The sequence below is a fragment of the Anguilla rostrata genome, chromosome 8, assembly GCF_018555375.3.
Source record: "Anguilla rostrata isolate EN2019 chromosome 8, ASM1855537v3, whole genome shotgun sequence".
In the NCBI taxonomy this organism is placed as follows: domain Eukaryota; kingdom Metazoa; phylum Chordata; class Actinopteri; order Anguilliformes; family Anguillidae; genus Anguilla; species Anguilla rostrata.
This window is the reverse complement of record NC_057940.1, coordinates 2,490,355-2,559,449: the sequence shown is the minus strand read 5'-3', so window position 1 is coordinate 2,559,449 and position 69,095 is coordinate 2,490,355. Positions and strand designations below refer to the sequence as shown.

General features: G+C 48.2%; 3 protein-coding genes across 3 annotated transcripts in view; all 3 read left to right on the top strand.

The window, feature by feature from the left end:
- The first annotated feature begins 8,826 nt into the window (after window positions 1-8,826).
- LOC135260521 (annexin A13-like) lies at window positions 8,827-18,210 on the top strand. Its single transcript, XM_064345803.1, has 11 exons — window positions 8,827-8,985; window positions 10,213-10,288; window positions 11,085-11,179; window positions 11,949-12,119; window positions 13,030-13,063; window positions 13,498-13,577; window positions 14,003-14,069; window positions 14,682-14,785; window positions 15,117-15,192; window positions 15,877-15,989; window positions 16,418-18,210. Exons 1-11 carry the CDS (start codon window positions 8,971-8,973, stop codon window positions 16,535-16,537), a joined length of 951 nt encoding a protein of 316 aa, XP_064201873.1. The 5' UTR covers window positions 8,827-8,970; the 3' UTR covers window positions 16,538-18,210.
- A 2,727-nt stretch (window positions 18,211-20,937) lies between these two features.
- On the top strand, window positions 20,938-52,409 carry LOC135260520 (kinesin-1 heavy chain-like). Its single transcript, XM_064345801.1, has 26 exons — window positions 20,938-21,383; window positions 33,760-33,847; window positions 34,314-34,387; window positions 34,662-34,766; window positions 34,911-34,959; window positions 35,215-35,271; window positions 36,870-36,953; window positions 37,889-38,013; window positions 40,010-40,114; window positions 40,837-40,982; window positions 41,496-41,644; window positions 42,200-42,390; window positions 42,782-42,850; window positions 43,345-43,551; window positions 43,768-43,911; window positions 44,291-44,479; window positions 45,123-45,240; window positions 45,544-45,599; window positions 46,159-46,268; window positions 46,986-47,087; window positions 47,433-47,493; window positions 47,596-47,667; window positions 48,099-48,203; window positions 48,440-48,656; window positions 49,267-49,396; window positions 50,980-52,409. Exons 1-26 carry the CDS (start codon window positions 21,258-21,260, stop codon window positions 50,984-50,986), a joined length of 2,886 nt encoding a protein of 961 aa, XP_064201871.1. The 5' UTR covers window positions 20,938-21,257; the 3' UTR covers window positions 50,987-52,409.
- A 2,359-nt stretch (window positions 52,410-54,768) lies between these two features.
- LOC135260291 (rho GTPase-activating protein 12-like) overlaps window positions 54,769-69,095 on the top strand; it is a 45,058-nt gene continuing 30,731 nt past the window's right edge. Inside the window, exons 1-2 of the mRNA XM_064345532.1 lie at window positions 54,769-55,078; window positions 60,928-61,575. Of these exons, the coding sequence (XP_064201602.1) occupies window positions 61,003-61,575 (573 nt within the window). The 5' untranslated portion in view covers window positions 54,769-55,078; window positions 60,928-61,002. The remainder of the gene's footprint in view (window positions 55,079-60,927; window positions 61,576-69,095) is intronic.

Sequence of the window (69,095 nt, the reverse complement as noted above, 5' to 3'; positions counted from 1 at the left end):
CACCATTAAATGCGAAGCTGTTTCGCCCGAACTATCTGGTATCAAATTTACATCGGCTTGGGGAGAAGGTGTGCGGATTCTGAGAGACGCTAATTTAGATTAACATTATTGTTTTTGTTTTTTTCGGTTGCTTTTTTTTTTTTAGTGCCACTGAATTTTAAGGTCGTTGAATGCACCCCCGGGGCTTCCTCTGCATTTGCCGTTTGGAATCTTTCCCTTGGCAGTGTTCCGTCTGTGTGTTTACACCCGTTTGTTTTTGGGCTGATTTCATTAACCATGTGGCCCAAATGAGGAACAACGTTCATGCTGTAACTCGGTAGTAATATTGCTCTGGTGGCTTCTTTGCATGACATTAATGAATAGGTCTGATTGTCTCACTGCCCCCCCCCCCCCCCCAGAAAACCTTGATCTTGGACTGTTAACAGTGTGTGTGGTGAGTGAAGCTGTTCCTTGCCCAGTGTGTAACGTGCTTGTTATAACGATGTTCTATGACAAGCCACTGCATCCGCGTGGAGGTATTTGGTAGATTTATATATATTTGTGTTATATTTGTGATAGCATGTAAATAAAAACACCACCTCTGCAATAAACATTTGTATGAAACTCAACACTTCTGTGAAACTCAATCATTTTCACTGTGGTTTTACATACACACACACACACACACACACAGATTTATGTATATTCATATTCTCATATTCGCCTGAGGAAGAGTTGCTCTTCTGTTTTTCCTTGCATATCACACTAATGCACGAGCATCACGGTCATCGAATGTGTGCTTTCAACCACAGTTTCCGACCTTAATTACTGATGTCTTTCCCATAGATCTAAATGCAGATGTCACTTTGCTCACTGCTTTCCGTGAGAAGGAGAGCGCTTGGAAAGAAACAGGTCAGGGTAGGTTATATAAATGTCATTAGGAAAGCCCTGGTCAAGCTTCTTTCTGTCATCACTGCTGCCTGTGACAGACAGTGCAGAGTCAGTTCAGACTCGCAAATCAGGGGTGTCCCAAATCTACTGCCCCTTAATTGGAAAGGGAAATCCCAAAACAAAAACTGCTTTGGGTATTTCATGGCACGCTAAGCTAGGTGGTGGCGCAGGTGGACCCGAAATTCCTCGTGTTTTCACAACCCGATTAATAACAACGTATTGTGTCCAACTCCAGGTATTACAACAGCAGAAATAATCAGTCTTTGTGCCATCCTAATTATATATGTCTGACAGGAATGTCCACCTGCGCGCAGTGCAATCAAATTGGGCTCCTCCTGTTTTTTAAACTGGTCTTTGTGCCTTGGACTTATCTATCGAAATCAAGAGTATGATCAAAACCGTAGGCTTAGGCTACATTAGGGCAGCACCGCCAGTCATTTTGCTGGGATACATTTGTGGTTACCCTGCACCTGAATGCGAAGGTGAGTAAAACATTCATTTTAATTGGTCGATTTTCCTCCCGGCACAAAGACGTTTGTTTGGTCAGCTGTGCATACGCAAAGACCGTAACGGCCGCACAGCACCAAACCCCAGGCAAACACTTCAATTCTGCGCGATCTCCATTCACTCGTTAACCAGTCACTGCGCGTGCGATTACATCGCACGGTTTGGCTGATCAGCCGGTTGGCCGGATCATACGCGTAAGCGGGAGGTCGGATCCTGTGCGGGTTTTCCGACTCTCCCGTGCGCCGATGGGCAAACGCTGACTAAGCCAGTTGAGTGGGAATACCCCATGTTCATTGAAGTTATGCAACACATTTCATTCTAAAAAAAGAGGCATCTAGTTCTAACCCAACACAGCCTCTCATCCTAGCTCTGAGGATCATTAATGCCTCGGAGCGGCTGTACTGGCTACTGTGTAACGCACCGCACTGGCTACCGTTTTGTTTTATTGTTTGTCTCGTCATGAATGAGAGGTGTAAGACACCTGCTAACAGGAAACGCCGTTGTATACACACGCACTAAATGTAAAGGTTTTTTTGCAAAAACAAAAAAATAAAAATAAAAAACAATGACAAAAAACAATCTTTCATTTAAAAATAATAATAATTATGGCTGGAAATATAACGCTCCACTGTTATGATTATTTAATTAATGGGCAAATGTCCATCGCTTGATCATTTGTAGCTCTATGCTAATACATTAGCTCTCTCTTTGTATTAGCGCTGTGCATGTACCGACTCAAACAAAGCGCTCGAGCTAATTTGCATACCAATAGCGCCTCAATCCTGACTCATCCCGACGAAAGGGGACATTAGCATTTCAATTGGTGCCAGTTCTGCTGCAGTGACCAGTGCTGTAGCCCTGCATTAATTCCTTAATATTTATCTATTCATATCTATCCGCGGCATTTATCCAGCGCGCACAGATGCATTTCTAATGCAGGCAATGGCAGACCTGCGGACGGTACATGTGTTATCATCGGAAAGCAGTAGCTGTCGAGCCAAAAACAATCTCTGAAATAATCAAAGGACTGCTGCATGTCAATATCGTTTACTACTGAGAGTTATGGTCCTCAGAAACTATTATTATTATTATTATTATTATTATCATTGTCATTATCATTATTATTATTTAGAATTGGGAAAAACCTTACCCACTTGAATATTCATTCAGTCATTGTGATTTGTAAATTAAATGGTGACACCTGCTTGGCATATGGATGTGGGCAGTAGTTAGCCATGGGGCAGTGACCCAGACAGCAGGTGACTCGGGGCCACTTTGCGTGCTGTCTGGGGAGATTGATGCAAATACTGGGCAGCAGTGAGGAATGCAGTTCTTTCCTCCGACCTGATACTTTTCCACAAAAAGTCAAAGAAGATGAATTATTATCCCAGTTATTTTCTCTCTCTCTCTCTCTCTCTCTCTCTCTCTCTTTATCTCTCCTTTTTTCATTAAACAATAAGAAAGCCATTTCTCAGTGTGTGAAAATGTAGGCCAACGTGTCTTTTGTCCCTTTAACAAAGTGTTCCCACAAATCCATTCACCAAACAAGACTGTTAGAGCAAGAACACTACTTTCCAGTATCAACAGTAGACTGACTAAAGCCAATTGCTGTTCTTTTAAAAAGTTGTTTCAAGGACAATTCATTCTCTCGAAGAACACAAAGTCACCAGTTTATGCATAAGATATGTATTTTTTGACTATTACTGTGGTTCTAGTTTAGTTTGTGTTTCTGTTAAGGACGGCATGCAATATGAGCATTTTTTTTGTGTGAAACACTGCCCTCATGTGGACAAATGTAATAAACCACAGCATCGCCTAGTCACATAAAATCTATTAAGGCTCTAGATTCTCACTTAAGGCTCTAGATTCTCTATTAAGGCTCTAGATTCTCACTTAAGGCTCTAGATTCTCTATTAAGGCTCTAGATTCTCACTTAAGGCTCTAGATTCCCACTTGAGGCTCTAGATTCCCACTTGAGGCTCTAGATTCCCACTTGAGGCTCTAGATTCCCACTTGAGGCTCTAGATTCCTACTTAAGGCTCTAGATTCCCACTTGAGGCTCTAGATTCTCTATTAAGGCTCTAGATTCCCACTTGAGGCTCTAGATTCCCACTTAAGGCTCTAGATTCTCTATTAAGGCTCTAGATTCTCACTTAAGGCTCTAGATTCCCACTTGAGGCTCTAGATTCTCTATTAAGGCTCTAGATTCTCTATTAAGGCTCTAGATTCTCACTTAAGGCTCTAGATTCCCACTTGAGGCTCTAGATTCTCACTTAAGGCTCTAGATTCCCACTTGAGGCTCTAGATTCTCCCTTAAGGCTCTAGATTCCCACTTGAGGCTCTAGATTCTCACTTAAGGCTCTAGATTCCCACTAAAGGCTCTAAATGCCCACTTTACTTTGATTCAAAAGCACATAAGTCTAACAATGAAATAGAGACTATCGCACGCACGCCAGCCCCACACACACCAGTCCTATGCTTATAAAAGAGAGAAGGTGCTCTCAGTATGGGACAGTGCGTACAGACCAAAAAAATACACCATGGCTCTTCCAAGAGAGGCTACCCAAAGTAGACACTGGAGCACTCATACAAAATAAAGCACCTTTATTTCAGTAAGACTGACGCTTTGACATGGCGTCTACCTTCCCCTTCGTCCAGTTTGCCGGTTGAATCTGACGTAGACGCAAAGTCAAAAGGTCAGTCTTATTTAAATAAACGTTGCTGCTTTGGGTAGCCTCTCAGAAGTGGCAGGTATGTGTTTTGTCTATATACACATGAGTGTCAGTTTCGACTGCGTTAACACATTCAGGAGAACTTCCCCAGAGCCTGACAGCTCTTAAAAGGAGGAAGAGACACAGGACCGCTCGGTGTCTGTGTGATGTGATTCAGATCTTTCGCCCCTGAAATATCTGAGCATGACTCAGAGGCAGGCCCTGGCAAAAATACATTTTTGGTGACTGTCATACGGAAACATAACTATTTCCAGAATCTTCCAGGTGACTGTATCCCAGATTCTTTAGAAGTGCACCTGCACAAAATAAACACTCAAAGGTGTTTCTGATTTGGTATGGACGGCGTGTAGCACAGTGGGTAAGGAACTGGGCTTGTAACCAAAAGGTCACAGGTTCGATTCCCGGGTAGGACACTGCCGTTGTACCCTTGAGCAAGGTACTTAACCGAAATTGCTTCAGTATATATCCAGCTGTATAAATGGATACAATGTAAAATGCTATGTAAAAGTTGTGTAAGTCGCTCTGGATAAGAGCGTCTGCTAAATGCCTGTAATGTAATGTAATGGTATGACAGACTGCCCTCTTGGAACAACTATAAAATGTTTACTTTTAAATCCCAAGGGCACTGGAAGTGGTTAGTCACTTGGAGTGGTCTGCCAACCCACCAAAGACGATTCAAAAAGTTACTGCATTAAGTAGGTCCCGCGTGCCATTACAGTAGCCAGCAGAGTAAAGGGAAATCTAACTTACTGAACTTGCTTTGCTGCAGTGAGCTCACGTTTAATTGCTCATACCCTGGCTGTATCACCCACTACAGTCCACAGCTCCCAGCTCCCATAATCCTCATCAAACATCGACGTTCATTAAGGGCTTCTTCCTCCCAAAGGATTCTCCGTTTCCAATACATACCAACGGAGGTGTGGTATCCTATTTTAAAGAAGCAACATGAAGCAGTGATTTTTCTCTGTCTGGCAGATTCAAATATTTACATTACCTTACAGGCACTTATCTAGACGCTCCTATCCAGAGCGACTTACACAACATTTTACACAGTATTTACATTGCATCCATTTACACAGCTGGATGTATATACTGAAGCAATGCAGGTTAAGTACCTTGCTCAAGGGTACAACAGCAGAGTCCAGGAATCAAACCTCCTTACCCATTATAGTACACTGCCTCCCCTGTAAAATCAAGGGAAAAATTTCTGATTAAACTATTTACTATGGATACTATGAGCCATACGAACAGACATACAAGTTTCAGTCCAAAGACGATTATGCCTGTGGTAAAACATCTTGGATTAAGGCACGGAAGCAAAGCTGTTGCACAACAATGTGTGGTTTCTGAAATGACTGAAATGTGTTGTGTAACTAAAAGGAGAAAAAACGACACCGTAAAAAAAACACCCCATAAAAAAACAATGGAAAGACTGGCCGCAATGTTGGCAGTGAATAACCACTTAAAGGAGGGGAAAACATTGCAAACATTTAACTATAAAAATACAGCTTTTTTTAATTTACAGTGTATATTATTTCTTTCTTTATAAGTACCATTTTTCCTTTCAGAAATAACTAGGTTTGGCGAAAGTGCGTCACACTGTCCAGACAACTGGGAGATGACATAATGAGATGGGCTGCATGGGCGGTTCACCATCATCACAGATTCCAGTGTTCCTGTGTGTCATGTCATAAACGTTCCCTCCCTCTCCACCTTCGCTAATGTGTGGTGAGCGTTCTGGCGCAAAATGGCTGCCGTGCATCACCCAGGTGGGTGCTACACATTGGTGGTGGGTGAGGTGAGTTCCCCTTCACTGTAAAGCACTTTGAGCATTTGGAAAAGTGCTATATAAATTTAATTATTAATAATAATAATAATAATAATAATAATAATAATAATAATAATAATAATAATAAAAGTTTGTGCCCTCTGAACATACATCCTTTGTAGACCGGCTCACCTGTTGCCTCTGCGTTCTCTATCTCAGATCAGTATTATTTACAAAAGACTGCCACAGGACTCCAATTCCCATCGCAAATTTTCAGCTACCGTGTTCTGATAGACAAGGGGCGTTATATGCGATGTGAAACAGAAATTAAAAGTAAAGCAGTAGATTTACTTCCTTAGTGCTGTAGGCCAAACAAACAGCGACTGGACTGGACAGGACAGAAATGTCATGATATCATGAACGTTCCGTGAGTTTTGTGTTCAGCATTCAATATGGATAGCTGACTGCTTGTTTGAGAAGTCACGGGTGGGGCCTGTTTCTGAAATGCTATGCAATCCCTGAGCCACAATTTCATAGAATCCCATTTAGTTATTTACTCATTTATTTGCATAACAAACTACACAAAGCAGGCATATACCTCAGCATGCAGCACCTTAGCATGTCTAAGTGATGAGTTCAAGTGCAAGCTAAGAGTGGTTAAGGCAAGGACAGGAAAGTGAGGTCTAATAAAACAGAAAAGTGGGTGGAGCTACCCTGTGCTTCTTTCTGATTGGTTCAGGCAGGTCAGTGATTGACCGCCTCACTCTCTTCTCTGTTCGGAGCGACGCCCCTGTTGAAGTCATGTGACTCATACCTGGCAAAATTCCTGCTTGGGAATTCTAGATGTTAAGTGTTTTTCCAAGGCTTTGTTTTTCCATCAAAGGGACATTGCCTGAGTCTGCCCCTGTCAGTTACTTACTCATTCTTTTGTGTTTGCAATAACAGATTATTATAATGCTGCGCTATCTGAAGCCTTCTTTTGGTGCAGTTTGCAGGTGCTTTTAACGTAGATGTCCTTTCCTGTTCAATATTCAGTGGGTGGTGATATTGAGTAATCTCTGTATTTTTATTTATTCTACGTTTATCTTTTCTTTTTCGGTTCATGATTAACAATTTACAACACTCACCAGCCCAAGCTTTGAAAAACAAAGGTACAAACTACAAAAGTTGAACACCGTGTACAAATAATGGAGAGAAAAATAACAAACAAACAAACAGCAGTTCAAATACAGAGTAAATCTGAGCAACGCTAGAGATAGGGATGATTGTTTATTCAATCAAGGAGGAAGCGACACTTTAGACCACACAGCAGTCCTGTTCCTCTACAGATTAGTTTAGTGTTATCAGGTGGACATTTTTCACTCAAGATAAGAGCGTATGCTACACGCCTGAATGTAAATTCTTTTACCTCTCTCTCTCTCTACCTCTCCCTCCCTCTCTCTCTCCCCCTCCCTCCCTCTCTCTCTCTCTCTCTTTTTCTTTCTCTCTACCTCTCTCTCTCGTTGCCTCTCTCTTTCTCTCTCTCAGATGACATTAAATGTGGTGAACCCCTGATTCCATCAGTAAGAGTACGCTCTCTCTCTCTTTCACAGCTAAAGCTACTGGGAAGAGGCTAGGGGAGGGGGGGAGAGACTAGGGGAGGGGGGGGACAGGGATGGGGGGGGCTAATGGCTCAAAGCTGAAAGCACGGCTTATCAGTGGGCTGGAGCTATTCTATTTGGGGGGACAACAATGACAGCTTTATCCCCTACAACCAGGCCAGAACAAATGAAACCGTGGAGTCATTCCCTTCTCTCTCTCTCTCTCTCTCTCTCTCTCTCTCTCTCTCTCTCCCTCTCTCTCTCTCTCTCTCTCTCTCTCTCTCTCTCCCTCTCCCTCTCTCTCTCTCTCTGTAAATATTTAATATATGCATTGTGATTATGTTCCTTTATGCAGTGGCTCTTATTGTAAAATACACCGCGGCGCCAGGTCTGCTAACTTGCTCTGTGCTGAAGAAGAAAAGGTTTTCAAAAACTTTGAAATGAAAACATACTCCGCTGTTCCTCCTCCAGAACATTTCCATTCCCAGCTGTGATTTCCATTATGTCAATTCCCCCCCCACCCCCCCACCCCTTCCGACAAGTTTTTGTTTCTGTGAAGTTTCCCCTTGCCGAATTTCAAGGCTGAGAACGCAAAGCATTGTTATTACCTGCAGCAGAGTGACAGTATTTTTCAAGCTGCCAAAACACAGGCTGCAAGACTGCACCTTGGCAACGAGACAGAAAGGAACGGACCGTTCATCACGTAAAGTGGTAGCTAACGGCAGACACCAAGTTCAGCTCAATACGGGTAATTGCTCGGGTTTTAAATTAGCTACGCTGTTCCAGTTTTTTTCCCTTTTATCTATCTGCTAGAGTTTGCTACTTCATGGTTTCACTGCATCAGCTCGTTAGTTTCAGATAAAGTACGAGGTAGACTTGTTCGGTGTGAGACCACAGCCAAAGTCAGTGTTCCTTTGCTGACTCAAGAGCTAATAATTGGTATTTTATATCATGTTATTCCCACCCATAAAACGAAAAACAGTGCTGATGACGACAATACAAATCACACACACCTTCTATTTCAGAACTCATATTTTCATATGAGGGAAAATGTTACAGGGATGTAATGTTACACAAAAAACAATACAATATTTGAATGGCCATTTAAATGAAATACATTATTTAAATACATTATTATTATTATCATTATTTGTATTATTATTATTATAGTAGTAGTAGTAGCAGTAGTAGTAGTAGTAGTGCATTATATAAAGTAACATGTATGTTTGTAGTATTATGATATTATAAAATGATTGAAGAATAAGATGAATCAACGGACTCCACCCCGCTTATGAAAACATTCACCGGATCAGTCTCTTCCGCTTACCGGCTGCGGTGACGTTACAGCTGCAGTACAGGGCGGGGCTGCGTCTGGGGCCTCGCCTCCTGGAGTAGAGGACACAGCAGCAGCAGCACTGACCGGCAGCCGCGGTGACCGACCAGCATCACAAAAATGGGAAACGTCCAAGTGGGTAACATATATTTCCTTCGAGTTTTTGTTTACGTAATGCGCAAGTTCGCTGTATAGCTGTAGCTATGGGAGAGAAATTTGTGAATGGGGGGATGACGTTGCCAGGTACATTCTTAATAAAATCAATTAACGATGTAGCCTATAGCTGGTTGATGCACTGCGTGAAAATACTACGTACTTAAAAATAAGGCACAAAAGTAACTAGACAGTGGCACAAAATGTTCGCTAGAATGTTTATTATAAACGCCAAACAAAAAAATGTGCAACGTACGCAGTGCAACGGTTAATTTAGAGTTGAGGGCTTAGCTCGCCAAACGGGCATGCAGTTTCACTGGTGCACTGTAACCTACAATTATAAAATAAAACTTCTAAATGATAATATTACAGAGTTTGTCCTGGTTACTAGCTTTAATCAAAGTTTTCCCCTTATGGTTTCCTCATTGGTACGGCTTGCTTTCCATTTTTACGACATATTTCTACGAATCTGTTTTTTTTTTTTTAAATGGAGTTAAATGCCTTCAAAGTGCTACGCGATTTGGAAGTCGCGTGGCGATTTACGCGTCAGCATCTTTTCGCGTGACTCTGTCTCCGGAGGAGGCGGCCACTCCCTCGTGGGAAGCATTACAGAATGTCTTTAAGCTCCGCGTCGTCAATGAGGCTGCTTTTGTCGGCGGCCGAGAGGTGGGTGGGTGGCTGGCTGGCTGGCTTTGCGGGAGCGATAGGCTGCGGCTAGCTCAGTGCGCAGTTTCAAAACTCGGCCTGCCAATGAGTCACCGAGGCGCCCCCGCCCTGTCCGCGAGCCCTCGAGCGCACGCCCTTGTTCCCCCCCCCCCAAAAAAAAAGAGAGAGAGATGCTTGTAACATGAGGAGCGTGGCCTTCTGTAATTGTCAGATTGTTTACACATGTACTCGCGTGTCCGTGTATTAAATGAGCATTAATCATAATGACACGAACGCTGTTTTCAGTGCATTTTAGGGTGAGAGACAGTATATGTATTTTTTCCAGCTTTTGCTTCCGGTGATTGCCCTACTGACTTGTGACTCAGCAAAGTAGGGGGAAAATATGTGTTATGGAATATTGTATATATATTCTGGTCTGGCTTAGTTGGAGTACAGTCCGTATTCGGGAAGGGCTATGGATAATATATTTTTAATGTGCTGTTTGAAGTTGTGGACAATGGTTCGGATCAAATAGTAAATACTTTTGTCTGCACTTTTTTCCAGCCTACAGTTGTGCCCTACGACGATTTCGATGTTGTGGCCGACATCAAGGCCATCCGTAAAGCCTGCAAGGGCTTCGGTAAGTTCACCCGTCTCTCTTCGCTGTGCCCGCCTCACGTAGACCGCGACGGGCACCACCATCGTGCAGCTAAAAGCCCAGCGGTGAAGGTCACTGGATAATCACTTGAAGGTCACAGCTCAGACCGGAGCTTGATTGTCCTTTTAATGCGGGATCCTTCTTTTGAAGCGTTGCGAAAAATTCATTTTGGCGAAACCAGATTACCAATAAATGAGGGTAACGTGCACACCCCGTATTTTGCAATTAAGCCCTTAATGCAGATTGGATATTGATCAGTTCCAGAATACGTTTGACTCCCGCATGAATTTCATGAACATTGCGCCTCTCAAATCCTCACAGCATTTTTTTTAGCGAAGGAGGAAAACTTGCCTCAGACGACACAAGCATGTGGGTGGGTGATGCACGACAGCCATTTTGTGCCCACACTGGTTTGTGTGTTATAATGATGTACGTGTAAACAGCCCTGATTTCTTATGTTCACGTTACACGCGAAAAACAAAATGTTTTAATGGCAATTTTATAGCTCAGGAGGTAAGAGCGGCTGTCTGGCAGTCGGATGGTCGCCGGTTCGATCCCCCGCCTTGGGCGTGTCGAAGTGTCCCTGAGCAAGACACCTAACCCCTAATTGCTCCCAACAAGCTGATTGGTACCTTGCATGGCAGCCTTTCAGCATTGGTGTGTGTGAGTGTGTGTGTGAATGGGTGAATGGGTGAATGAGAGGCATCAATTGTAAAGCGCTTTGGATAAAAGTGCTATATAAATGCAGTCCATTTACCAGATCTTTTCTGTCTTGCAGGGACGGATGAAGAAGCCATAATTAACATCTTAGCGAATCGCTGTTCAGCTCAGCGTCTAGAGATCAAGCAGGCGTATTTCGAGAAGTATGATGATGTGGGTAATTTTTATATATTTCTTCCTTATTGCTAAATTTGAAGCGAATACTTGTTTTTAGATTCATGTGTTGCAGCAGCAGGGTAAGGTAGCACCGCCAGGAGGTGCTGAGTTTGAATCCCGAACCAGGGCCTTTCTATATGTGGAGCTGACATGTTCTCCCCATGTCCATGTGGGTTTCCTCCCACAGTCTAAAGTGGGTTAGGCTAATTAGAGTCCCTAAATTGCCCCTAGATATGAGTGTGTGTGTGAATGTGTGTATGCCCTGCGATGGATTGGCGACCTGTCTGAGGTGTAGTCCTGCCTCTCACCCAATGCACAATGGGATTGACTGCGACTGTGTGGTACCTTTGTTGCATTGTGTATGACTAGGCATCCCAAACTGAGAGAGCGAGAGAGAGATTGTGAATGTAGGATGACAGAGGAATACAGGAGACTCATCCTCTGCACTGATTGGATGATGAAGGAGTACAGAAGTCTCATTCTCTGTGCTGATTGGATGACAGTAGGATGATGGAGGAATACAGTAAGCTCATTGTCTCTGCTGATTGGATGATGGAGGAGTACAGGAGACTCCTTATCTGCAGTGATTGGATGATGGAGGAGTACAGGAGACTCGTTCTCTGTGCTGATTGAATGATGGAGGAGTACAGGAGACTCGTTCTCTGTGCTGATTGAATGATTGAGGGCTACAGCAGACTCATTCTGTGTGCTGATGGGATGATGGAGGGGTACAGCAGACTCATTTTGTGTGCTGATTGGATAGCAGGAGCTGGAGGAGGTGCTGAAGAAGGAGCTGACGGGCAGCTTTGAGAACGCCGTCATCGCCATGCTGGACCCTCCGCACGTCTACATGGCCAAGGAGCTGAGGAAGGCTATGAAAGGAGCTGGGACCAATGAGGACGTCCTGGTGGAGATCCTGTGCACCAGCCCCAATCAGGTCAGTCGCTTCCTCCTCTTCAGCCAATCAGGTCTATTGCTGCCTCCTCACCGTCCCGTCAGGATTGCCGCTTCCTCCTCACTGCCCAATGAGGTCTGCCGCTGCCGCCTCACCGTCCAATCAGGTCTGCCACTGCCTCCTCACCGTCCAATCAGGTCTGCTGTTTCCTCCTCATAGTCCAATCAGAGGAAATAGCAAAAAGAAAAGAAACAACAACTTTGTACCAAGAGAACTTAGAGCAAATTAGGGTTTTATAGACTGCCAAAATAGTTAATTGGTGTGAGGTGAAAGACCTATGCGCTTGAAACATTGTCATTAATTGCAAAATAACACAAAACATTTTGGGAACAGCAGCAATGAGTGCAATTTGTCCTTTCCATTAAATGTGATCAGATTTCACGTACACCACATGGTGAAATGGATGGAAGGTTGAACAGGAGGAACACTGCTGTGGAATATGGACTGTAAATTACACGCTAGAGCAGTGGTGTCAAACTCGTGCCATGGAGGGCCGTGTGTATGCAGGTTTTCATTCCAACCAATTAATGCTGCCTTAATTGAGTCCAATTACTCATTCAGCCATATGCGTTTAACTGCATTGAAGCACAGAATATAAGAAAATTTTTATTTAGACAATGCGGGTCAACCATAGACGTCGGTCACATTGAGACACAAACCTGCACCTAATTCAGCAATATTTACCATTAATTATAATCAAGATCTGAGGTGGAATGAAAACCTGCATACACACGGCCCTCCATGGCACGAGTTTGACACCACTGCGTTAGAGATTCAGTTGTATTTTACTGAAGTACTTTTTGATTGTTTTCACTTGTTGTCTCTTGTTGAGTTGAATGCCCTTGGATGCATTACCTTTATTGTTATAAATGTCTTTATGTTCTTCCAACAGGATATTTTAAATTATCAAGAAGCTTATGCCCAGGGTAAGTATACTCTGACCATAAAAGTTCACCATCCACTCATGAAATTCCCTCATCATCCCCTTCATAATGTCTTAGCATCATCTATAATTTTGTAGTCATCTGACGTTCTAGTAAGTTCCTCAACAATTAAACATGTACCACATCTAAGCCATACAAGCTTACACACAGTCTCTCTGTCTCTTTCTCTCTATCCCTCTCCCTCCCTCTCTGTCTTCTCCCCCTCTCTCTCTCCTTCCTTCTCTCTCCCTGTCTCCCTCCTTCTCCCTCCCCCTCTCTCGCTACCTTTCTCTCCCTCCCACTCTCTGTCTCTCTCTATGTCTCTCAATCGCTTCTCCCCTCACTCTCTCTCTCTCCCCTCCCTCTCTCTTTCCATCTCTCTCTCCCCCTCCCCCCCTTCCCACTCCCTTTCTGCCCCCCCTCCGTATCCCTCTCAGTGCATGAGAGAGATCTGGAGGCAGACATTGAAGGAGACACCAGTGGGGACGTGAGGAACCTGATGGTCGCACTCCTGCAGGTGAACCTCACCGTTCTCACCCTTTTCAGCCTGTTTCAGCCTGTATCCAACCTGTTTCAGCCTGTTTCAGGCTGTTTGTTGTTTCAGCCTGTATCCAACCTGTTTCAGCCTGTTTCAGGCTGTTTGTTGTTTCAGCCTGTATCCAACCTGTTTCAGCCTGTTTCAGGCTGTTTGTTGTTTCAGCCAGTTTCAGCCCATTAGGTGTTTCAGTCTGTTTTAGCCTGTTTGCTAATTCAGCCTGTTAGCATGAGCTAATTTCACACGCTCAGTATGACTTCATCGCGTCTACGGCCTTCCTTCCTTCTGCATCCTCTCCCAGGGCCCGGCCCTGCATTCCTTTCTGACAGGAAACACACATTGTTATAACTGTTGGAAAAAAAAGAGAGAATGAAGTGCAGACTTCCTGTTTGTTTCCTCCCCAACAGGCCAATCGGGATGAAACCTACGAGGTGGATGAGGAGCTGGCAGAACAAGACGCCGCGTCTCTGATCGAGGAAAGAGATCCATCCATTATCTATACCCGCTTATCCTGAGCAGGGACCATCCATTATCTATACCCGCTTATCCTGAGCAGGGACCATCCATTATCTATATTCGCTTATCCTGGGCAGGGTTCATCCATTATCTGTACCCGCTTATCCTGGTCAGGGTCCATCCATTATCTATTCCCGCTTATTGTGGACAGGGTCCATCCATTATCTATACCCGCTTATCCTGGGCAGGGTCCATCCATTGTCTATAACTGCTTATCCTGGGCAGGGCCCATCCATTATCTATACCCCACTTATCCTTGGCAGGGTCCATCCATTATCTATACCCACTTATCCTGGGCAGGGTCCATCCATTATCTATACCCGCTTATCCTGGGCAGGGTCCATCCATTATCTATACCCGCTTATCCTGGGCAGGGTCCATCCATTATCTATACCTGCTTATCCTGGGCAGGGTCCATCCATTATCTATACAGGCTTATCCTGGGCAGGGTCCAACCATTATCTATACCCGCTTATCCTGGGTAGAGTCCATCCATTATCTGTATACGCTTATCCTCGGCAGGGTCCATCCATTATCTATACATGCTTATCTTGGGTTTCTGTCCTGTTCAGGCTGGTGAGGGCCGCTTTGGCACCGATGAATCAACCTTCACTTACATCCTCACGCACAGGAACTACCTGCAGCTGCAGGCGACTTTCAAGATCTACGAGTCGGTATGTTCTTGCACTCCTTACAGTTATTACTCTGTCAATTTATATTTAGCGGGATATTTACATTGTGTGAGGAAGTGGTCTTGTATCCAAAAGGTCACATGTTTGATTCCTGGATAGGGCACCGTTGTTCCCTTGAGAAAGGTACTTAACCTGCATTGCTTCAGTATATATCCAGCTGTATGAATGAATGAAATGTACATGCTATGTCAAAGTTGTGCAAGTTGCTCTGGAATTGAACCTGTGAGCTTTAGGTTACTAGCCCAGTTCCTTACCCATAATACTTACCCAGTTACTTACCCATTATCCTTAAATCCCCATCTCCATGCTGTAGCTGTCTGGGACAGAGATCTTGGATGCCATCGACAGCGAAGCGACCGGGACCCTGAAGGACTGCTACATCACTCTGGGTCGGTGTCAGTGAGTCGTAAACGTCTTCCAGGGGAGATTAGCTTGTCTGCTCCGTCCCATGCCATTGGCTAGCCGCCAAGCTGCAGATACCGGATGTGTAAAAGCTCTCGGGGTTTTATAGGGACATTACAGAGACAGGGACTGGGGGATGTTGTGGTATTTTATGGGAACGGCCCAGCCCGGGGATTGTGGATGCTGTACAGACAGTATGATGGGATGTGTATGGAGATAGTACAGTACAGGTACGCAGCTTGTGAATATTACAGGTGCAGCTCATAGGAACATCACGGGTACAAGGATTGGGAATGTTACAGAGACAGGGGAGGTAGGGAAGGGTGTAGGCCTGTTATGGGAACAGGAAATGGGTACAGATAATAGGGACATTATGGAGAGAGGGAAGGCTTGGGTGTGTTTTGGGTACAGTGTGTGAGGACATTATAGGGATAGAGATGGGGCTCTTAATGGGGCAGGGTTTTGGGGTACTCTGTGGGTACAGGGATTTGAGAAGCTTTGGGGACAGAGATTGGGGGTGTTATGGGGATAGTGTGTAAAGACTGGTACATTTTTGGAAATTATGGGTACAGGGCATTAGAAAATCACAGGAACAGCTTATTGGAGCGTTATGGGCACTGTGTTGGGGAAAGGGTATAGGGGTTTACCTGCTTTTTTGGGGACCCCCACAGTGAGGTGCGCAAAGAACCCGCAGCTGTACTTCGCCCGCCGTCTGAATGCTGCCATGAAGGGCGCGGGCACGGACGAGGACACCCTGATCCGCATCATCGTGGGCCGCTCTGAGGTACCCACAAACCCCCTGCACCTGACACGTTCTCCCACACTGTGGTACCCATAAACCCCTGCACCTGACACGCTTCCACTGAGGTACCCACAAACCCCTGACACCTCATGCGTTCTCCCACACTGTGGTACCCACAAACCCCCTACATGTGAAGCGATCTGCCTTGACTCCCCAGGTCATTACTGTAAAGGAGACTTGAGTTCTCTGTTGATCTACCAGGTTAACTAAACAAAACTGTAGGGCCCAGGCACCAATACACTAAAATTACCAAAGTTCATGAAATCGGGAGCAAAAAAATCAGGTACACTTGGACAGGAATGGAAGATTCCGTCATAATTTATTGTTAAATCTAAAGGGTTTCAGCATATAGCTTTCATCAACTGGAGCTTGAGGTAGTGAGTGATACTTTTGCTTTTATGGTTTCCCAGATTGACCTGGAGACGATCAAGGACATGTACCTGGAGAAATACGACGTTCCTCTGAAGGAGGCCCTCAACTCCGAGTGCGGGGGAGACTTCAAACGGCTCCTCCTGGAGATCTTGCACTGAGATGCTGCGGCACAGCACCGCCTACTGGCCAGCAATGGGTACTGCTGCAAGGATAGCCAAGTGAACTAACCCTCACTCACAAACACCACTGTCCTCAGAGAGAGCAATTCAGCCCAAGGAACCTTCCCCAGTAAAGGGATTATTTGACATGTATCTTAAAATTATTTTATTTATGTTTTATTTTTTGCATGAAAATACCTACACAAAAATTGAGTTGGGGGAGCTGGAATGTGTAGTACGTTGTTTTGCCAGTTTAGCTTTTTATTTAGAAATTTTTTCTTTGCTTTCTTTATCAAAAAAAATTGTTGGGCCCCAGGTTGATACATCTACAATATAAGTAGACCCTTAGTCAGCCATGTATCAAGTGAGTTTTTGGGTAAAATGTTCTCTCTCCCCTCCCAAAAAAAATGTTTAAAAATTGTGGTCTTACAATCACAGAATAGGCAATTATTAGGGATGGGGAAAAATACTTAAGTATTTTTCTAAACGCCTTCCAAATAAAATAAATGTATGTATAAATTACAATCAAAATGGCGGACGTGCAGGTTGCATTGCAGATGGCACAGGCATAACCCATACAAAACGGGTAGGAAACCTGTATAATATACGAAATACAAACACGCAAATACATCTTGCAGGTGTGTGTATTTGAAATCACTGCCCACTCTCTTGCTGATAGCTGATCTAGTCACCGTCGGGCGAACTGAGGTTATACTGCCAGCATTCAGTGCCACTGTTCATTTCCTGTAGCGTTAGTGATGCCTTAGGAAAAACATATGTGTTCGATTCCTTCTGTCTGGTAATCGAGACGACTGAAGTGCCGGAAAGGTGGAGACCCTTTTGGGGAACACCCCCCCCACCCCCACCCCCCCTCCACCCCCCACCCCCATGTGTGTTATCTCACTGTGCAGCATACACCCCAAACTTTGTGGGTCACCTTGGCTTAGGATGCAATCACTATCCATCCACTTGTCATTTTCTAAATGAAATCCAAACTTTATACATTTTCAGTGTACTGACAGACAGTCCTTAAATGTAACTCTTATATGTCCAGTATGAACCCAGTATCTGCCTTGTCATGCATGCCCATTGCATCAGATATATCCCAATATTTGCTTCATTACTCCATATAGAAAGCTATATAAAAATAATAATAATATCCAGTGTATTAAACGTATTAACGTGTACTGTGTGATTGATGACTGGTACATATTTAAAGATAGTGAAGGGAATGGCAGAGCTTTCGTGAGATGGACAAATGAAGCTGGGAGATAAAACGTCTTCGTCTAAAAAACTAAACTAAGATTTGAAGCTGCCATGTCATTAAAAACGAATTCATTCTTACTTTGTCCTGACGAGACAAACAACACTTGTGTGCATGTGCCGTCATCACAGCGGTCGATGCCTCTTTCTAAATTATGTCCTGGACTGGCATTATCAATCTGGCATTATCTTTGCATTACTTTTTCTGAATTTCAGCCAAAAAAATTGCTGGCTTCCTGTGTATCCTATTTAAGAGAGCATATACCGTAGAGATTAGTCTGGTAGAAGATGCTATATGCACATAGTCCAGTAGAAAATTAACATATACCAAATTCGGGACCACTCTTAACCTCAGTGTAGCCAAAGATGTATGGATAAATATTAATAAATTAAAAAATAATATTTAAAAATTTGTCTGCTGTGTTTTTTGTTCTGTATTCAGTCGACTCTGAATGGAGGGAGAAAAACAACAGAGGAAGAAGACACCTGACCGTACATGTAATTTCCCTTCATCTCCAGCAGGTGGCGACAGAACACCAATATATCTCTGCATTTCCAATATAAACACATTTAAGTCGTTCGTTTTCCTGAACTTGTTTCCTCCAAGTTGCCAGAACTTCTGGATATTCCTTTTTGTTGAGCACATATGATTTGGTTATCAGTTGTGAAGAAATAATATCAGGGGCCAATGCAATTTAGTCACCATGCATTTCCCCATATCTGGCGATGTCTGATCTGCTAATTTAGCAACTTTGTAGAATAGATACCATAACCTGAAGTCAGGTGGAGTTGGACCTGCCGAGCCTCAGGTGCGAAGCCCTTACAGCAGGTGGAATACCTGTGTGAGATAAGGCCAAACTCACCTGCACTGCTCTCCGACGTGGGGCAGGTAAAGGATTCCGTGGGCTGAACAGGCCCAATAGGTGACTCTCACCTGAGGGGGGAAAGAACACAAATATGACCCATAAATTTTGGAAACATGTTACAAATTCATGCACAACATTGATTGCCCTCATTGGATCGCTCAAACTGAGATCCTGCAATCATTCTGTTTGGCCACTTGGTGGCACTGTTTGCTGGTTGCACAAAAAAAGTAGACATCGTAAATGTTTTACCTGATCAACCTTTCTCTGACCTGCTAGCCTCCTTACTCAGTTCTGTGAAATAACAGATTTACGAATGCATACAGAGCATATGTGAAATTGAGTTTTTTAAATGTTTTTGATTAAATCACTATTATATCTGGTTTATAACTAAATAGCATGCCATAGTTATACTTTAATAGAGAAGTGATGTGTGGACAGATTGGTCATGATTTTCACTCATTCTCTTCCAGCAAGTGTAGATATATATATACTTAATATGTTTTCCAAAGTGAAATTATCATGTGTCCTTTTATTTCTGATTGTTTTGGTTTTGGTGAAGTTAACAAAATGCGTGAGAATCTGCAGATAAGTGTTGTGTCAGTATCATGTGATATTTCTTTCATAACTCCTGGATCCTCTTTGATTGGCTGCAGTGTTGTTACATGCAGCAGACCTATCCCCATCACAGTGGGTGCTTTATAATTATAGCCATTGTTAAGTGTCTGTCACAATGTGCTGAGTCTTTGGCTCTGTGTATGAAGCTCATACTGTCTGTGTGTGTGTTTGCGTGCGTAGGTATGTGTGTGTGCATGCGTATTTGTATGCGTACTTTTGCATGTGCGGGCGTGTAGGTGTGCGTGTTGCATGCGTTTGTGTGTGTGTGTGTGTGTGTGTGTGTGCACGCGCGTGTATTCTGTGCTCTCTGTACCCTGGTAATAGTATTATAACAGTGTCTCTATAGCACAGATCTTGAGCTTGGCCTTTACAAATAGTGCGTGGGTGAGTGACTGAGTGAGTGAATGTGTGTGAGTGAGTGAGTGAGTGAGTGAGTGAGTGAGAACTGTAAGGGTCATGGTCAAGTGTTAGAGCAAAATGTAAAGCACTGATTGTGAATCTATTAAAGATCTATTCTTAGAAATCAAATGCTAGGGCTTGGGAGTGCGCTCAGCGAAGTGCGTTCCCAGCCTCGCGCCTCAACGCTAGTCTTCGCTCCGTCGGTTACACATCCGCTGCTCACTGAGAGTCCTTGTCTTGGGAAAACAGACGATCGCATTGTGTCGTCCTCTTGCCTCTTCTCCGCTGCTGCCAGCGGCCTGGGGGCTCCACCGTTCTTTCGGTAACACGACTCGGAACGACCGGTTACGTGTACGCGAAACAACAAGCGCTCGCGCATAGCAACAACCCGCAAGTCCGCGACGCCCTGCTGTGCGGAGCAGCAGGGTCGGGCAGTGGCCAGCGTGTCGCCCGTCCGCCAGCGTGACGACGGCTGCAGTTTAACAGCCGAGGCGACCGCAAATTCTGGCCGCGAAGAGCCAGTCATTTGACCTCCCTCTCCCCTGCAGCCCTTCCCCTTGAAATATCCAGTAGGCTAGTGCCAACCCATTGTGTAGTTCTGGCCTTCGATCACTGGCCCCTATTGGACGAGCAACATGTGTGAGATATTTGTACAATAGGCTGTCCTACGAAAGGGGTACGTCAGTATTAGAAACTCGGCATGCGTTCTCTGAGGGGGAGTGATGATATACGGCAAGACCCCTTTAAAACAGACTCAGTGTTTCCTGCCATACAGCGCAATGCCTGCTGTAAAGTTATGGCGGCCAGTTATGTAGCTGCATTATGGCTGTTTTATCCAGAAGCACCCGTTTCATATCGGGACAACCCCAGACTATTGAAAAACCAAACGTGCAGTGCAATTATAAAATTATAATAATAACTATTATTATTATTATTATTATTATTATTAACCATTTATAAAATACATGATCTTTAATGACCACAAACGTTTTTTTTACATCGACTATTTCAATAGAGATACCTGAATAACAGCGTTAGCTTTTGTAAACCAGCCGTGTGTGGGCCTAACGACGGTCATAAAGCAGATCATACCATCTTTTCCATAACACGTAAGTGTTTGCGGGAAAAGTATAGCTTTGTAGCACTCCGTGACACACGTTTGTAAGATGATTACCTGTCCAGTCAGAGGCGCGTCCCGCCTGTGTTACTGGTCCGGGGTATGGATATAGGATGTGCAACTTGGCTGGTCGGGATGGGTGCTCGGCGGTGGGAAGAGTCGATATGCCATCAACGTTATCCGCAGAGGTGACGTCACCGGGCATTTCAGACTCCGCCGACACTGCTAGAGGGGAGTGGAAAGCGAACGACAGAATCGCCGGTTATTATGGCTGCCAAACCGGAGAGGAAGTGATATCTTACCCAGAGGAAAAAGAGGGGGATTTTGACTTGATCAAGAAAACCGACGTGGAGAAGCCGAAACGACACTCGACGAGGGGGTTGAGCGCGTGCGGGCTCTCACGGGACGGTCATCTGCGCCAGGTTTATTATCGTGAGCTTTCACCCCGAAAGCTGCGAAGATGGCGGACCCGGCGGAGTGCACGATTAAAGTGATGTGCCGCTTCAGGCCCCTGAACAATTCTGAAGTGGTGAGAGGGGACAAGTACATCCCCAAATTTCAAGGTGAAGACAACGTTGTTGTAGGGGTAAGTTTGCAATCGGTTAATTTTTTTGCGCCCCTTCTTCTTCAAACGCTTCGCAAGGACTTCCCAGGCTAAGGTAGCTAATACATAGGCAAGGGCATTGCTGCTGTCCACCCTACCTACTGAACTCAATCACTCGCGTGCCCTGTGGTAGCTACCTGTTCCAAAACTAGCACTAACTGATCTGGCTAGTTAGTTTAGCAATCAAGCCAACAACCACTACGGTTAGATGTGTCATAATTAGAATGCAAGTTAATGCAGATAGCGAAGTGATTTGGCTAACTGCCTTTTATATAGCACCAGTCATTTTAGCTGGAACCTGATTTGGGTATAGCATGGACGCAATACGTCCACAATGCTGCAATATAACGCACATCTACAGCTATTTGCTGCGTCTGTGTTTGTGATCCAGCGTGTTAGGTGTTTTCCACAGCTGTTGCCATGCATATGGTATGACACGAAAATATGAATTGTGCACCTCGTACTCTGGTACAGATTTGTAGACTAGCTAATACAAAGTCTTTATAGATAAACAGATTGTTCTTTGCAACATCAGCGTTGATGTCGGTACCACAGATCACATGATGGTCGACTGGATGAAATGTGGCTAGCTAACCAGCTAGCGCAAGCTGGGTGGCTGGTCAGGTTTGTCAGCTGCTCGCTCCGGCCTAGAAAGCTACCGCCTCCCTCTCGTCTCGTATGCAAAACAAAGAGCAGCCGATTTATGGTCAGTAGCTGGCGAATAGCTAGATCTGCGAAAGTGGATTGCCGCACAGTCGTGCCAGTGCATCCGCTCCATGCAAAAAATCATTTGGCAGCGCTTCCTGCTATGATTCACACTGAGTTCAGGTGGAGATATTAACATCGTTGGCCAACTAGCTACGATCCATTTGCACAGCCAACGTTAGGTTGTCCTTTGGAAGGCGTCGTTGAGCATTGACAGGTGTCTTCCAGGTTTCTGTGTACAACGGTGGTGAATTGCGCTCTTTTTACTGTCTTTGCGTTGTTGTGATTTAACAAAACAGCAGAGAAACGCTGACCAGTCTAACGTGGGATAGAACGGCTTGTCGGTCGTATGACATCATTTTGTTCTCCTGCCACGGATACGAAATCTGTCATGAAAATTATGGAACAGCAAGAAATGTGGCTCACCGACCACATGACTGCAGCCTCGCCCCTCATTAAAACATAAGACATGTGGGGATATTTGTCTACGTGCACCTAGATTAAGTTATTACTGGATTTTATTATTTAGTAACGTTATGATTATATACGTATTAATATATAACAATTAAAGCCGCCATGAATGGTTTGAAACGGGAAAACAGGACGAAAGTAAGACTGTCTAACAACCATGTCCTCTTTTTGAGTGTGGGCGTGTCTCAGGACCGAAGTGTCGTTTTTAAATCACTGGGCCTTTGTTTCCTGCTGTGGTTAAAATCATTCCTTTTGAACGAATGCTTTATTTTGTGCATTTTATCTTTTAATTTTTTTACCGGGAAGAATGACGAGACCGCCGTGTAAGTGGCAACCGTTGAGCATCCTCAGTTTAAAAGTTATTTTGAGACTAAAAATAAATACATTTTAATCTCATTGCATCTTATATATAAGCCTAAATGTTAAATTACTCTTTTTGAATCCCTTCACTGGAACCGAGGGGCCAAACCCAAACCATGTAAAACAGCCCCAGGCCATATTCCTCCTCCAGCAGACTTAACAGTTGGCACTGTCCAGACCAGTACAGTTGGCACTATGCATTTGAGCACGCAGCGTTCCTTTGGCATTCTGCCAAACTCGGGTTCGTCCATCAGACTGCCAGATAGCGAGGCGTGATTCATCATTCCAGAGAACACGTTTCCACGGCTCCAGAGTCCAATGGCGGTCTGCTTTATACACCACTCCAGCCGACACCTGGTGTTGCGCATGGTGATCTCAGGCTTGTGTACGGATGCTGGGCCGGGGAAAACCCATTTCATGAAGCTCTTGACGAACAGTTCTTGTGCTGACGTTGTTCCCAGAGGTAGTTTGGAACTCTGTAGTGAGCGTTGCAGCCGAGGACAGATGATTATTACACGCTTCAGCACTCGGTGTTCCCGTTCTGTGAGCTTGTGTGGCCTACCGCTTTGCGGCTGAGCTGTTGTTGCTCCTAGACGTTTCCACTTCACAATAACAGCACTTACAGTTGACTGGGGCAGGGCTAGCAGGTCAGACATTTTACAAACTGACTTGTTGGAAAGGTGGCATCCTATGACAGTGCCACGTTAAAAGTCACTGAGCTCTTCAGTACAACCCCTTCTACTGCCAATGTGTGTTTATGGAGATTGCATGGCTGTGTGCTTGATTTTATGCACCTGTTAGCAATGGGTGTGGCTGAAATAGCTGAAACCTTTAATTATAAAGCGTGTCCACATACTTTTGGAAATGTAGTGTAGCTTGGCATAAATGTTATTTCATACACAATTATATTTTGGGACGTTTTACCTCAGCCACACTGAATGTGGTTGGGAAGTCTTATTTTTATGTATATATTTTTTTGCTTTATGTTAGAGTATCATACTTGGACTGCTGTTCAGATTTCTAGCTGAAAAGTGAAGTGACATTTTTCCCTGAATACCAGGGTCTGGTGTGGGAGTTGTCATGACCGCAGTAAGGTTGGCAGTGACGTTAGCCTAGCTCGTGAAACGTCCTGTTTTTTTCTCCTCTGAGGCTAACAAAGCACGACTTTGCTTAGGTGGATGGCCCAAAACGTGGGTGTGCCCTGTGGATTAGTCTAACACCTCCCTTTATTAGACTTTACCAGCAGGAACTTGTCTTGAAATGTTTTTTTTGTTAAATTTTTTTTAAGGTTTTGATTTTTTTGTATTAGAACAAAAACACGCAGGATTGAATTTCTGTCAGCTCAGTTGACAGGGGGTTTATGCTAAATGGTCTGTAATCTCCTAGCATGTACTTTCATGCGCCATTAAGACCAGTGACATTCCTGGGGTGTTCTTTTCATTCTCGTGTGCACAGGAGGCTGGTGTGATTCCTTAATGATAGGCTGTAGTTTAGGTCTGTGTGTTGCTTTATCCCTCACCAAAGCACACCACCAAATTCACCGTAAAAAAAAGAATCCCTCCTACACCTGAAAATAAACTTTACCTTTTATTGAGTTCTCTTTTTTCAGTATTGGGCATGAAATGACCTTACGGCCGTGTTTATTCATTGCAAACCCACATCGCCTCGTTTGTGTTCCTGCCAGAGGTGAAGATGTGGGCTGAAAGGTCTCTGCTGAAATTGTAGTTTCTGAAATGGGTGGCCATTTTGTTTTAGGCGGGGGGGGGGCAACGTGAATTGGTGTAAAGCCTAACCGTGCATCACTCGAAACGTCAGCGGACAGTTCTGTAATAGCTGCAGTTGAGTGTTTTCTCGCCTTCTCTCTCCACCTCTAATGAAGTCTAACGCCAGCTCTCCATTTTGATCGTCTCCTTTGTTGTTACCTTGGCTTGGCTGGGAATCGGTGATGCCGAGGAATTTGGGCTGGAGGGCACGAGCATTGTCTCGCACCCTCAACCGTTTCATGCAGAGATATGGGTGTGGCCCTGTAGCCATGACAACATAACCACCTCTGCATAGATCATGCTCCTTCATGGATTTTTCTGCCCGTTTGCTGAATCGATGCGTCGTTGCAGCTGCGATTGGTTTGGAATTAGGCCCGTTCGTGTCCAGTGTTGAGTCAACTTTTGTGCAGCTTCATTTCATCCAGAATGCGGCGTGCATATTTTCACGTTCATTTGTGTGTCTGCTATTAACTGCGCGTACGCCGAAAATCAGACGAATTGAGAACGGCGTACTGCGAACGAGCAGTTGGAACAGAACGGGGATCGAGTTGCAGGGTTTTTCAATTGCATCTTACAGCCTGAAGAGTAGCACTCAATCTTAAATAGATGGAAATTGATTATATATTGTTTAAATGGTTCGTATTACATTACGTTATATTACATTACAGGCGTTTAGCAGACGCTCTTATCCAGAGCGACTTACACAGCATTCTACACGGCATTTACACTGCATCCATTCATACAGCCGGATATACACTGAAGTTAAGTATCTTGCTCAAGGGTACAACGGCAGGGCCCTACCCAAGAATCAAACTTGTGACCTTCAGGTTACAAGACGAGCTCCTTGCCCATTATACTGCACTGCCTCCTCCCTCACAGTATGCAGCTTTAACTGCAGGGGAAGTGTTCTGTGAGGCGTTACGGCTGCCTCGTGAGGTTTCAGACTCCCTGAAAGAGAGCGCCGCAGTTCTCTCGGCGTTAAAAGGCCTCTTGGACGGCTGCCATGTTTGTTTGGGGCGCGGCTGCCATGTTTGTTTGGGGCGCGTCCGCCGCGGCGGACTCCCACGCCACCCGGATGATCGGTCCGTGTTTGCGCTCGACGCCGAACGCTTCGCGCTGAATGGCTCGGGGATGTGGTGCAGTTCTGGGCGGTTCCGCAACCTGCAAGTGTCCTGACACACCTACTACGCTTGCATGAGACATCATGAAGCGCTTATACGCTATTAGGCAGTCACTACATAGATGGGGACGCTTTATCCCAAAGCGACGCACAGGAAGTGCACGGTGCTCTCTCTTGCTTGTGTGGCGCACGTAAGGTTTTGTACAGGCCAGATTTTCAGTCGTTTACTTGAAACAATCGAGCTGCTTCTGCGCATGGTTTTATTTTGGCTGGCTGCTTGATTAGAGGGGCGTTAGTGTCCCGTTAATGGACTAGGCGGACCCACCCCCCCGCCCCATTGAAACAAATGGAGGAAATGCCGCTGATTGGTTGAGCTGATAGCGCCTGTGTTGCTGATCGGGCGGGGACGGGTCTCTTCCCGAATTCAAAATGACGGTGGTTTTAATTGGGGCTCCTCTGCAGCCCCGTCAGTCTGGCGAGCCGTGCGGCGGAGAAACCTCCCAGCGCGTTTACCGCTATTACGGAACTGTCCCGCGACGTCCAGAGTGCTGTACAGGCTACGCTTTATGCTCCTAATTCGCAGGTCTGCAGAGAAAAGGGATCGGCTGGCGCCGTGGTTCCCAGTTCCGTACCGGCAGATCTAGCATCCTGCAGGTTTTCACTCCGACCCTAACAGAGCACACCTCATTCAACAGCTAGAGCAGGGCTGCCCAACCCTTTTCCTGGAGCTCTACAGTCCTGCAGGTTTTCACTCCGACCCTAACAGAGCACACCTCATTCAGCAGCTAGAGCAGGGCTGCCCAACCCTGCTCCTGGAGATCTACAGTCCTGCAGGTTTTCACTCCGACCCTAACAGAGCACACCTCGTTCGACAGCTAGAGCAGGGCTGCCCAACCCTGTTCCTGCAGATCTAGCATCCTGCAGGTTTTCACTCCGACCCTAACAGAGCTACACCTCGTTCAGAAGCTAGAGCAGGGTTGCCCAACCCTGCTCCTGGAGATCTACCGTCCTGCAGGTTTTCACTCCGACCCTAACAGAGCACACCTCGTTCACCAGCTAGAGCACGGCTGCCCAACCCTGTTCCTGGAGATCTACCGTCCTGCAGGTCTTCACTCCAACCCTAACAGAGCACACCTCGTTCGACAGCTAGAGCAGGGCTGCCCAACCCTGTTCCTGGAGCTCTACCCTCCTGTAGGTTTTCACTCCAGCCCGAATTTGGCACACCTGATTCTACTAGTTAGCAGCTCAACAAGATCTGTAGCTGTTGAAGGAGGTGCACAGTGTTGGAATCGGAGTGAAAACCGACAGGACGTAGACGTAGGACATAGATATTCAGGAACAGGTTTGATGACTTTCTCGGTTGAACCAAGCCAGTGTTTCAGAGATCAGAGAAAGATGGCACCTGAGGTTTAGAGACGTGACAGTTGCAGTTTATGGTTTATGGCTTTCTTAACCAACCTGCCCGAGGGTTTGCATTTTATTTAGGGTTTGTCCTTAGGGTAAGGCTTTTTACCGGATGCAATTTATGAAATCTTCAATCATTTTTAAGACCTGCACTGGGGAAAACAAAGAAAATGTTTCAGTCAGCAAATTTGGGGAGAAAAAGGTCTGTTCAGCATTACAATTCCCAGAGAACAGAGAATCTCACTGTTCGTAGAGGAACGCACCTCTGAGACAGGAGATCGTAAAGTCCGTAAAGCAGACCGTGTATCGCACTGAACACCACGTGCGAACGCACAATGTCGTAATCTCCACGGCCTGTAAACTGTGGTCTCTGTACAGTTCTCCTTTAGATTCAAAACCTTCAGTGCTAGAAGATGAAATGCTTTTAAGACACACCCCCTCAGCCCCCATAAGGAAAATGTTCCATTTATATTATAATTATATTCTGCTGCAGTTGCACTGTTGCACTGCATTGAATTTCATGGTTTTCTGGAGATTGCTCCAGTTTGGAGATGGAACGTAACTTGAGCTCAGTTGGATGTGTCGAGCGTCCCCCAAGCTGCTGGCCCACCAATCAGAGATTTGGTCCCCAACTGGAGGTTTGGGATCCACTGGGCTAGTCAACCACAAGGTGCGGTGGAGGTTGTGGTTCTCTACGAACACACAATCTGTTTAGAGGTTTGGGAAGTGCCATACCCCCTCCCCTCTCCCCACCCCCTTTTAGTGGCATATACGCAAGTGTAGCCCAGTCTCCAATGCAGATGCGCTTACAGGAAAAAGTATGGGTGGGGGTGGGGGGTGTTTCTTGGCACATAATGTGCTGGCAGGCTTAGAAATGGAGCAGTTACGGCAGTTGGTCAGAAAGGCAGGCCTGACGATAGAATTATTCATGTGCCTCCATTATGGCTCCTGCCGCACACACACAGAATGGAGTTCTCTAATGTAGAATTATTCATGTGCCTCCATTATGGCTCCTGTTGCTCACACACTGAATGGAGTTCTCTAATGTAGAATTATTCATGTGCCGCCATTATGGCTCCTGTTGCTCACACACAGAAAGAATTTCTCTAATGTAGAATTATTCATGTGCCGCCATTATGGCTCCTGTTGCTCACACACAGAAAGGATTTCTCTAATGTAGAATTATTCATGTGCCGCCATTATGGCTCCTGTTGCTCACACACTGAATGGAGTTCTCTAATGTAGAATTATTCATGTGCCGCCATTATGGCTCCTGTTGCTCACACACTTAATGGAGTTCTCTAATGTAGAATTATTCATGTGCCTCCATCACGGCTCCTGTTGCTCACACATAGAATGGAGTTCTCTAATGTAGAATTATTCATGTGCCGCCATTATGGCTCCTGTTGCTCACACACTGAATGGAGTTCTCTAATGTAGAATTATTCATGTCCCGCCATTATCGCTCCTGTTGCTCACACTCTGAATGGAGTTCTCTAATGTAGAATTATTCATGTGCCTCCATCACGGCTCCTGTTGCTCACACACTGAATGGAGTTCTCTAATGTAGAATTATTCATGTCCTGCCATTATGGCTCCTGTTGCTCACACACTGAATGGAGTTCTCTAATGTAGAATTATTCATGTGCCGCCATTATGGCTCCTGTTGCTCACACACTGAATGGAGTTCTCTAATGTAGAATTATTCATGTGCCACCATTATGGCTCCTGTTGCTCACACACTGAATGGAGTTCTCTAATGTAGAATTATTCATGTGCCGCCATTATGGCTCCTGTTGCTCACACACTGAATGGAGTTCTCTAATGTAGAATTATTCATGTGCCGCCATTATGGCTCCTGTTGCTCACACACTGAATGGAGTTCTCTAATGTAGATTTATTCATGTGCCACCATTATGGCTCCTGTTGCTCACACACTGAATGGAGTTCTCTAATGTAGAATTATTCATGTGCCGCCATTACGGCTCCTGTTGCTCACACACTGAATGGAGTTCTCTAATGTAGAATTATTCATGTGCCGCCATTATGGCTCCTGTTGCTCACACACTGAATGGAGTTCTCTAATGTAGAATTATTCATGTGCCTCCATTATGGCTTCTGCCGCTCACACACTTAATGGAGTTCTCTAATGTAGAATTATTCATGTGCCTCCATTACGGCTCCTGTCACTCACACACTGAATTGAGTTCTCTAATGTAGAATTATTCATGTGCCTCCATTATGGCTCCTGTCACTCACACACAGAAAGGATTTCCCTCACAAAACGGCCTCCATTTCCATAACTGTAGCTGCTCTTTTTTTTGTTGTCACTTTTGAATTTCGTCCTCTAAATGAAAACCATGTTCACACACACACACGCACACACACAGAAAGCTCTGACTCACATTTTGGATATTCATGCTTCATGTTAAGCAGATAGGGGTTTTTACCTCAAGCTGTGCTATAAAAACCTCTTACTGAAACCACTGTAAGTGGTGCCAGCCTGACCATGTTTTGAACCACTTGGGTTTGGCCTGTATTATCCAAATCAATAGAAGGAGATGATCATTAATATTTTGTGCTGAGAACCGCAATCAGGAGATTATGTAGCCCAGACAGATAACAGTGTTTACTGTCAGGGAGCAGTAGTGAAATTAACATTTTTACAGTGTTTTTTATTTTATTTTATTTTTTTTTTTTTAACACTGGTGGGTACGTGAAGTCATTCAGGTCAGGTAGCCCATTTTGCATAAGGGTACAACAGCAGTACCCCACCTAGGAATCCCACCTGTGATCTGAGAGACAGCGTACTCGCTGTGGGACGCTGCGGCTTGTGCCCGACGCACACACGAGCAGCGAAGTGAAAACAGAGCCCTGGAGATGGAGGGATAAGGCCTCGGTGCTGTTTGTGGAATTTGCCCCTGAAAGGCGTTTAATAATCAGCGGTGGTGCTTTCCCTGCAGCGGCCCGTTTCTGAGAGAGCGTCACGTCAGCGGGCGAAATAAAGGCTGACATTGAGTCCCTGTGATATTTTAGATCCCCTCCCCCTCCCCCCCCCTTACCCTCTGTTTCTTTATTTATTTTTTTTAAATAGCGTATTTATGGGTCATGTGCTTGTTTGTGGGGCGCATCAGCTGAGGCACCTTGCGGTCGTAGCCGTCACGTTGAACCCTGGGTCCGTTTCACGGGAGCGTTGGGTGTGTATTTAGAACCCCACCGCTGGGGGTGACCCTCCAAACACCATCAGCACTTTGAAGCGTGTCTGTAGTTAAGGTGATAAGCTGAGTAAATGCCAGGAGCCGCTCAAAATAGTCTGAACATTATGAGCCGTTTGCACGTGATGTCACTGCCCTGGCCCTCCGCCGCCGTCTGGCGATGGCCTGGCCGGATCTCGATGAGATTCATCCTGGCTGGTGTTCTGGCTGTAGTTATGGTGTGTGTCTTATACCTTTCTATACCCTTCTTTACCCTTTTTACCCTTCTATACAAATGTGTTTTTAGCTGTTGTGAGCTTTTGTCTGCTGGTTGCCTTCCTGGTCATGAGTACAGGATCCATTTTTTTTTGTTGATATTTGTTGTTCTTTTAATCATTTGAAAAAAAACATTTTTATAGGCCTCTGTGTTTCTGCAGACCTTTACAAATGAACTGAAGTTAAATGTTGGCCTTGTAGCTGGCTGTCAATATCTGTGAGATTTAAACAGAGATTTTGAAAGAAGAAATTGGCCCCTAGCATTGGACCAGGCTATACGATCTGCACCGGGGTCTGAAATGTTTCTGGGATCTGAAATCCTGAATGTAGGCCTAATTGCTTTAGCCAAAGAAAAATCATAGAACAAATGTAAGTGGTTATAGAATAAATAAAGCTGAATGGTCATCACAGATTTGGCTGATTGGGGGCTTAGCAGATACAGTTCCAGCAGTTAACCAGTAATTTCCAATTGCCCCGGAGGTCTGTGATTTGAGTTAACAGGGGTCTAATATCTGAAATTTATGAAGCTGAAATTGAATCCCACAGAATGGGAGCCAGTAGGACACTGTTGCTGATGGGAAACTTGATTAAAATGGTGCCTCTCCTAATGGAGAATGAGCCATTGTGACATCACTTGACTGATTCACCAATAGGATGATTCTACAGTTTTTTTGTTTTTTTTTAAACAGTCACCCTCTGTGTCTTGATTGGTGCCTGAAGCTGTCATTCATTTTCAAAGTCTACTGCCCACGTCTGGAGCATGTTTGCTGACAGAATGCTGACTCAGTCTGTGCTACGTGGTTGTAGTCTGACACTCGTATGCCTGTATGAAGCCTTTGTTATTCAGGCTGTTTGTCGTCTTCTCTTATGAACGCTGGTATTCATGTGCAGGCGCTTATCTAGAGTGACTTACACAGCCTCTTGTGTGTGAGCATGTGCATAGCGCCCAGTTCCATTGTTGTTAAATGTCCTTTGCCCGCAAAAAAACAGTTTTGTTTCTTTAATAGTCCGAGCTGCTATTACTTCACTGTTTCCCATCAGGCTTAAGCGCACACTGTGTAATGGCAGTCAGTGGAGATGGTGGCACAGATGTGCGTATGGCTGACAGCAATAATTCAAAATGTGATGTGATTATCCTTATTATATAATTATTATAACATCGTAAACATTATTATAATAATAAAATAATTTAAAAAATGAAGCCCTGTAAACGTTTTGATTAAGTTCCAGTAAACCTGTTTATTGTGGGTTTATACGGGAACGCCTGTGGTAAATTGCTGATCTTGCGGATATTAATTTGCAGAGCGAGCTTCTGCTTTGTTATGGGAATATTCTGTAATATTTCAGCGCTGTCCCGTTCTGTCTGGGACGTGTTGAGCGCTCGGGGACAGTAGGTGGATGAAGCTCAAGGTGCGGGTGATTCTGCTACAGGGCCAAGTACAATGCTCACAAGTGCCCGTGATCTGCTCACGACCAACTGACTCACAACACCACACACACCCCACACACCACACACACACACCGATCACACACACGCGGACTGCTCACACACACCCCACACGCACGCACACACACCAACCTGATCTCACACACACACACACGCACACAACACACACACTGCACACGTGATCTCCAACACAGCACCACACACACACACACACACACAAACCGTGACCACACACACCACCGCACAAACACACACACATGCCACACACACACACACACCGTACCACCACACACACGACCCACACACCACACACACACACAACACACACACACACACACACCGTGATCTCACACACACACACACACGCATACACACATGCACACACACACACACATGCACACAACACTCACACACACCACACACACACACACACACACACACACACACACACACACGCGCGCGCGCGCGCGGGTGTCACGCGGTTGCTGTGATCAGTAGCTTCGCTGGGCGGCGGCTCCCTGTCTTATGACCGCCAGCCGGGTCAGGTGACACTGCAGAGACTGGGCTGTTGGCTCAGAGCCTGTGGTGGGGGGGGGGGGGTCTAGGAGGAGGGCGGGGGTGACGACCCACACTGTTCTGGGGTCAGTTCTGGGACCGCTCCCCTTTCTGCAGCTCAGATCAGAGTGTATTTGTGTTTCCTCTAAGCAGCCCCAAGGCTAAAAGCAGTGAGGAAGAACTGCCATGGTGGCTTATGGGAAGAGACGCGGGTCTGTATTCTGCTGGAAGAACCAGCGGATCTGAAAGGCCCACAGTGTGTGTGTGTGTGTGTGCGCGTGCGTGCGTGTCCGTGTGTGTGTGTGTGCGTTTGAGTGTGTGTGCATGTCTGTATGCGTGTGTGTGTGTGTGCGTTTGAGTGTGTGTGTGTGTGTGCATGCGTGTCCGTGTCTGTGTGTGTGAGATCACGGTGTGTTTGTGTGTGTGTGTGCATGGGGTGGTGGTAAGAGGAAATGGGCTGGTGTTACTGTAACCTCAGACCCATAGGAAAGTCTGTAATTTTTCCAGCTCCTGCTGGGGGGGGGGGGGGGGAAGCAGAGTCTGCAGGGTTCAGGTGTGTTTTGGCACTCAGGTGCCAAAGTCACTGATTGGCTAAAGAGCCAAACAGCGTGTCTCTTGTCTCCAAGGCCTGACTGGCTGAAAGGAAAACCAAAAAAAAACTGCAGACACTGCCCCCTCCAGGACTGGAGTTAAACCTGCAGACACTGCGGCCCTCCAGGATGCTATACAGTTAAACTTTATTTGGTTTGATTAGACAGCAGAGTGTTTGAGCTGTGTGAACTTCATGAACACGTCTTCGTCAGAGGGATGTCTTGTGATGAGAGACTTAAGCTTGGTGAAACCTTGGAACAGTTGAGCTAGGATACGCTATCGATTACTGAACAGATTCTAACCAACCATCGTGTCTCCCTTTGGAGAGCAAACTCCCCTGATTTATTCAAACGGTTCCACGATTAGCTGCTCATAGTAGCCCCGCCCCTTAACGGGGGGTTCACTCTGCACTCCCATTGGTTGCCTTGCCCGCCACTCAGACTCAGACGTTCTCTGTGCTTGTCTCCTGCAGGGCAAGCCCTACATGTTTGACCGAGTGTTCCAGTCCAACACGTCCCAGGAGCAAGTGTACAACGCCTGTGCCCGACAGATCGTCAAAGGTACGGTGAGATCGGTACGGCCGGACGGTTTCCCCGCGGTCGGTACGGCCGGACGGTTTCCCCGCGGTCGGTACAACTGGACGGTTTCCTCATGGTCGGTGCAGCTGGACGGTTTCCCCACTTTGGATCAGTTCCAGACATGGGCCAAATACCTATTTCTTTTGGATTCAAATACTTTTCTGCGCTTTACTGATCTTGTCTGATCTGTTGGAACCAATGAAATACTCTCAAGAAGTGCAAACCCCGCCTTCTGGGTCATATTGGCAGGCTCAGTTACACCAGGCAAGACCAATAGAGCGCAGAAAAGTATCTGAATCCAAAACAAATGCATATTTGACCCAGGTCTGATCAGTTCCTATCCTGCTGAGGGCCTCCACAGTGCATCTGAGGTGGCTGGGAGGCAAGGGGGGGGGGGGGGGGGGCTGTTCCCTTGCCTAACACACACACGTGTCTTTATTTCACACAGATGTGCTCGAGGGCTATAATGGAACGATCTTCGCCTACGGACAGACGTCCTCTGGCAAAACGCACACAATGGAGGTAGGGCTTGTCTTTAACGCACCCTGCGGCCTTCTCTGTACGTCTGCAAATGGCTGACCTGTCTCATTATGTGTGGCTACGGCAACCATTCAAAATGGCCGTTCTTCTGATGAATGTGTTATTGAATTAATAAATGAAATGAACAGGATCTTGTGACACTGACATGTCCTGTATTCTCATATTATTGGTTTGATGGCCGATCATTGTAAAGTGCTGGTAAAGACCTTGTTGATCTGGATTGCCTTCTGTGAATTAGATTTTTTTTTTTTTAAAGGGTAACCTCCACGACACAGATGCAATGGGGATCATCCCGAGAATAGTCCAGGACATTTTTAACTATATTTATTCCATGGATGAGAACCTGGAGTTTCATATCAAGGTGTGTACACTTCTGGTGTTAGGAGGTGGTGTGTGTGTTTGTGAGAGTGTGTGTGTGTGTGTGAGAGAGAGAGAGAGTGTGTGAGTCTGTGTTGCTGTATGGTTCTATATAATGAGAGAAATTATTATTCTTTTTTACAAACAGGTTTCATATTTTGAAATTTACCTGGACAAAATTAGGGACCTTTTGGATGGTAAGTAAAATAAAACACAAATATCTTTATATCAAGTGTGATCCCTATACTGTTGAATGCCATTCAGCACAGGGAAGTACTGTGCTGTACATGGGTGGTGTATATAGTAGTAATGTTTTGTATTTTTTTAATAGTCCGATCTTGATGCTTTAAGTAAAGGAATTTGTTGTTTTTCAGTGAAGTGCTAAACGCTGCCCATGTCTGTTAAATGTCTGGTTTTGGCAACACACAGCATGTGACTCCTTTCATTTCCAGTGTCAAAGACGAACCTCTCAGTGCACGAAGACAAGAACAGAGTCCCATACGTGAAGGTGAGTCATCACACAGGCTCCGCCCCCCACCTCCCAATGCCGCCATGGTGACAAATATGCAAATTCATGCAAATGAGAACATTGGCAAGTGCAGTGAGGAGATTTAGCGCCCAACCAGTGCGTCCGTTCAGCCTTCGATTTAAGAACATTTGGTCCCTGTTTGCTCTGAGCCTACGACCCACTTAAAGAGTTAACTTGTGTACTGTGACACATCCGTGGTGCACCTGTCACTGATCCAGGTAGTGCTGCTCCCACACAGGGAGCTCCCAGAGGGTCTGGAGAGATATCTCAACATCCGTGTGAGCTCAGGCCCAGTGTTAAACTGTCACTCAGTTCATATTGACAGATCAAACAGGAAGAGTGGGCAGCAGTGTAGTATAATGGCTAAGGGAACGGGTTTGGTAGCCTTAAGGTCGCAGGTTTGATTCCCAGATAGGACACCAGGTACTTAACCTGCATTGCTTCAGTAAAAAATCCAGCTGTATAAATGGATGCAGTGTAAATGCTGTGTAAAAGTTGTATAAGTCGCTCTGGATAAGAGCGTCTGCTAAATGCCTGCAATGTAACGTGATGTAATGTTCTGTGGTCCGAGTCGTCTCTGTAGTCCCGTAGAAGTGCTTCTCAGGTTGAGCGTTGAGGGACACGCCCAGCTGTGTTTTCTCTGACACGGCTGGGTTTCTGTTTGGTCTGTCTCTGACACGGCTGGGTTTCTGTTTGGTCTGTCTCTGACACGGCTGGGTTTCTGTTTGGTCTGTCCCTGACACGGTCAGGGTTTCTGTCTGGTTTGTCTCTCACACGGTCGGGGTTCTGTCTGGTTGCTCTACCGGCGGTTCTGTCTGGTTTGTCTCTCACACGGTCGGGGTTCTGTCTGGTTTGTCTCTGACACGGTCAGGGTTTCTGTCTGGTCTGTCTCTGACACGGCTGGGGTTCTGTCTGGTTTGTCTCTGACACGGTCGGGGTTCTGTCTGGTTTGTCTCTGACACGGTCGGGGTTCTGTCTGGTTTGTCTCTGACACGGTCGGGGTTCTGTCTGGTTTGTCTCTGACACGGTCGGGGTTCTGTCTGGTTTGTCTCTGACACGGTCGGGGTTCTGTCTGGTTTGTCTCTGACACGGCTGGGTTTCTGTTTGGTTTGTCTCTGACACGGCTGGGTTTCTGTCTGGTTTGTCTCTGACACGGCTGGGGTTCTGTTTGGTTTGTCTCTGACCCGGTCGGGGTTCTGTCTGGTTTGTCTCTGACACGGCTGGGTTTCTGTCTGGTTTGTCTCTGACACGGCTGGGTTTCTGTTTGGTTTGTCTCTGACACCGTCGTCGGTCTGTCTCTGGGCTGGGTTTGTCTCTGACACGGTCGGGGTTCTGTCTGGTTTGTCTCTGACACGGTCGGGGTTCTGTTTGGTTTGTCTCTGACACGGTCGGGGTTCTGTCTGGTTTGTCTCTGACACGGTCGGGGTTCTGTCTGGTTTGTCTCTGACACGGTCGGGGTTCTGTCTGGTTTGTCTCTGACACGGTCGGGGTTCTGTCTGGTTTGTCTCTGACATCGGTTCTCGGGGTCTCTGAAGTCGGTTGTTTTCTGCACGCGCGCGTGTCTTCGCTCCTCCCGCAGGTGCACCAGCGCTCGCTGCAGTCCGGAGGAGGTCATGGACACCATCGACGAGGGAAAATCGAACCGCCACGTCGCCGTGACAAGTAAGCTCCCCCTCATGCCTCCCCCCGCCCTCACCCTCACCCCACCCCGCCCCACCGCTGAGCCACTCGAGCGTCTGACTCCTCTTTCAGCACACAGCTCATCATCTTCAGCCCTGACAAACTGCAGGCCCGTTCAATTACACGCCCTATAGGGCCCATCACCGTGACCTCATTTCCTTTTTCATGATGTCATTGGTTTCCCCCCCTTGGCCCTGCGTAGGGTTGTTCAGTGATTTACTCTGGTCTGGTTTAAGGCATGACCTAATCGCCTTGTTCAGAACAAATTATGTCACTGGAAAGTAACCACAATTCTGACAGTCTGTGTCTCATACATATATTTCTTTCTTTTATTGGAATTATTTGGGCTGTACTTATTTGACCTTTTTCTCTGAACATTGACTAAATTTGTAGCATCGTACATTTACGGTTCTTTTGGAATCTAAATTCAATGAATGTTTCATATTAAACCATTAAAAGCCATCCCCTGTTTTATAAAAAAACTTTTAGAGGTCATTGTTTGCTTTATTATAGACTGTTAGGACCTTTCTGTTATCCCAGGGGATGTTAATGTTGTTCTGGTGGCTGATCTGGCTGATTCATCCTCATTAACGGGCCCTGCTGAAGTCCAGAAGCATATTACTGAGGGCCAGACTTCCTGCCTGACGATAACCTCTCTGTTCTCTCTATCTCTGTCTCTCTCTCTCTCCCTCCCTCCCTCTCTCACTCCCACCTCCCTCTCTCTCTCCCTCCCTCCCTCTCTCTCCCATGCTCTCTCTCCCTCACTCTCTCTCTCATTCTCTCCCTCTCTCTCTCTCCCCACCTCCCTCTCTCTCTCATTCTCTCCCTCTCTCTCTCTCCCTCACCCTCTCGCTCCATCCCCCCCCCCCCCTCTCTCTCTCCCTCCCTCCCTCCCTCCCTCCCCCTCTCTCTGGCAGATATGAACGAGCACAGCTCCCGGAGTCACAGTATCTTCCTCATTAACGTGAAGCAGGAGAACACTCAGACAGAGCAGAAGCTGAGTGGGAAGCTCTTCCTGGTGGATCTGGCTGGGAGCGAAAAGGTACAGAGCGTACCGAGAGCTGAAAGTGCTCAAACTGTGTACAGTCACTGTCCGACTGTACCCAGAGCCCATGTCACTCAAACTAGGCACAGTCACTGTCCGACTGTACCCAGAGCCCATGTCACTCAAACTAGGCACAGTCACTGTCCGACTGTACCCAGAGCCCATGTCACTCAAACTAGGCACAGTCACTGTCCGACTGTACCCAGAGCCCATGTCACTCAAACTAGGCACAGTCACTGTCCGACTGTACCCAGAGCCCATGTCACTCAAACTAGGCACAGTCACTGTCCGACTGTACCCAGAGCCCGTGTCACTCAAACTAGGCACAGTCACTGTCGGACTGTACCCAGAGCCCGTGTCACTCAAACTAGGCACAGTCACTGTCGGACTGTACCCAGAGCCCATGTCACTCAAACTAGGCACAGTCACTGTCCGACTGTACCCAGAGCCCATGGTACTCAAACTGTGTACAGTCACTGTCCGACTGTACCCAGAGCCCATGTCACTCAAACTGTGTACAGTCACTGTCCGACTGTACCCAGAGCCCATGTCACTCAAACTGTGTACAGTCACTGTCCAACTGTACCCAGAGCCCATGTCACTCAAACTAGGCACAGTCGCTGTCCGACTGTACCCAGAGCCCACGTCACTCAAACTAGGCACAGTCACTGTCCGACTGTACCCAGAGCCCATGTCACTCAAACTAGGCACAGTCACTGTCCGACTGTACCCAGAGCCCATGTCACTCAAACTAGGCGCAGTCACTGTCCGACTGTACCCAGAGCCCATGTCACTCAAACTAGGCACAGTCACTGTCCGACTGTACCCAGAGCCCATGTCACTCAAACTAGGCACAGTCACTGTCCGACTGTACCCAGAGCCCACGTCACTCAAACTAGGCACAGTCACTGTCCGACTGTACCCAGAGCCCATGTCACTCAAACTGTGTACAGTCACTGTCCGACTGTACCCAGAGCCCATGTCACTCAAACTAGGCACAGTCACTGTCCGACTGTACCCAGAGCCCATGTCACTCAAACTAGGCACAGTCACTGTCCGACTGTACCCAGAGCCCATGTCACTCAAACTGTGTACAGTCACTGTCCGACTGTACCCAGAGTCCATGTCACTCAAACTGTGTACAGTCACTGTCCGACTGTACCCAGAGCCCATGTCACTCAAACTAGGCACAGTCACTGTCCGACTGTACCCAGAGCCCATGTCACTCAAACTAGGCACAGTCACTGTCCAACTGTACCCAGAGCCCATGTCACTCAAACTAGGCACAGTCACTGTCCGACTGTACAGAGGTCATATCTCTCAAACTAGGTACAGCAACTGTCCGACTGTACCCAGAGCCCATGTCACTCAAACTAGGCACAGTCGCTGTCCGACTGTACCCAGAGCCCATGTCACTCAAACTAGGCACAGTCACTGTCCAACTGTACCCAGAGCCCATGTCACTCAAACTAGGTACAACCACTGTCCGACTGTACAGAGCTCATATCTCTCAAACTAGGTACAGGTGCACGTGCTTTTCAGCTGTATCAAGAGCTAAGATCACTAAAACTACGTACCGGTACAGGCGCTCTCTGACTGTACAGAGCTCATGTCACTCAAACTAGGTACAGCAACTGTCCGACTGTACCAAGAGCTCAGATGACTCAAACTGGGTACAGGTACAGGAACCCTCCGACTGTACTGGGAGCTCATGTCACTCAAACTAGGTACAGGTACAGGTGCTCTCTGACTGTACCGAACGCTCATGTCAATCAAACTAGGTACAGGCACTGTCCGACTGTACCCAGAGCTCATGTCACTCAAACAAGGTACAGTTAGAGTCATTGTGAGACTGTACAGCGTTCAGATCACTCAACCTATGGCATTGCAATGCCCTTTCACATGGGTGAACCTGGAGAACATTAATGTTCCCTTACCTGTGCTGAGGGTGTAGGCCTGAGTGTGAGGTGTGTGTGTGTGTGTGTCTCTGCAGGTGAGTAAAACCGGAGCGGAGGGGGCAGTCCTGGACGAGGCCAAGAACATCAACAAGTCGCTCTCATCCCTGGGAAACGTCATCTCCGCCCTGGCAGAAGGCTCTGTGAGTACACTGCTGTGTATGGGTGTGTGTCTGTGTGTGTGTGTGTGGGTGGGTGTGTGTCTGTGTGTCTGTGTGTGTGTGTGTGTGTGTGTGTGTGTACGTGTGTGAGAGCGAGCGCGTATGAGTGCTTGTGCGTGTGTGAGTGTGGGTGAGTGCGAGTGTGCGGGTGTGTGAGTGTGTGAGTGTGCGTGAGTGTGTGAGTGTGGGTGAGTGCGAGTGTGCGTGTGTGCGTGTGTGAGAGGGAGCGCGTATGAGTGCTTGTGCGTGTGTGAGTGTGGGTGAGTGCGAGTGTGCGTGTGTGAGTGTGGGTGTGTGTGTGCTGGTGTGTGAGTGTGTGTGTGTGTGTGAGCGTGTGCGTGTGTGAGTGTGGGTGAGTGCGAGTGTGCTGGTGTGTGTGTGTGTGAGCGTGTGCGTGTGTGAGTGTGGGTGAGTGCGAGTGTGCGGGTGTGTGTGTCTGTGTGTCTGTGTGTCTGTGTGTCGGTGCGTGTGAGTGTGTGCGTGTGAGTGTATGTGTGTGTGTGTGTGTGTGTATGTGTCTGTGCATGTGTGTGAGTGTGTGTCAGTGAGTGTATGTGTGTTTGTGTGTGAGAGCGAGTGAGTATGAGTGCTTGTGCTTGTGTGAGTGTGGGTGAGTGCGTGTGCGTGTGTGAGTGTGGGTGAGTGCGAGTGTGCGGGTGTGTGAGTGTAATGCCCCCACCTCATTAATAATCCCTCTCTCTCAGACATATGTCCCGTACAGAGACAGTAAGATGACCAGGATCCTGCAGGACTCCCTGGGGGGCAACTGCAGGACCACCATCGTCATCTGCTGCTCCCCCTCCTCCTACAACGAGGCGGAGACCAAGACCACCCTGATGTTCGGCCAGAGGTGAGACCAGGTCCCCAAACCGCTCACCACACACACTGAACGTACATGACCAGGTCCCCAAACCACTCACCACACATACTGAACGTACATGACCAGGTCCCCAAACCACTCACCACGCATACTGAACGTACAGTACTACTGTAGCCTGTCAAGCTAAATCAAAAGGGCCTGGTTATCAAATGGAAGGCATGTTTCGTTTCAGTAATGCAGGATTTTTTTGTAGTTTTTTTTTTTTGTTTGTTTGTGATGTCACAAAGGTTATTCTTAATGTTTGTGACGTTACAAATTAAATACGTACTTATTGTAACATCACGTCATACTTACTGTAACATCACAAAAACAGTATTGATTTGTATGACATCACAAACAGAAATGTCTGGTGTTTGTGATGTCACAAGTGTAATGTTGAGGTGTGCAGTGCCGTGAAGGAAGCGGTTGGGGTTTATGACATCACAAGTGAGATTTCGGGTGTCTGCGACATCACATGTGACACCCGGTGTTCTGTAACTGCAGGGCAAAGACAATCAAGAACACAGTGTGTGTGAACATGGAGCTGACGGCCGAGCAGTGGAAGAAGAAGTACGAACGGGAGAAGGAGAGGAACAAGACGCTGCGCAACACGGTGACGTGGCTGGAGAACGAGCTGAACCGCTGGCGCAACGGTGAGAGACGCACGGGGGGGGGGGGGGGGAGGAGACCGGCAGTGTGCGACTCCGTTTGAAATCCCCCTGCTGCTTGTGTGCATTTGAGGCATTTGGTGTTGAGTTTGTGTGCATTTGCTGCATTTGACCCTGTGTTTGTGTGCATTTGCTGCATTTGGTGTTGAGTTTCTGTGCATTTGCTGCATTTGATGTTGAATTTGTGTGCATTTGCTGCATTTGACCCTGTGTTTGTGTGCATTTGCTGCATTTGGACTTGTGTTTGTGTGTATTTGCTGCATTTGGACTTGTGTTTGTGTGCATTTGCTGCATTTGCTGCCAGTTGTGTAAGTGTAATTGGATAAAGACAACCGTTAAATAAATAAGTTGCAGTGCATGTTGTAGGCAGTAGATGGCAGTAGGTAATGAATGTTTGGTCTTCTCATTCATTCAAGTTGACGAGATGCACAAATCCTCACGGAATGATTACCTGGCAGTGTGGACGTACGGTATGCTTCAGTTGGGTTTGTCCCATTCGGGCGAGCTCGGCCGGGCTGACCTCTGTGTCGCCCCCTGCAGGAGAAAGCGTGCCGGTGGCGGAGCAGTTCGATAAGGAGAAGGCCAATGCCGAGTTCCAGGCCCTGGACAACGTGGTGAACAACGAGAAGCCCGCCTCCACGCCCGGCGTGCCCGGGGTTCGGCTCACCGACGCCGAGAAGGACAAGTGCGAGGCCGAGATCACCAAGCTCTACAAGCAGCTGGACGACAAGGTGAGACAGCGCCCCCTGTGGGCTAATGGAGTATTGCACGTAAAAGAGCACCAAAGTGTTTTACAGGGCTACATTCATTTACTGATGGAATGAGTACTTGCAGACAGCAAGGGATAAGTGGATTTTGTTTTTCTGTTGAGTGCTGTGGTGAATGAAGTGTTCCTTCCCCAGGATTTCTGTAATGGCTGTTTGCAGTTGTGTGATGGCTGTGCTGTGTAACGGCTGTGCTGTGTAGCGGCTGTGTGTAACGGCTGTGCTGTGTAACAGCTGTGTGTAATGGCTGTGCTGTGTAACAGCTGTGTGTAATGGCTGTGCTGTGTAACAGCTGTGTGTAACAGCTGTGCTGTCTAACAGCTGTGTGTAATGGCTGTGCTTTCTCTGTGTTCTCTAGGATGATGAGATCAACCAGCAGAGCCAGCTGGCTGAGAAGCTGAAACAGCAGATGCTGGATCAGGACGAGGTGAGTGTCAATCAGAGTTCCGCCCATTTTTACTGGTTAGTGTCAATCAGAGCTCCGCCCATTTTACTGGTGAGTGTCAATCAGAGCTCCGCCCATTTTACTGGTGAGTGTCAATCAGAGCTTTGCCCATTTTTACTGGTGAGTGTCAGTCAGAGCTCCGCCCATTTTTACTGGTGAGTGTCAATCAGAGCTCCGCCCATTTTTACTCTTCTCATAGAATAGAAAACAATTTTTTGTGTGTGTATGTGTTTCTGTGTGTGTGTGTGTATGTGTGTGCGTGTGTATGTGTGTGCGTGTGTGTGTGTGTTTCTGTGTGTGTGTGTGTATGTGTGTGCGTGTGTATGTATGTGCGTGTGTGTGTGTGTTTCTGTGTGTGTGTGTGTTTCTGTGCGTGTGTGTGTTTCTGTGCGTGTGCGTGTGTGTGTGTGTGCGTGTTTCTGTGTGTGTGTGTGTGTGTGTGCTGTAAATATGCATGTGCTCTGCCCCCCCCCCAGCTGCTGGCCTCCTCCCGGCGCGACTATGACAACCTGCAGACGGAGCTGAACCGGCTCCAGGCGGAGAACGAGGCCTCCAAGGAGGAGGTGAAGGAGGTGCTGCAGGCCCTGGAGGAGCTGGCCGTCAACTACGACCAGAAGAGCCAGGAGGTGGAGGACAAGACGCAGGAGTTCGAGATCCTGAGCGAGGAGCTCAACCAGAAATCGGTGAGACCCCGGGGGTTACCAGGGTAACCAACTGGTGCTGTGCGCTGTGTTCTGAACCGGTTCTGACCCGCTTCAGGTTATGGCCTGAAGATACAACCTGAAGCAGTCTTGAGTTTTTTGACGTTGTGTTGTCGTCTCTCTCCCTCTCTCTCTGTTTCCCTCTCTCCCTATCTCTCTCTCTCTCTTTCTCTCCCTCTCTCTCTCTCTCTTTTCCAGACCGTTCTGTCCTCCATTGACTCAGAGCTGCAGAAGCTGAAAGAGATGACCAGCCACCAGAAGAAGAGGGTGACGGAGATGATGTCATCGCTCCTCAAGGACCTGACCGAAATCGGCATCGCCGTGGGCAGCAACGACATTAAGGTAAGCCCCGCCCACCCGACGAGGGGGCGTGTTCCTGTTTTTCCAGGTTGTTCCATGTCTAATCAGGAAATACTTTTCCTAAATATTTCTGGGGCCACTTGTTTTTTTCTTTATTGCTGAAGGTTCTTTCCTGCTTTGAGCTGTTAGAGTTATTGTGTGACTGTGTTTGTGTGTGTGTGTGTGCGTGTGAGTGTGTGCTTACATTTAATATCTTAAAATCAGTAGTTCCTGATTAGTCCCAAAAAAAATCAGGGGGAAATCCTTTGCTGGGTGACTTCACCATGTTTTTTTATGTGTCTGCTCGAGAGCTGATTGGTTGGACGTAGTGACATCATTTGTGCCTCTGCCCCCCCCCCCCCGGCCCATCCGTCTCCCGTAGCAACACGAGGGCAGCGGGCTGATAGACGAGGAGTTCACGGTGGCGCGGCTCTACATCAGCAAGATGAAGTCGGAGGTGAAGACGATGGTGAAGCGCTGCCGGCAGCTGGAGGCCTCGCAGGCCGAGAGCAACAACAAGATGGAGGAGACCGAGAGGGAGCTGACCGCCTGCCAGCTGCGCATATCACAGGTACGCTGCGCATACCGCCTGCCAGCTGCGCATATCGCAGGTACGCTGCGCATACCGCCTGCCAGCTGCGCATATCGCAGGTACGCTGCGCATACCGCCTGCCAGCTGCGCATATCACAGGTACGCCGCGCATACCGCCTGCCAGCTGCGCATATCACAGGTATACTGCGCATACCGCCTGCCAGCTGCGCATATCGCAAGTACGCTGCGCATACCGCCTGCCAGCTGCGCATATCGCAGGTACGCCGCACTGCGCATACCGCCTGCCAGCTGCGCATATCGCAGGTACGCCGCACAGCGCATACCGCCTGCCAGCTGCGCATATCGCAGGTACGCCGCACTGCGCATACCCCCTGCCAGCTGCGCATATCACAGGTACACTGCGCATACCGCCTGCCAGCTGCGCATATCGCAAGTACACAATGCTGCAGTAACAGTGATATTACAGATGTGTAATTACATACACTACATGGCCAAAAGTATCTGCGCACCCCTTGGTCTGGTACGTACAATCACATTCTAGAAGATTCTGTGCTTCCCCAGCAGTTTGGGGAAGTCCCTTTCCTGTTTCAGCATGACAGTGCCCCCATGCTCCCCCCTCCCCCCCCCCACCTCGCTCTAACCCCCCCTTCCCCCCTCCCAGCATGAGGCCAAGATCAAGTCCCTGACGGAGTACCTGCAGAATGTGGAGCAGAAGAAGAGGCAGCTGGAGGAGACCGTGGACTCCCTGAACGAGGATCTGGTGAAGATCGGCGCGCAGGGTAAGGCCGGGCCTGCCCGCCGTGCCCACGTGCCCTGTGCCACACGCGTGTGCCAGTCTCCTGCTGTCCGTAGAGAAACGCAACCACACTCCACCAGACATAAAACTGTGCCTACCTCACCCAATGATGCCAACCGCCTTATTCAGGTCTTACACTCTACAATTGCAACCTTCAATTGCAGCCAAGTTCAGCTTCTTATCAAGTGTACTGCCCCTTAGTGCTAGAATGCCACTGCATTTGCGTCTCATATGCACCCCCTAGTGTTGAAAAGGAGAATGACGGTGAGATGTTCTTCCCTCACAGAGAAAGTCCATGCCATGGAGAAGGAGAGCGAGGTCCAGACTGCCAATGAAGTGAAGGTATGATGTGATTAATTACGCAACTCAGCGTTCAAATGCCATTGGCCTGCATATGTTCATACCATTAAAAAGCAAATTGAAACACTGCAACTGTAAGAGTGAACAAAAACTGTGTGTAATGGCAGGTGCTGAACATTGAAAATGTTAGTATGGGAAAAACAGGTTTTACTTCATACTGAGTGAATATCAGAAATCACAAGTTAAGGAAGTACATTTAAAGGCTATTTCCCCCATAGATTGGACAACAGGAAGTGTGTAAGGGTTAAATGTTTCCCCTGTAGTTTGGACTACAGGAAGTTGGTAAGGGTTAAGCATTTACATGTTTCCCCTGTTGTATGGCCTACAGGAAGTGTGTAATGGTTAAATGTTTCCCCCGTTCCTTGGCCTACAGGAAGTGTGTAATGGTTAAATGTTTCCCCTGTTGCTTGGCCTACAGGAAGTGTGTGACGGTTAAATGTTTCCCCTGTTGCTTGGCCTACAGGAAGTGTGTAACGGTTAAATGTTTCCCCTGTTGCTTGGCCTACAGGAAGTGTGTAACGGTTAAATGTTTCCCCTGCAGGAGGCGGTGGAGAAGCAGATCCAGAATCACCGCGAGGCTCACCAGAAGCAGATCGGCAGCCTGCGGGACGAGCTGGAGCAGAAGGAGAAGCTGATCACCGAGCTGCAGGAGTAAGACTCCTCCTCCCTGTCACACACGGCCCCGCTTTGGGGGTTCTCTCTCTCTGTCCCACACGGCCCCGCTTTGGGGGTCCTGTCTGATATCTGGGGGTCTCCTCAGTGCTGTCCTGTCTCATCCTGTCTCTGCTCTCTTACTGATTTTCTTCACCTTCAGAGACTGTTCTGTGTTCTGTGATTGTTGCGTCTATATGGGTACTGGGTGGAGGCCTTAGGGCCCTTTTCTTATCTGGGTGTGGGGACATTTTTAGGGTTCTGGACCCTTGGGTTATAAGTACACAATGTTAAGGAGTTTTGTAGTTCCGAGGTGACGGTGTTAAGGGGTTTTGTAGTTCTGAAGTGGTGGTGTTAAGGGGTTTTGTAGTTCTGAGGTTGTGGTGCTAAGGGGTCCTGGGTTCTGAGCACACGTTTACAGTGTTAAGGGGATTTGTAGTTCTGAGGTGGCAGTGTTAAGGGGTTTTGTAGTTCTGAGGTGGCGGTGTTAAGGGGTTTTTTAGTTCTGAGGGGGCGGTGTTAAGGGGTTTTGTAGTTCTGAGGTGGCGGTGTTGAGGGGTTTTGTAGTTTTGAGGTGGCGGTGTTAAGGGGTTTTGTAGTTCTGAGGTGGCGGTGTTAAGGGGTTTTGTAATTCTGAGGTGGCGGTGTTAAGGGGTTTTGTAGTTCTGAGGTGGCGGTGTTAAGGCCCCCTGGCGTTGCGTGTCCTGTCCTCTGCAGTCTGAACCAGAAGACGGTGCTGGAGCAGGAGCGCCTAAGGGTGGAGCACGAGAAGCTGAAGGCGGCCGACCAGGAGAAGAGCCGCAAGCTGCATGAGCTCACGTACGTACCTGTCACCCCCCCCCAAAACCCCCCCCACCCGACTCTGCCCCAACCCCTGCCACTGGCTCCACCCCCTGCCTCTGTCCCTGGCCCTACCCCCTGCCACTGGCTCCACCCCCTGCCTCTGTCCCTGGCCCCGCCCCCCCTAGTCCCACCCCCTGCCTCTGTCCCTGGCCCCGCCCCCTGCATCTGGCTCCACCCATTGCCTTGCCCTGTTCATTTAATTGTTTGAGATATTTTGGCAAATCATCTTGAAAAGCTTTTTGTGTGTGTGTTACTGTGTGTGTGTGTGTGTGCGTGCGTGTGTTCACGTTACTGTGTGTGTGTGTGTGTGTGTGTGTACAGAGTGATGCAGGACCGGAGGGAACAGGCCAGACAGGATCTGAAGGGCCTGGAGGAGACTGTGGTAAGCGTGTCACTCTTTTTGCAATGGCTTCTGGGATTGTTCTGTTCTGAGTTTAGGGGGTCTGTTCTCACTGCCCCCCCCCCCCTTCTGTGTCCCTGCCAGGCCAAGGAGCTCCAGACTCTGCACAATCTGAGGAAGCTCTTTGTTCAGGACCTGGCCACTAGAGTCAAGAAGGTAGGCAATGACGTCTGTCCAGCAGCAGTTACTAAAATATCTCAGGAACCTTGTTGTGAAGAATTGGGCAAACCTTGAAATCTCTCACATTGCCATTTAGCAATGAACTGCAACCTCCCTTGAGACAAGGGATGGTCAACCTTGGTCCTTAGAGGGCCACAGGGTCTGTTGACTTCTGTTTTCACTATAAAATCAGTTCAGACCCACAGAACCAGGTGAGGTGAGTTAAAGTGTGTAATCAGCTGCTTTAACTGCTCAATTTAAAAAAGCCAGCACACCCTGCCGCTCTCCAGGACCAAGTTGGGAACTGTTAATTGAAGACCACAGGCACTGACCTTCCAAATCAGGGAAGGTTAAGTTAACATAAATAAGCCCTAGAAGAACAGACGTTCTGGCATGTGAATTGACGGACGTCCTCTCTCTCTCCTCAGAGCACGGAGTTGGACTCCGATGACACTGGAGGCAGTGCTGCTCAGAAGCAGAAGATCAACTTCCTGGAGAACAATCTGGAACAACTCACCAAGGTCCACAAGCAGGTAAACGTGCATGAGTGGAATTCCTGAAGTCTTTTTAAATAAAGTTTCTTCTGAAAACTTTCAAAGTTTTGTCAGCTGATGATTTTCTTATCTGTACTAACGTTAAGGGTCTGAGTGGATAAAGCTGCACTGTAATCACCTGTATAGACTTCACCCCCTCTCTGTGCTGCTGTGGTCTTTCCACGCAACAACGCTGACTGAGCGAGCTCTGTGATTGGTTCCCCTCCCCCCCCCAGCTGGTGCGGGACAACGCGGACCTGCGCTGCGAGCTCCCGAAGCTGGAGAAGCGGCTGCGGGCCACGGCGGAGCGGGTGAAGGCGCTGGAGTCCGCGCTGAAGGAGGCGAAGGAGAACGCCTCGCGCGACCGCAAGCGCTACCAGCAGGAGGTGGACCGCATCAAGGAGGTGGTGCGCGCCAAGAACATGGCCCGCCGCGGGAACTCCGCGCAGATCGGTGGGTCTCTCCCCTTGTCTGGCAACCCCCGTTACCATGGCATTAGTTTAGTAGATGCTCGGGAACTCCACGGAGATTGGTGGGTCTCTACCCGGTCTGGCAACCCCCATTATCATGGCATTAGCTTAGTAGATGCTCGGGAACTCCGTGCAGATTGGTGGGTCTCTCCCCTCATCTGGCAACCCCCATTACCACGGCATTAGTTTAGTAGATGCTCAGGAACTCCACGCAGATCGGTGGGTCTCTACCCGATCTGGCAACCACATTATCATGGCATTAGTTTAGTAGATTCTCGTGAACTCCGTGCAGATTGGTGGGTCTCTACCCGGTCTGGCAACCCCCATTACCATGGCATTAGTTTAGTAGATGCTTCTGATCCAGAGTGGATTACTATGTAGGAGGAACATGAGTGCATTCACCCCAAGCTGTATGAGCCAGGTCTGGCTAACGGCATTCCCAGACCAGGAAGTGTTTGGGTTACTCCGCTAGCCTAGAAAAGAACTCCTGCTAACCAAGTCGACCAAAAACCAGAGCGCGAGTCCTGATAATTCACACGGATTTCAGAACCAAACGGAAACCTCTTCCTCTTCCTCCTCCTCCTCCCCCGCAGCCAAACCCATCCGGCCCGGCCAGCAGCCCGTGGCTTCGCCCACCCACCCCGGCGTGACCCGCGGCGGCGGGTTCTACCAGAACAGCCAGACCGTCGCCATCCGGGGGGGCGGCAGCAAGCAGGAGAAGCCGTGAGTACTGCGCCGTGGACGTTTCGAATCCGGATGAGTCACCTGGGGGGGGGGGGGGAGTGTTTCACAAAGCAGGATTACTGAGTTAGAGCTGTATAACTGCACCGAGCAAAACTCAGAACAGCTCTTTTTACTTCAGTTCATGTTCCAGATTTGGGAGGGTTTTGGGTTTTACCCCACCATTTTGTTGGTTCTGATCCCATATTTAGGGAGGGTTCTTGGTTTTAACCCCCCACCCCCCTCTGTCAGTTCTGAACCTCAGTGAGCTCGTCCTGCAGCTGTGTCCTCACCCTACCCCCCCCCCCCCCACCCCCCACCCCCCACAATCAGACTTTTTGTCATTCTAAACTCAATTTAAAGGGAAGGCCCGTTCACCACAGCCTTAATGAGTCTGTTTTTTAAAGTGGTAAATTTGGGGCGCTCTTCTCTGCACCGAGGTCCGTCCCCTGCTTCCGTTTCCCATGGCAACCCCTCGGCCGAGCTACGCCGAGGGCAGCTCTGCGTGCCTTCCTATTGGCTCTTCCTCCATGAGCTGGTGAAAAAAATCAGCCAATTAAAACGCTCTCTCCCCTGGGGCTCACGGCCACAGTCGGGACCGGTACGTTCAGGATTCGAAACCGGAGCTCCACCCGAAATGAGATTTTAGCTCGTCGGGTCAGCCAGATGGCCCAGAATGCTCGGGCACGACTCATTCGCCAGCTGTAAGGACAAGTTTTTTTATTTATTTATTATTTTTTTTATTGGCCTTTTTTTTTAAGCGGTGTTGAAACCTTGCCCTGGGTTAGCCCGAGGGCGCTGGTGCAGGTGTGGCGTGCGGTGAAACTCACACACAGGTGTGGCTCGTTCGGCAGGACCAGGACAGTACACAGGCGTGGTGCGCAGAGGATTTAGCTCCGCGCGCTACGTTTGCTCTCCTGTCTACTCTGAATGCACAATGCAGCGCGTAAACGCAGATCTAGATGTACGACGTACGCATGTGTGGCTGCTTCATCAGATGGAACAGGTGACTGGTCACCTGGGCGTAGGGCTGGAACCCAAGCAAACCTGTGGAAAAGTGTCTGTTTACCTGCAAACGTGAGGTCAGCCAGGTCTTATTTTCACCTGTGGATCCTCTCTGACCTTCTCTCAGGTCTTCCCGCAGTCCTTGAAATCCCTTTAAAAAAATTAAAAAAAGTGTTCCAAATATTCCACTGTCCTCAAAGTCTGAGAAAAGTGGGCAGATTAAAGTAATGCCCTTTCACGTGACCCAGGTTGCCTTTGCCTTGCAGTGATGTCCATCAGAACGTACGGCTACCTGGCGAAACCACAGCCCTGTTGCTGAAAGTGGCTCTGGCTACTGTGCTGGAAATAGATCTCGATAGTCATGCGTTTGTCCTAAAAAGGCCTTTGAAAAGTCACGGGGAGTGTAAATGTGATTTGAGTGTGCTTTGTGTAAAAGGTTACTCTCTCTCTCTTTCTCTCTCTCTCTCTATTCCTCCTCTCTCTCTCTCTCTATTCCTCTCTCCTCTCTCCTCTCTCTCTCTATTCCTCTCTCCTCTCTCTCTCTCTCTCTCTATTCCTCTCTCCTCTCTCTCTCTCTCCAGTTGCTGAAGACTGAACATGGTCTCGGAGGAGGAGGCGGATGTTGTGCAGAAACCTGTCATTCCGTTGCAGTGGACTTTCCCCCCCTCAGGGGGAAGCTGGGAGGAAGATTAAATATATAAATATATATAAATATTATATAAATATACCTGGCCTGTACAGTTCTACCCCTTATCCCCTTTTCTCTTCCTAAATGAAATCTGATTTCCTTTCAAAACAAAAACAAGACAAAAAAAAAAAAAAAAACCATCAAAAAGACAAGTGAGTGCAATCTAGACATTCTGGGGGGAGAATGAACTCCTTTATGACTTCTAACGTGTAGCTCTTGTTTTATTGCACAGTTTGTCATCTGTCATATCTTAAGACTAGTCTGCACTGTGCCAAGCTGAATGTATGTTAGGTAGGTTTTCAAAGGCAAAAAAAAAAGACAAAGAAGAATACTCCTAGCATTAATGTCCTGGCCTAATTCATGCACATTTCCTGTTGTGGGGAGGTTGGAGGGAAGTTGTAAAGTCCTATCTGTGTAGATCTGATGAGCTTGTTTAAAGCGTTGAATCGAACTGAGATGCGTGCTGTACTTACTCTTCCGTTGTAAAGATTTAAATGAACCTGTATTTCACGTGTTTTTCCCAGAAACGGGTGTTTGGACCTGGGGATGATCCTGTTAAAATATGATATTCTCATGTGGAACAACAGGGGCACTTATGGTTAAAAAAAAAAAATAATAATAATAATAATGATAGAAACTATATTAACAGAGGAAGGTATTCCTGCAAGCTGCTTTGGGTGATTTAAGAAAAAAAATACCTCGTCAAAAACGGATTTCAGCAAAATTTAATTTGCTGTTTATTGAAGGCGAAATGGGTTAAAGGCATTGTTATTGAACACTGCAGATTCGGTGTCTGCGTACGCGAGCGTGTAATCCCACGACGAATGAAATGCAACACATGCTTGTCCTGTCCTTGTTCTCGCCCAATCCGTTTGTTTGCTTGTGCTATTAACAAAGCAGTTCTCACTCTCTCTGATATCGCTAGACGGTATCGGACTGTAATAAGACACTGGTAGCCTGTTGTTTTTTTAGGAAGTAGTATTTAGACGTGAAGATCACGCATTGCACACACCTTTTAGACCAGAGTTCTGTCTGACGGGGGCGAACAGAGCTCGTCTGTTGGCACTGTTGAGATGCTGCTTAAACCTGCGAAGGGGCATTCTGGGATGCGTGGAATGTCCCGTTTTGAGACATGACCTCAGAAGTGTTGGGGAGACGCAGACTCTTTGTGTTTCATTGTGGGGAGAGGCAGATTTGTTGTGTTTCTGTGCGCGTCACGGAGAGCAGGGGCCTTCTTCCAGGCGGCTTGAAGTCAATTCCTGATCGTTTTGTCGTATTTTTTAGCACTGAGGAATGGGCATGTGCACAACCAGCCCCCCCCCCCCCCCCCAAAAAGGTCCCTGTCCAGTCCTATGTGAGTGACACTAACTAGGCGAGTCAAACCCCCCCCCCCTTCCCTCCCAGTGGCTCCGTTTCACGCTCTCTGATCAGCCAATCAGCTGAGCCGGAGCCCCCCCCCCCCACGGCAGAGGCTGTGGCGCTGCCATCTGTGCCCTGCGCTTTGTGACACCCCCACCTTGCTTCCTGTAAAGAAGTAAATAGAAACAGGATGTTTATGGGAGGCTGGCTCTTCAGGAGCCAGAGATCCCAGCACCCCCACATCCCAGATCCCCCTCACTCACACCCCCTTTATTTTTGTCGATTTCCCCGTGTATAAGAAAAGGCTGCACGTTACAGTCCTGGGGAAATTACCCGTACAGTGTGTAGATTTTCGAGCCCCGCCCACCTGAGGTTCCCATGAATAAATTAACGGTGATCGTAAAAAAAGCGGAGATGGGAGTGCGTTTGCCATGGCGACCGGTGTCCACGCGCTTACCCATGCTGCACCCTGACAGTAGGGGAGACACAAACCGTTTTGTAAGCCCGACGTAAAGTACACTCGTCTATAGCACTTTAACACCCTTCTGCGTGATAAAGCCCCCACTTGACATCCGCCAAAAACAGGCCGTGACGCTCCGAACGTTCACAGGGAATAAATAGCACTCCATTGCGCTCGGAATATAAAGACCGGAATGTTCTCAGTCGGAATGTTCTACTTTTGTCGTGAACTGTGACGTTGATTAATGTTTACGCGGAATGCCTCGAGTCTGCACTTTGAAGTAGTTCTGGAGAAATCGCTCGAATGGCTTTGGCAGAGTAACTTGGACAGGACAACGTGCTTTGTGTGTACACTTGTGCAGGTTGAGCGCGATGCTTCAGGTGCGTACTGGAGCCTTGTTTGAACCGGTTTCACTCCAGAGATTGAACACAAAGTTCAAAAATAAAAATTAAAAAACGTAAAAAAGAAATAAATGAAAAATATGACATTTTGTTCATGGTGATAAACTAAATTATTTGCATTAATTTAATTTTAAAAAATGTAATAAATAAACAGACAGTAAAGTGTATTACTGTGTAATAGCAACTGGGTTTTTGATTGACAGTGGAAATACTGGATCATTCCGACAAGCACGTGTAGGGATTATGGGATCTGAAGGGGGGTATTGGTGATGTCATCTACTTTTGATTGACTGCATGATGTAAATGTATGTGTGATTAAATAATTCTGGAAAAAAAAGGAGTCGTCGTCTTTAAATTCAGCCAAGTTAAAGTGTTTTTGAAGGGGTTTCACTACCCTTGGTGAGGTAGATGTGTGAAGAGGGGGGGTAGCTGACTGTTGTAAAATTGTAAAAGACTGCTATTTACTAGACTGCATGTTTTCCACACACCAACCTTTGTTTTATACCATCTAAAATTAACTTTTCTTCCACCTGATTCTGTATTTGACGTGTTTGTTTCCTGTGTTTTTGTTTTTTCTTTCGGGAAAGACGGTTTCACGAACTTGGGAGGAATTCCTGCAGCTCACTTTAGCTCAGAGAATGTCAGCTACCCTGTCCTGAAATTGACTCGCTAGGCTAGGTGAGAACCACATGCTTGCTTTAATTCTTCAATGCAGTGGTTTTAGCCCTGGTCCTGGAATACCCTCAGAAGAATTTTTTTAAATAGAACAGCTGTGAAATTATAATTTCGGGTAAATTCTAAGGGGAGAATACTACAGACTACTGTTACATAAATCCCATTCACAACATGAAATCCCCATCTTTATTATATGAAATTATAAAAATGATTCCCTGTATCATGTTTTATAGAACAAAAGACTGTGCGCCTATTATTTTTATGTGGCTGCATATTATTTGTAAAAAAAATAAATAATGAAAACGAAACTATTGGGTGAAAGTGATGCTGGAAATGGAAATTCTACTTCTTGTCGTCCCACCTCTTTGAGGGTGGATGGTGTGGTTATAGTGGACAGAGGACACATGGCTGAGCTCTTGCACTTTTTAAAATCTGACATTCTCTGACTCGACCTTGCCACCCTGCCCATCCAGTCCCACATCTCCCTCCTCATCCAGTGACACGCAGACTACCTTCCCTATCTTGTCACGTAACACTTCCCTGCAGCCTGTCTCTGAGGCTCAAGTTTTAAAAAGACCAACTAGCATAAATGTACATCTTCAAAAACTGTATGTAAATACAATTTTTAAAAAATTATATTTGAGCATTGAACACTGAAAGGGGTCTTAAAAGATGTGCTTCCTCGTCAGCGTGGTATTGTTGTGCCACCGTGCCATCGCCAGATTGGGCCATAAGGAACCTAGCCTAGCCGCCGATTTACACTTCAAGCTTATATTTTTGCATGTTACCCACTGTAAATTTCTGTGCGAAGCCAGTATTTTCACAGTAGAAACACAAGATGGAGCCAAACGTCTAAATCTCCCACAGGCGCCGAAAGGAGCGTGGGTTTTTGGCAAAGTCGGCTCTGCTGCAGTCCTTCACTAGTTTGGCAAAACAAGGAGCGCGAAGTAGAGCACCGTCAGGTTGAGTGGAATCGAGTTTGAAGGGAGTGTTTGCTGCCCGCGGACTAGAGTGGGGGAAACGACAAGGCGGAAAAAAGTTCATTTGATCAAAGAGCCGGGTTATTTACTCAAAAGGAAGAGCCAGGTGAAAACAAGGTTGGTATCGATCGCTTGCTAAACCAACATTTATGCCACTGCACCTTTTCCTAGCTATACACTGCTAGCATAGCGAACACAAATTGCTGGCTACGCGACCACGACTTACCGTAGCGAAGCGTTAAATAACTAGTCTAAAAACTAGTCATCGTTTAGAGTGAAGTGTTCGTTTGGCGGATTGTTGTTATTGTTTGCTGGTCAGAATAGTTTACGTTAGCCTGCAAACGAGCTAATCGGGTGATCCCATGTTTTTCCCTGGAATGAAAATGAACCTGTTCTATCTTGCCTGCCAGCGGTCTGGAATAGGCGCAGTGTCGCCACGGACCACCAAACGTAGCTCGCTAGCACGCTAATTAGCGAGCTAAGTTTTGTTTGCTTTTTGAGTAGCGTTACCTTACAAAATCACGAGATTGTTAGGTAATACTAATGTAGTATCTATTAGGTTACACAGGTAGCCTAGTCCTAAAACCTACGCCTCAAACAATTTTCCTTGTTTAACTTATCCGTTTGACGGTAGCTAAGTGTAAACTACTGTAGCTAAAGTTTTACCTTAGCTAGCCAGTTTAGCCAACTAGTGAGTTCAAAGTGATACATTTTCAGACCATTGTTTATAGCAGGTTGCTGTATTATCTAGTATGGTGGGTTTTTTATTTGAGAAGGCAACACGAAATCTGCAGGGTGAACTAGTCTATATAATTAGTATCAGAGACTGGCTGCTACGAGCAAAAATAACGTGGAAACCAAATTAATTTAGCTACTCTATTTGTGGCATTTACTTGGTATCGCGTCACATTAATTTACTTGCTTGCGGGCATTTTGAAATCAGTTTTCATCAAAGCCATGCTATCGTAGTCAGACATTGTACTTATTATGACTTATTTGTTATTGTCAACAACAACAGTAATAGAGATTTAAAACCGCATAATCACTGCTGTTGTTGACAAAATGCAGATCTTTCTTTGTGACAAACCTTAATCTGAAAATATTGGTATCAGTTACATGACCAACTCATAATAGTCAACTTAGGCCAACATTTAGGTAGACCTATAATCGAAGTTTATACTGGGTACTGTAAGTTTGGTAATTAACTGCAGAATTGGAATAGGACAGGTCACATTTAAATTCCATACAGATATTGGTGCGATCGACTTAAAATGTTGTAATGAGCAGTTAAGTACATTCATTGGCGATAGAAATCAATGGAAAACATGTAATTACGGTGTAAGGCATTCCTACAGATTTAAAAATGAACAACGGAACATGGAAGTATGCACCCATGCGCGTTCCAGGAAGCTGGTTCATGAATATTGTGTTGGCTCCTAGCAGGTTGCAATTCCTTCATTTCCGTTGCATATCAAAGCAAGTTTTGAAGGAGAAAAAAAACTACAACTATTGTTTAGCTTGTCGGCGGAGGACCCAGAAATAGCCTTTGTTTCTTTATTTTGGCATGTTAAATTTCGATTTTCTATTCGGCCTTTGAAGAATTGTAAACGGTTTTCTTTCAGGAAGAGAGAGGAGAGTTTTCCCCCCCTTTAAACGTGTCACGCTCACTCAGATTAAAGGTGTGACACACACCCAGGTGACTGAACTCTGTGTCGCATTACGGTAGTTGAACATGGGTGAACGGTTACGTAAGGCGTGTTTTTTTTCTTAAGATTTTTTTATTCGTGTTTTTTCTGAGATTTTTTTTTTTTTTTTACAAAAGAATTCGTTGTTTCTGAAGGGTTTATGCAGCTCGGCATGCTACTTGTAGACCCATCGGAATGTTAAATCTGAACAAGCCTTAACGTACCAGTGTGTACTGCACACGGGGACAGTACTAGGTCAGAGCAGTAAGATAGCAGTGTAGCATACTGGTTAGAGAACTGCACTGTAGCATACTGGTTAGGTTACTGGACTGTAGCATACTGGATAGGGGACTGCTCTGTAGCATACTGGTTAGGTTACTGGACTGTAGCATACTGGATAGGGGACTGCTCTGTAGCATACTGGGCAGCAGTGTAGTATAATGGGTAAGGAGCTGGTCTTGTAACCTAAAGGTTACAGGTTCGATTCCCAGGTGGGACACTGCCGTTGTACCCTTGAGCAAGGTACTTATCCTGCATAGCTTCAGTATATAGCCAGCTGTATAAATGGATGCAAAAGTTGTATACGTCACTCTGGATAAGATAAGTCTGCTAAATGGCAGTAATGTAATGGTTGGGAAACTGCTCTGTAGCATACTGGTTAGGGAACTGCTCTCTAGCATACTGGTTAGGGAACTGTTCTTGGGCCCTGGGTAGGGTTAATGGGTGCTCGTTGCAGCACAGTTGGCTGCATCATTAATATTTTATTTCCCCCCACGTGTTCCTTTTGTTGTGTTATGGTGCCTCGTGGAGCCTGGGAGATTGTTTTTTTGACGTGTTTGTTTTGACACGTGAACACCGCCACGGATATGCCACACCTTTCGCGGTCCTTCGCTCACTGGAGCTCTGCTCCTGCCTCACTGCACAGGAGGGTGTCAGAGATCACGCTAATGGCGGCTGATCACGCTAACGGTGGCAGTCGTGCTAATGGCTGCCGATCACGCTGGCGGTAGAGATCACGCTAACGGTGGTGATCGCGGCTAACGGCTGTCGGTGGTTGTGCTAATGCTGGTTGCTATGCTGAAGAGTGGCGGTCGCGCTAACGGCAGCGGTTACGCTAACAACGTGATTATGCTAACAGAGCCGATCACGCTAACGGCGGCTCCTGATTGAGAATCCACGGTGCTGGAGAGCAGGGCTGTAGCTGATTCTGAAACTCCCCGCCCTGTCTGTAATGAAGCTGAGGCAACGAGCAGCACTTGCAGTTTTACTGGACTGCGAGGGGGAAATGGATGCAGTCTGCAATCGAAGCTCGGGCATTTGTGCCGAGCTCCTGCGGGCTCCTATTTACATGCATTAGCCTACATTTAGCTATTTTCAGCGCCACTGGAAATTTCACTGTTTTGGTGAAGTGCCTTCACTGCGCAAGGGTGTAGCAGCAGCGCCCAGCTTGGGAGTGAAACCTGCAACCTCTTGAGTTTGCAACGCCAGGTTTCTATCCACTTTACTGTGCTGTCACTGCTCAGTGAGAGTAGGGGGAGAGGCCTTACAGTGGTGATGTTTGTAGGCGGCAGTTGTCAGTTTGACAAGTGTAGACGCTTAAAGGCTCCAGGAGTGGCGGAAGCACACGAAGATCGGTGTATAAATTTGTGATTTATGACCAATGAAAATGAACTATTGTGACCTCCCAAAGCCAACTGCTTATTGCTTTTAAAAATCAAAGTTTTAAACGCTATCGACCCTTCTCACAATTAGGCTGTTTAACACAACTTTAATGATACAATGGTTTTAACATATGTTTAAACTTTAACGAACCAGTTTGTACATGTTGTATCTCTGTTGGTGGTCCTGGGAAACGTAGTTATTTTCAGTTTCAATCAGTTTTCTGTTTCTCCTCTGGCATGTGAGAAGCTGTTTCTGGTTTGAAGACAGTATATTTATGACGGAGGGAAGGAAGACGTTTAGCAGACCTGGGGTCCCATTCCAGGTGTGTTGGTGAACAGGTAGTCGAATCAGGTGATCCTAGTCCTCATCCTGCACCAGGATTTTCCAACTCCTTTCCCCTGGGGGGTCAGATTCATTAAAGGAAAAAAAAAAAAGAAAAAATCTAAACTGCTCACGCTGGCTAAATGTACGGTTTGTAAAGTAAGTGCAGTGTTGTGTGCGTGCGCGTGTGCGTACATGTCCAAAGTGGTTGCCTCCCTCAGATATGCATAAGTACTGCTGATTATACAGTCGCTGGTGGGAAGTGTTCTGTCTCTGTGTAGAAGCCTCTGAATAATGGCTTCTCTTCTCTGTGATTGATGGGACGGGGGCATGCCTGAGCTGGCCCTGTGTTTGGCCCCCAGGGCCCCCAGGGGCCCCGGCTGGTTAGACTGGCCTGCGCTAACACTCGCGCGGTGCAGAGTGCGCTGTAATGGTGGCTCTGGAGCCGCAGCCGCGGTCAGACCATGCCCGCAGGTTAAGTGCTGCTGCGCTGAGGTATGTGTGACATCACAGAGGGGGGCGGAGTTCGGCCGGGTCCAAGGGAGAGCGCTGGCTCGGCTGCCGTGGAGACGGCCGTGTGGCGAGCTTTCAGGTTTCTCCTCTGACTGATGCCCGGTACCCCGGGGGGTGGGGTCTCAGAGCAGAGCTCAGCCCGGGGTCAGTCCTGGGGGGCCACAGTGTCTCCAAGTTTAACTCCAGTCCTGAAGGGCCGCAGTGTCTGCAGGTTTAACTCCAGTCCTGGAGGGCCACAGTGTCTGCAGGTTTAACTCCAGTCCTGGAGGGACACAGTGTGTGCAGGTTTAACTCCAGTCCTGGAGGGCCACAGCGTCTGCAGGTTTAACTCCAGTCCAGGAGGGACACAGTGTGTGCAGGTTTAACTCCAGTCCTGGAGGGCCGCAGTGTCTGCAGGTTTAACTCCAGTCCTGGAGGGCCGCAGCGTCTGCAGGTTTAACTCCAGTCCTGGCGGGCTGTTCCCAAACCAAAATTTTAACTTTGATAAGAACACCAGCTTTGATATTCATTTAAAATACAATGAAAAGTGAACTCAAGTTATCTTTTCAAAAATATTTATTAACAAAAATATCGGACACACAAAATACAGGTTAAGACATTAGAACTCTGTGAACAATCGTACTAACTTATTAAACCATCCAGATACCTTAATCTAAGCATGATGTATCCGTCTTATCACACCTGTCGATTTTGAGGTCCCTGAAGAGATTGGGGTGGTTGTTGGACAGAAGCTTTGCTTGGTTGGACTTGCTGCCTTCCTTGGCAAAACATACTTTTAAGCATGTTTTTGCTAACGGGTGTAATAGCCTTCTCAGATTGGCCTTTATCGTAGGCAAAGAACTGGCACAGGGTTCACATGAGTGGTTTAAAGATTAAAACGCTTTGCAGTCTTGTATCACAACAAAAAGCTTACCTAAAAATAGAAGCGTACCTAAAAATAGATGCTATGACATCGTCACACATTTTAATCTGCGGTGCCTGCATACTTAAGTACTGCTGGCTGCCCTGCGTTGGGGGGGGGGGGGGGTCGGTGTGATCCACTGCTGCCTTTATATCGGACCATCTTCTCTCTCTCTGTGTGAGGAAACACAGCTCCACAGCCAACTTCCTGTCCCTCACTGCTTCACAGCCAGCTTCCTGTCCCTCACAGCTCCACAGCCAACTTCCTGTCCCTCACAGCTCCACAGCCAGCTTCCTGTCCCTCACAGCTCCACAGCCAGCTTCCTGTCCCTCACTGCTTCACAGCCAGCTTCCTGTCCCTCACTGCTTCACAGCCAGCTTCCTGTCCCTCACAGCTCCACAGCCAACTTCCTGTCCCTCACAGCCAGCTTCCTGTCACTCACGGCTCCCCAGACACACGGCATGTTAGTGTGTGATGTGTTGAAGCGTGTATGTAGCGTGTTACTGTATGTACTCAGTGTGTACTCAGTGCGTGTATGTAGCGTGTTACTGTGTGTACTCAGTGTGTACTCAGTGCGTGTATGTAGCGTGTTACTGTGTGTACTCAGTGTGTACTCAGTGTGTATGTAGCGTGTTACTGTGTGTACTCAGTGTGTACTCAGTGTGTATGTAGCGTGTTACTGTGTGTACTCAGTGTGTATGTAGCGTGTTACTGTGTGTACTCAGTGTGTACTCAGCGTGTATGTAGGGTGTTACTGTGTGTACTCAGTGTGTATGTAGCGTGTTACTGTGTGTACTCAGTGTGTACTCAGTGTGTACTCAGCGTGTATCTAGCGTGTTACTGTGTGTACTCAGTGCGTGTTACTGTGTGTCTCCCTCCCGCAGCTCGCCGCTGCCCTGTCAGTCATGCGGACGGCCCCGCCCCCCCCGCTGTGAGGCTCGCCGGGTCCCGCGGTCAGGATGGCGGACGGAGAGGGCCGCTGCGAGCTGCCCATCGCCCCGGGGCAGCTGTACATCGAGGTGGAGTACGACTACGAGTACAAGGCCAAGGACCGCCAGGTCAGCATCCGCGAGGGCGACTGCTACATGCTGGTGAGGAAGACCAACGATGACTGGTGGCAGGTGAAGAAGGACGAGAGCAGCAAGGCCTTCTACGTGCCCGCCCAGTACGTGCGGGAGGTACGCAAGGCCCTCATGCCCCCCCCCAAAGCCCTGCACCAGGGCAGGTCCGGGCGGACCGCCCCCAAACCCAACTTCCTGCACGTCCGCAGGCCGGACGACACCCTCGGCCGAAACCTCGACGCGCCCGGCTTCGGGACGTCCCCCCGGGACGCCGGCCAGCGCCCGGAGAGCCCCGGGCGTTGCCAGGACAACCACGTGGCCGCGCCGGCGCGGGCGGAGTCGCCCGTCCCCCGGCACCCCGCCCCGGGGATCTGGGTCACCCCGGACGATTCGGGCGGGAGCTCGGAGAAGCTGCGCATTGACTCGGAGTCTGGAGACGAGCTGAGCAGCGGCTCCCTGGAGCACCTGCAGGTAGGCCCCGCCCCTCTCTCCCCCCCGCGAACGCACCTCGCCCCGCCCCTCTCTCCCCCCCGCGAACGCACCTCGCCCCGCCCCTCTCTCCCCCCCGCGAACACACCCTGCACCCCGCCCCTCTCTCCCCCCCGCGAACGCACCCGCGGCGCCAAACCCCGCCCCCCCCCCCCCCCCCCCGCGAACGCACCCGCAATGCCAAACGCACCGCGCCCCCCCCGCGAACGCACCCCATGCCAACCACCGCCCCCCCCCCCCCCCGCCCCCCCCCCCCCCCCCCCCCGCGAACGCACCCGCAGCCAAACGCACCGCGCCCCTCTCCCCCCCCGCGAATGCACCTGCGACAGACTTGCCTAAATCGAGCCCTCAAGGACCCCACTGTCACTGGGTTTTGTGGTTTCCTTGGAAACTGAGGTTGTGTGGTTTCCTGGGAAACAGAGGTTGTGTGTGGACTCTCTAGTCGAGCTGGGACTTAAACTGCGCTCTCCTGCGCTGAAACGCAGCGACAGGCAGCCGACACTTTGACCATCCGGGAGTTCAGTTTGAGATCGCTGGCCTTGTGCCGAACAGGATCACCCGCTCGCCTCTGTGCCAAACGCACGGCGTTAATTAACATTACTGAACGCCGTCCCTCGCTCTTACTGTCTTTAGGGCTGCCTGCTGTGCCCAACTGTCAGCCTGGTGTAGGAATCTGAAACTGCGTGAGAACTTTCATGTTCTCTATCCCATAAAACAAAGAAATGACATAAATCAGCCTCAGCCACGGAAGGTGTGTGTGTACGTGTGTGTGTGTATGTGTGTGTGTGTGCGTGTGTGTGTGTGTGTGTGTGTGTGTGTGTGTGCGTGTACGTGTGTGTGTGTGCGTGTACGTGTGTGTGTGTGCGTGAGTGTACGTGCCGTTCTTCCGGAAGGTTCTTTCCCCTCCGCTGGCCTGTGGAGGAAGCAGAGGGATCTGAAGGCAGGTGAAAGTAGGTCACCCACATCTGATCTCCGCGGCTCTCTGCCAAATTAGCGCTTTGAAGTGTGACTGACGGCCGGCCCCGCCCCCCCCTGAGCCTCCGAGCCCCGCCCTGCTGTTGTGATGCGTGAGCGGACGGGTCGGGGGCGGGGCTTGTTAGCGTATCCGTTAGCGATGTGAGTTTAGCGACGCTGTAGCTCGGGTGTGTGCTGGCTCTGGGGCTTGGCCTGCAGTTCCGCGGCGCTGGAGCGTCCTGTGTGAACGTGCGCTTCGCTGGGCTGTTGGGTTCCTTCCCAGTCTGGAGCGCTGAGGATTGTGGGAGTGTTTGTTGGCAGGTGAGCGCGAGGGCAGGGACTCTCTGCCCTGGGATTGGCTGACACACGTTCGTTACACTCCGGTGTTTGCACACACTTGCGTAAGAGAGCAAAGGCCATGTGTGCAGAAAGAGCGAGGGAGAGAGAGAGTGAAACAGAGAGAAATAGAGGAAGAGAGAAACGGGGAGACCGAGAGAGAGAGAGACTCCAGTTCTGTGTTGGTAGAACCCTCTCCAATGTGTAGAGTGGTGATGTGGTGAGAGTGTGTGTGTGTATGCACGTGTGTGCAAGTGTGTGAGAATGTTTTTGTGTGTTTGTTTTTCTGTCTGCAGAGTAAATGCATCCCTCCCCCCCCACTGTTTCTCCCCCTCCTCCTCAGGGATCAGAGGGCAGAGAGTGTGTGATGTGTGTAATGGGACACATTTGTGTTGGGGGGGGGGGGTGCAGCAGTGGGACAGCCCGGCTATTTCCAGCTGAAATATAACTGCTGACCTGCTGTTAAACTGCTGCATTCTGCCACACCTGAGCCGCACGTCCCAGTGGATTTTAGAAAGCAGAGACCCTGTGTGGAGTCCATACAGCATGGAGGGGGCGGAGCCTGTGGTTTCATACGGCACGGCTGGCCTCACGCCGGGGGGGGCGGAGCCTGTGGTTTCATACGGCACGGCTGACCTCACCCCGGGGGGGCGGAGCCTGTGGTCAGGCGACAGGGCTGTCTGCTCGTTCCTCTGGCAGACATGTGAGGGGATTATTTCCCAGGAAACAATCATAAACCCCACCCCCCCCCCCAGTCTGATTGGATCTGGTGATTAAAGCTCCCGCTGCTGGCTGTGGATCTCCCCCCCAGCCCCCTCTCCCTAAGGGTATAACACGGGCTGCGCTGAGGTCACCACTCACCTAATCCCCCTCAAGCCAGGCCGCTGGGGGGGGGTGGGGGGTGAGGGAGCAGCGTTAGCGTATGAGAGAGAGAGAGAGAGACCCTGGGAAAGTTTAACCTTAGCCTATGGGAGAGAGACCCTGGGAAAGTTTAACCTTAGCCTATGGGAGAGAGACCCTGGGAGAGAGCAGTGTTAGCCTGTGGGAGAGAGCAGCGTTAGCCTGTGAGAGAGAGTAGCGTTAGCCTGTGGGAGAGAGTAGCGTTAGCCTGTGGGAGAGAGTAGCTTTAGCCTATGGGAGAGAGTAGAGAGAGTAGCGTTAGCCTGTGGGAGAGAGTAGAGAGAGTAGCGTTAGCTTGTGGGAGAGAGTAGCTTTAGCCTATGGGAGAGAGTAGAGAGAGTAGCGTTAGCTTGTGGGAGAGAGTAGCTTTAGCCTATGGGAGAGAGTAGAGAGAGTAGCGTTAGCTTGTGGGAGAGAGTAGCTTTAGCCTATGGGAGAGAGTAGAGAGTAGCGTTAGCCTGTGGGAGAGAGTAGCGTTAGCCTGTGGGAGAGAGTAGCGTTAGCCTGTGGGAGAGAGTAGAGAGAGTAGCGTTAGCCTGTGGGAGAGAGTAGCGTTAGCCTGTGGGAGAGAGTAGCGTTAGCCTGTGGGAGAGAGTAGCGTTAGCCTGTGGGAGAGAGCAGTGTTAGCCTGTGAGAGAGAGTAGCGTTAGCCTGTGGGAGAGAGTAGCGTTAGCCTGTGGGAGAGAGTAGCTTTAGCCTATGGGAGAGAGTAGAGAGAGTAGCGTTAGCCTGTGGGAGAGAGTAGAGAGAGTAGCGTTAGCTTGTGGGAGAGAGTAGCTTTAGCCTATGGGAGAGAGTAGAGAGAGTAGCGTTAGCTTGTGGGAGAGAGTAGCTTTAGCCTATGGGAGAGAGTAGAGAGAGTAGCGTTAGCTTGTGGGAGAGAGTAGCTTTAGCCTATGGGAGAGAGTAGAGAGAGTAGCGTTAGCCTATGGGAGAGAGTAGCGTTAGCCTGTGGGAGAGAGTAGCGTTAGCCTGTGGGAGAGAGTAGAGAGAGTAGCGTTAGCCTGTGGGAGAGAGTAGCGTTAGCCTGTGGGAGAGAGTAGCGTTAGCCTGTGGGAGAGAGTAGCGTTAGCCTGTGGGAGAGAGTAGCGTTAGCCTGTGGGAGAGAGTAGCGTTAGCCTGTGGGAGAGAGCAGCGTTAGCCTGTGGGAGAGAGTAGCGTTAGCCTGTGGGAGAGAGTAGCGTTAGCCTGTGGGAGAGAGCAGCGTTAGCCTGTGGGAGAGAGTAGCGTTAGCCTATGGGAGAGAGTAGAGAGAGTAGCGTTAGCCTATGGGAGAGAGTAGAGAGAGTAGCGTTAGCCTATGGGAGAGAGTAGAGAGAGTAGCGTTAGCCTGTGGGAGAGAGTAGCGTTAGCCTGTGGGAGAGAGTAGAGAGAGCAGCGTTAGCCTGTGGGAGAGAGTACAGAGAGTAGCGTTAGCCTATGGGAGAGAGCAGTGTTAGCCTATGGGAGAGAGTAGAGAGAGTAGCGTTAGCCTATGGGAGAGAGCAGTGTTAGCCTATGGGAGAGAGTAGAGAGAGTAGCGTTAGCCTATGGGAGAGAGCAGTGTTAGCCTATGGGAGAGAGTAGAGAGAGTAGCGTTAGCCTATGGGAGAGAGTAGAGAGAGTAGCGTTAGCCTGTGGGAGAGAGTAGCGTTAGCCTGTGGGAGAGAGTAGAGAGAGCAGCGTTAGCCTGTGGGAGAGAGTACAGAGAGTAGCGTTAGCCTATGGGAGAGAGCAGTGTTAGCCTATGGGAGAGAGTAGAGAGAGTAGCGTTAGCCTATGGGAGAGAGCAGTGTTAGCCTATGGGAGAGAGTAGAGAGAGTAGCGTTAGCCTATGGGAGAGAGCAGTGTTAGCCTATGGGAGAGAGTAGAGAGAGCAGCGTTAGCCTGTGAGAGAGAGCAGCGTTAGCCTGTGGGAGAGAGTAGCGTTAGCCTGTGGGAGAGAGTAGCGTTAGCTTGTGGGAGAGAGTACAGCCTCATTGGTATTCTACAGGAGCTGTGGACCTGTGAACACAGGATCTGAACATCAGTCTGTTAGCGCCCTTTTCTGACACTAACTGTCAGTGGTGTGCATCTGTCTGACTGAGCGTCTGTGTGTGTGTGTGCGTGTGTGTGTGTGTGTCTGTGTGTGTGTGTGCGTGTGTGTGTGTGTGTCTGTGTGTGTGTGTGTGTATGTGTGTGTGTGAGAGCATCTGTGTCTGTCTTGTGTGTGTATTCATGTTAGTGTCTGTGTGTATGTGCACGTGCGCATAAGCTCTGCAGTCTCTCTCTCTCTCTCTCCGGTTCTCTCTCCTCCTCCCTCCCTCTCTCTCTCTCTCTCCCTCCTCCCTCCCCGGTGCTCTCTCTCTCTCTCCTCTCTCTCTCTCCTCCTCTCTCTCTCTCCTCTCTCTCTCTCTCCTCTCCCTCCTCTCCCTGCTCTCTCTCTCTCTCCCTCCCTCTCTCTCTCTCTCTCTCCTCCTCCCCTCCCTCCCTCCCTCCCTCCCTCCTCTCTCTCTCTCTCTCTCCTCCTCCTCTCCTCTCTCTCTCTCCGCGGCGCTCCCTCTCTCTCTCTGTCGGGCTCGTACAGCATTTTGCCGCTGTGTCTCTCACACCGTTCTCTACACCGCGGCGGACGGACGGACGGCAGGCATGTACCCCGACGACAAGGTAGGGAAAGCTTGTCGCCGTGGCAATGCGGTTACCACGGCTACCGTGACTCAGCGTCTCCCCCCACCCCCCCCCCCCCGGACTTTGCCGCAATAAAATCAGCTCGGCAAATTCCGGGAATTCCGCAGCGAGGGATTCCGTCTGGCCGGCACGCAGCGGTGCATTCCTGCTGGCCGGCTCCCGAAAAGCGGAGCCCGTTACGCGGGCGATGGGGGGGGGGGGGCTGAGAGGGGCAGCGGGCACGGGGGTGGGGGTGGGGGGGGGGGCAGCCAGCGAGGGGGTGAGGGGCAGCGGCACTGGGGCAGCCAGCGAGGGGGCAGCGTGACTTCACAGTGCGGCATGCCGTTACATAAGAGCTGCTATGTAATGTTTGTGTGGACAGCTGGGCTGGCCCCTATTATGGGCTGTCGGGTTGCTGCACGTTGCCAGGATACGGGAGCATTCCGTGCAGCGTTTGCCGAGTGTGATTCTGCACTTTTGGGGGAAAATTAAACAAAAATCTTAGAAGCTTTTAGCAAAAAAAAAAAAAAAAAAGTAATGTCTATCATTTCAAGCAGAAGAATACTTTTTGGTATTCAGCACCGTATTGCTGGCCCAGCGCTAAAATCATTGGCAGCCTTTGTCGCATAGAGATCGCACAGTGGAGCTGACCTCGCGTGGTTTTCTTACACAGCATCACTGGCTGTTCCTCTGAGGGGATTTGTGTTGTCCTCTGGGGGGGGGGTGGCACTGAACAGTTTTGCTGTTTCTCAAGGTGGTGAAATAGCCTGTCTGTCTGTCTGTCCATCTGTATGTCTGTTCATCTGAGTGTCTGTCCGTCTGTCTTTGTGTCTGTCCGTCTGTGTGTCTGTATGTCCACCCGTCTGTCTGTGTCTCTCACGTTCTTGTGTATTGTTTTTTTTTCTTGATAAAAACGTGTAGCGTGTTTTCTCCCTATCAGAGAAGCCCCTTGAGCGTATCAGGGAACTGAAGGGCGATGAGGCTCGTGGGCCAGATGCTTCCGGATTACTTTTAACTCTTTAGATGCTGGGAAAAACCCAACCAGTCTCCTGAGAATCCTGATCATTCTCAGTGAAACGCGTCTCCAGGTCTGTGTCCCTGTAACTGTGGTCCTGACCTCCACAGTCGGGTGAGTTTGGGCTTGAGGCCTCATGCCCAAGACTGTGCCCCCCTCAGGGGTGCCCGTGCCAGTCTGAGTCCCGTCTGTGCCCCCCCCCCCCCTCGCTGTGTCAAACAGCATCTGACCAATCACTGTGTCTCCTTTTTTAACAGAGACGCATCAGTCTGACCAATCACTGTGCTGCTTTTTACCAGAGATGCATCAGTCTGACCAATCACTGTGCTCCTTTTTAGCAGAGACGCATCAGTCTGACCAATCACTGTGCTGCTTTTTACCAGAGACGCATCACTCTGACCGATCACTGGGCTGCTTTTTACCAGAGATGCATCAGTCTGACCAATCACTGTGCTCCTTTTTAGCAGAGACGCATCACTCTGACCGATCACTGGGCTGCTTTTTACCAGAGATGCATCAGTCTGACCAATCACCGTGCTGCTTTTTACCAGAGACGCATCACTCTGACCGATCACTGGGCTGCTTTTTACCAGAGACGCATCAGTCTGACCAATCACTGGGCTCCTTTTTAGCAGAGACGCATCAGTCTGACCAATCACTGGGCTCCTTTTTACCAGAGACGCATCAGTCTGACCAATCACTGTGCTGCTTATTACCAGAGACGCATCAGTCTGACCAATCACTGGGCTCCTTTTTACCAGAGACACATCAGTCTGACCAATCACAGATTTTGGTAAAACTGTTTTTCTAAACACTGTGACAGCTGTCGCGTCCTCTGAGACTCGGATCGGAGGATGAGAGAGGGGTCCACTCAAAAAAAACTCCCCACTCATGGAAGATTTTAAGTTTCTACTTCTAATTCCTAATTATGGAAACGGTGGTTTGAGTGGTTGAGCCCGGTGTTTATATGGACTGTGTTGAGTTCACTCTGTAGCGTTTTGCAGTAAGGGGGGTTCAGGGTGTGGTGTTCGTGGGGTGGGTGGAGGGTCGGGAGGGGGCGGGGGGGGGGGGGGCGGGGGCGTGGAACAGGTCGCTGTAAAGCCCGCGGGAGCGTCCAGGGCTCCCAGGAGCAGCCCTGGCATTCTGTCGCGGTGGGTGTGGTGCTCTGTGCTGCTCGGCTGACCCCTCTCAGTGTGAATGGACTCTCCCAGGGGAGCGGAAGAGTCACCCTTTGTCCATAGAATGTTCCATACGTCCGAGTTCTGCGGGGGGGCAATGGGGGGGGAGGTGGGGTGGATTTGTAGTTGCAGTTGGACAAAGAGAACCCTGGGGAATAAACTAGAGCTGTTCTTTACCTGAGGTGAGGAGCTGTATTACACACACACACACACACACACACACTCTCTCACATGCACACACCATTCATATACATACGCACGCGCACACACACACACACACACACACACTCTCTCTCTCACATGCACACACCATTCATATACATACGCACACACACATACACACACACATCACACATACACACCACACATATAAATAGACCACACCACACGACGCCTGATTCACACACACACACACACACACACATACGCGCGCACACGCACCACACATACACACATAGACACGCACACCACAAATACAGCACACGTATGCATAC

Bases quoted from the DNA above. Each gene is read 5' to 3' on its own strand.
- LOC135260521 (XM_064345803.1), top strand. The intron at 13,064-13,497 runs GTAAGTATACTC...TATCCCTCTCAG, and splicing joins TCAAGAAGCTTATGCCCAGG to TGCATGAGAGAGATCTGGAG. The intron at 15,193-15,876 runs GTCGGTGTCAGT...GGACCCCCACAG, and splicing joins GGACTGCTACATCACTCTGG to TGAGGTGCGCAAAGAACCCG.
- LOC135260520 (XM_064345801.1), top strand. From the start codon at position 21,258: ATGGCGGACCCGGCGGAGTGCACGATTAAAGTGATGTGCCGCTTCAGG. The intron at 41,645-42,199 runs GTGAGAGACGCA...CGCCCCCTGCAG, and splicing joins GCTGAACCGCTGGCGCAACG to GAGAAAGCGTGCCGGTGGCG. The intron at 48,657-49,266 runs GTGGGTCTCTCC...CCTCCCCCGCAG, and splicing joins CGGGAACTCCGCGCAGATCG to CCAAACCCATCCGGCCCGGC.